The sequence below is a fragment of the Lolium rigidum genome, chromosome 2 (assembly GCF_022539505.1).
Source record: "Lolium rigidum isolate FL_2022 chromosome 2, APGP_CSIRO_Lrig_0.1, whole genome shotgun sequence".
NCBI lineage: Eukaryota > Viridiplantae > Streptophyta > Magnoliopsida > Poales > Poaceae > Lolium > Lolium rigidum.
Window position 1 is genome coordinate 134,982,848 of NC_061509.1, and position 72,089 is coordinate 135,054,936.

The 72,089-nt window shown below is 44.6% G+C and overlaps 1 protein-coding gene and 1 pseudogene across 1 annotated transcript; one reads left to right on the forward strand and one right to left on the reverse strand.

The window, feature by feature from the left end:
- The first annotated feature begins 24,069 nt into the window (after window positions 1-24,069).
- Window positions 24,070-26,995, forward strand: LOC124687288 (annotated as a pseudogene).
- A 1,588-nt stretch (window positions 26,996-28,583) lies between these two features.
- On the reverse strand, window positions 28,584-30,918 carry LOC124687289 (N-glycosylase/DNA lyase OGG1). Its single transcript, XM_047221080.1, has 4 exons — window positions 30,143-30,918; window positions 29,824-30,034; window positions 29,101-29,347; window positions 28,584-29,021 (listed from the first exon to the last, which is right to left on the reverse strand). The coding sequence occupies exons 1-3, from the start codon at window positions 30,916-30,918 to the stop codon at window positions 29,111-29,113; spliced, it is 1,224 nt and encodes a 407-aa protein (XP_047077036.1). The 3' UTR covers window positions 28,584-29,021; window positions 29,101-29,110.
- Window positions 30,919-72,089: the final 41,171 nt, after the last annotated feature.

The following is a 72,089-nucleotide window of genomic DNA, read 5'->3' on the forward strand; positions in this document are numbered from 1 at the left end:
CGACGGCGACCTCGGACAGAGGTGGAGCTCCTCCGAGCGGGAGACAGCAGGGGGCACGCCGCAGCGCTGCTGTGAGCTAGGATAGGGGAGTGTCGAGGTGTGGCGAGGTGTGGTGGAGGGAGGGGCGCTCGGCCTGGCTTTTATAGCCGAGGACGGGCTCATGGTGGACATCGTGCACGGTTCGGGGGCGAGTGAGGTAGGATGCGATCGAGCAGCTGGGTTGTAGTATCGTGCACGGCATCCAGCGGTTGTTTTAGTGCAGCTGAAAACCCGGAAAGAGGTGGTCTGGGTTCTCCGAAACGAGGTGATGATTGCGCGTGCACGAAGGTGTTCGATGGTGTTTGCTAAGTCGTGGGTGAAGGAGGGAGGCGTAGCATCATTGCGACCTGGTCCTGGTACGATGCCTTTGCGAGGCTACGACTAGGTATGGCTAGAGGGGTCCGCGGTGCGGGAACGCGCGAGCACGCCCAGAACGGGGTGACCACGTCCATGGCGAGCATGGGAGAGGCTTTTACGGGAAAGGGCTTGCCTCGGGACCATGCCCGTTGGTTAGAGGGGTAGTAGGACGTCTTCATGGCGCAGCCTTGATGGCTGAGGTGCCTGCTTCCTTCTTGAGCAAGAACGGGTGACCACCAAGGAAGAAAGAGGAGGGAGGGGGAAGCTAGGGCTTGGGGCTCGTGTGTTAGGCACCTCATGGGTCCAATGAGCCAGGGAAGTCTTGGAGACAACGTTAGAGGCATAGGGGTGCAGGTCTAGGGCCTTTGGACATGTGCCCATGTCATTGATAGAATAGGGAAGGAGGAGAGATGATGGAGGGGCTAGTGTAGGGTTTGACTATGGGAAGAAGGAGGGGATGCAGAGGTGCTAGAGGTAGTAGGGGTGCAGGTTTGTGAGTTCCCAAGGTGAGTAAGAGAGGAGGGAGGGAGAAAGGAGGAAGGCATGGCACAATACCATGATCAACATGGCCGGCCACATTCTTTCTCTCCGACACATGCATAAAATGGGCAAGGCAATGGTCCAAGGTGTAAGCTAAGTTGACCACAATGGATTCTAGGTGATGGAGGGATTAATATGGTAATTTGAGAGTATCAAGATTCGAGTTAAGAATTTGTGAAGGAATGGGAGATTTGAATTGAGGTAGAGGCATAGAGATGAATATTTGAATAAAATAGGCCTTAAAGGCATAGAATATTCTAAGTATAATAATCTCACAATTTATTTGGCAACACAAAGTGCAAGAAAAAGGCATGTATACCATTAACATGCATATTGGTGAAAAACAAAATAAAACAAGAGATTAATTATACATAATTTATTTTTGGATGGAAATAAGGTGATTTTAAATTCCACTCTCATTCCCTATTTTATTTGAGAAAAGATATTTGAAAAGGTTTGATAAAACTAGAAATAGTTTTGTGAGGAAACTAGAGAGGAAAGCATTAGGGTTTTAGAGATTTTGGGAGAAAGAAAAGTAGATAAATTTTTTAGGAGAGTAAGAACTCAAGGGTATGTGATGATCTCCTAGTGTGGATATCATTTTCACACCAGGGTGTTGAAGATTAGGACATCAATTAAAAGTAGACATGGTATGGAAGTTGAAAATGGGATCTAGTGGTGTAACACTAGATAGGGTAGAAGGTCAAGTGAATATAAGAATTTCAAGGGTTGCATGGGACATGCACGACGTGGAAGTTGTAGAGGATGTTGTATAGATGAGATCCATGCGTTGAGATCACCAATAACTGTAGTGGGTGCTTAAGAAACAACCGCCAAAGTTGGAACATTTTAAGCCCGCCATAACATCTTATTGACTTGGCTTCAAAATCATCAAGGATAAGTGGGTATAAGAAAGATTTTGTTCAAGGCAAGGACATGGTTGGGAAGTGCTCATGATAAGGTAGGTCTAGGACCAAGTGCATTGCCTTAGATGGCAAGGGGTAGCTTAATCCGGAGGTTCCAAAATGGAACCTTAAACAGATTTTGGGACTTAGCCAATTTTTATAATGCCTTAGGGTTTTTGACTAGGGTAAGAGAGAAGGATGTATTAAGGGGTAGATGATCCCATGTTTTGAATTCAAGGATGGTTTGAGATAGATTATACCACAAAGAGGAATTTTGAGAAGGCACGCCCATGTATTTTATTTGGTAAGTTGTTTTGTTTTAACACTAGGGGTGTTGTTCTATGAGGTAACTTCAAGTTAAAGCTCAACAAGCAGATCAAGACAAAACATCTACCCACAGATCAAGGCAATTCATTCTAACAGACAGATCAAGCCAATTCATCTAATTAGTTTATAGAAAAAGTTTTTGTTCCCCCTAATTTTTGCACTAAGGACAACAAAACATGGTTGCAAAAGTTGGGGTGTTACACCGAGCTCGAAGAAAATTCTCTCCTTCCTCGGATACAAACCAACTCCTTCCCCTAGTGCTTCAAAACCGGAGGTCAAGTAGACCAACTTGTCCCTGATTGTCTTTTTTCTTCTTCTTTTGTTAGTGTCGCCATAGCAGCTTTTGCGACAATTTATCATTGGTTCACTAGGAGCCCTCTATTTTGTAACGCGCGTGTAAATATCCAAAATGAATCAATGAAGTGCTATTTTGCCAAGTTATTGATGTCGATATCTTCTTTTCAGTTGGTTTTTGACAACTATACCACGGCTCCTTGTTCCTCGAATGCCTTGCCCGCTTCTTCCTTCTCAAAGAAAACTTCCGCTGATAATCTCAATGAAGATTCTTCGAGTGCTGATCCATGTCAGAATTTGAACGAACTACGACAGAAGCTTCAGGCGATGAAGAAATAAGCACTTATAATAATGGAGCAGTCTCGAAAATCATCCGAGAAAGAGAAACAAGCGCTCCATCAAGCCCAAGAAGCCTTATCTTTAAAAGAAATTGCTGTCACCGAAGCTGCACAAGCTACCTCCCGAGAAGATTATATGCTTCAATTGATGACTGACACCAGCTTGGATATGGCGGGTATGATTTTCCCACTTTGAAGTCCTTCTTTTACTTGCATGCTGATTGTCGCTCATTATGATACTTCTATCGAGTAGGTTCTTTTTTGGATGCTGATGCCGAAGACCAGCGGTTGATGCAAGATCAAACGCACTTATCAAGCTTGCCCTAGATCATGGCTCCAACTTTTGGGCTACACCTGAACGTACTCGTCAAATCGTCAGATTCCAAGATCGCGCAGGTCAAGTCCAACAATACCTTGATTTTTGCACTAAGACTTTGGCCATGGTCTATAATGCTATGTTCCCGCGAAATATTCAACCCAAGACACTTCCTGAGCTGATGAACAAGTTCAAAAACGCTCAACAGATCCATGGTTTTGTAAGAGCCCAGTTGGTAGCTGGCGCCAGATTCGCTCTAATTATGCTGCAGATCCGTCACTCAAAGTTGGAGATGACCAAGGTCGTTGAAGCTGTTCATGCCAAGTTGAAAGGACGGCGTAGGTCCGTCGACAAAATCAATGAGAGGGTGACACCCTGATACGTCTCAAACGTATCCATAATTTCTTATGTTCCATGCTAGTTTTATGACAATACTCACATGTTTTATACACACTTTACATCATTTATATGCATTTTCCGGCACTAACTTATTAACGAGATGCCGAAGCGCCAGTTCTGTTTTGTGCTGTTTTTGGTTTCGAAATCCTACACGGAAATATTCTCGGAATTGGACGAAACGAACGCCCAGGGTCTTATTTTTCCACGGAGCTTCCAGAAGACCGAAGAGGATACGAAGTGGGGCCACGAGGCACCCTAACCATAGGGCGACGCGGCCAGCATGGGGCCCGTGCCGGCCTATGGTGTGGGGCCCCCGTGCCTCCTCCGACTCTACCCTTCCGCCTACTTAAACTCTCCATCGCGAAAACCCTATTACCGAGAGCCACGATACAGAAAAAGTTCCAGAGACGCCGCCGCCGCCAATCCCATCTCGGGGGATTCAGGAGATCGCCTCCGGCACCCTGCCGGAGAGGGGAATCATCACCGGAGGGCTCTACATCACCATGCTCGCCTCCGGACTGATGCGTGAGTAGTTCATCCTTGGACTATGGGTCCATAGCAGTAGCTAGATGGTTGTCTTCTCCTCATTGTGCTATCATGTTAGATCTTGTGAGCTGCCTATCATGATCAAGATCATCTATTTGTAATGCTACATGTTGTGTTTGTTGGGATCCGATGAATATTGAATACTATGTCAAGTTGATTATCAATCTTTCATATATATGTTGTTTATGTTCTTGCATGCTCTCCGTTGCTAGTAGAGGCTCTGGCCAAGTTGATACTTGTGACTCCAAGAGGGAGTATTTATGCTCGATAGTGGGTTCATGCCTCCATTGAATCGCGGGACGAGTGACGGAAAGTTCTAAGGTTGTGGATGTGTCTGTTGCCACTAGGGATAAAACATCAATGCTTTGTCTAAGGATATTTGTGTTGATTACATTACGCACCATACTTAATGCAATTCTCTGTTGTTTGCAACTTAATACTGGAAGGGGTGCGGATGCTAACCCGAAGGTGGACTTTTTAGGCATAGATGCATGCTGGATAGCGGTCTATGTACTTTGTCGTAATGCCCTGATTAAATCTCATAGTAGTCATCATGATATATGTATGTGCATCTCTATTTGTCAATTGCCCAACTGTAATTTGTTCACCCAACATGCTATTTCTTATGGGAGAGACACCACCAGTGAACTGTGGACCCCGGTCCATTCTTTTACATCTGAATACAATCTACTGCAATCTTTGTTCTTTGTTGTTTTCTACAAGCAAACATCATTCTCCACACCATACGTTTAATCCTTTGTTTACAGCAAGCCGGTGAGATTGACAACCTCACTGTTAAGTTGGGGCAAAGTATTGTGATTGTGTTGTGCAGGTTCCACGTTGGCGCCGGAATCCCTGGTGTTGCGCCGCACTACACTCCTTCACCAACAACCTTCACGTGGCCTTCATCTCCTACTGTTTCGACATCCTTGGTTTCATACTGAGGGAAACTTGCTGCTATACGCATCACACCTTCCACTTGGGGTTCCCAACGGACGTGTGCTTCACGCGTTATCAAGCTAAATTTATGGCGTCGTTGCCGGGGACCTGAAGAAAAGTTACACCACAAAGATTTCTATCTCCCACGTCAACTGCACGCCAGCAGCTAAATTGCTGGCGCCGTTGCCGGGGAGATCAAGACACGCTGCAAGGGGAGTCTCTCACATCCAATCTCTTTACTTTGTTTATTGTCTTGCTTTACTTTATTTTATTTTTCTGTTTTGTTTGTTTTCTCATATCAAAAACACAGAAAAAAAAGTTGCTTTACTTATTTCATTTGTCTTGTTTGCTATCTCTATATCAAAAACACAAAAAAAAATTAGTTACTTGTTTTACTTTACTTAATTTAGTTTGCTTTACTTATTTTTATTACTGTTAAAATGAATACTCCTGAGAACACTAAGTTGTGTGACTTCACTAGCACCAATAATAATGATTTTATATGCACTCCTATTGCTCCACCTGCTATTACAGCAGAATTCTATGAAATTAAACCTGCTTTACTAAATCTTGTTATGAGAGAGCAATTTTCTGGTGTTAGTTCTGATGATGCTGCTTCCCATCTTAATAATTTTGTTGAACTTTGTGAAATGCAAAAGTATAAGGATGTAGATGGAGACATTATAAAAATGAAATTGTTTCCTTTCTCCTTAAGAGGAAGAGATAAAGATTGGTTGCTATCTTTGCCTAAGAATAGTATTGATTCATGGACTAAATGTAAAGATGCTTTCATTGGTAGATATTATCCTCCTGCTAAAATTATATCTTTGAGAAGTAGCATAATGAATTTTAAGCAATTGGATAATGAACATGTTGCCCAAGCATGGGAAAGAATGAAATCTTTGGTAAAGAATTGCCCTAGCCATGGACTAACTACTTGGATGATCATCCAAACCTTTTATGCAGGACTGAATTTTTCTTCGCGGAACCTATTGGATTCAGCTGCTGGAGGTACTTTTATGTCCATCACCTTAGGCACCACAACAAAGCTTCTTGATGATATGATGATCAATTACTCTGAATGGCACACGAAAAGGACTCCACAAGGTAAGAAGGTAAATTCTGTTGAAGAAACCTCCTCCTTGAGTGATAAGATTGATGTGATTATGTCTATGCTTGTGAATGGTAGATCTAATGTTGATCCTAATAATGTTCCTTTAGCTTCATTGGTTGCTCAAGAAGAGCATGTTGATGTGAACTTCATTAAAAGTAATAATTTCAACAACAATGCTTATAGGAATAATTCTGGTAACAACTATATGCCATATCCTTCTAATAATGGTAATGGTAATGGTAATTATTATGGTAATTCTTACAACAATAATAGGAGTGTACCCTCTGGTCTTGAAGTCATGCTTAAAGAATTTATTAGTACACAAACTGCTTTTAACAAATCTGTTGAAGAAAAGTTTGGTAAAATTGATATTCTTGCTTCTAAGGTTGATAGTCTTGCCGCTGATGTTGATATTTTAAAATTGAAATTTATGCCTAATGAAGATAAAGATATTAAGTCATTGCTACAGCAAACGCTATCCAAGTTCGAATTAATGAAAATATTAGATTGATGGCTGAATTGCATGCTAGGTGGGAAAGAGAAGAAAAAGAAGAAAAACTTGCTAGAGATAATGTAGCTAAAGTTTGGACTATTACCACCACTAGTAATGCTGATGCTTCACATGTTGCTAAAGCTCCTACTATCAATGATAAAATAATTGGTGTTGGCAATGTTTCTACTCCTAATGCAAAGCGTACAAAACTGCCTGAAACTGCTAAAACTGTTGAAACTGTTTGTGATAAAACTGCTGAAATTTTTCAAAATATTGGGGACAATGATCCCATTGATGTAGATCATAATGGTTTAGATTTTGATGATTGTCATATCTCTGAAGTTATTAAGTTCTTACAAAAACTTGCTAGAAGTCCTAATGCTAGTGCTATAAATTTAGCCTTTACAAAACATATTACAAATGCTCTCATTAAAGCTAGCGAAGATAAATTAAAACTTGAAGCTTCTATTCCTAGGAAGTTGGAAGATGGTTGGGAGCCCATCATTAAGATGAAAGTCAATGATTTTGATTGTAATGCTTTATGTGATCTTGGTGCAAGTATCTCTGTTATGCCTAAGAAACTCTATGATATGCTTGACTTGCCACCATTGAAAAATTGTTATTTGGATGTTAATCTTGCCGATCATTCTATAAAGAAACCTTTGGGGAGGATTGATAATGTTCGCATTACGGTTAACAATAACCTTGTCCCCGTTGATTTTGTTGTCTTGGATATTGAATGCAATGCATCTTGTCCCATTATTTTGGGAAGACCTTTTCTTCGAACTGTTGGTGCTATTATTGATATGAAGGAAGGGAATATTAAGTATCAATTTCCTCTCAAGAAAGGTATGGAACACTTCCCTAGAAAGAGAATGAAGTTACCTTTTGATTCTATTATTAGAACAAACTATGATGTTGATGCTTCATCTCTTGATAATACTTGATTCGCACTTTCTGCGCCTAGCTGAAAGGCGTTAAAGAAAAGCACTTCTTGGGAGATAACCCATGTATGTTTTTATTACTGTTTTGTTGAGTCTTGGAAGTTGTTACTACTGTAGCAACCTCTCCTTATCTTTACTTTATTGCATTGTTGTGCCAAGTAAAGTCTCTAATAGTAAAGTTGATACTAGAATTGGATTGCTGCGCAGAAACAGATTTCTACCTATCACGAATTTGCGTAGATCTCTCTGTAGAAGAATCAAACAATTCTGCCAATTTACGTGCGTGATCCTCAGATATGTACGCAACTTTCATTAGTTTTGAGCTTTTTCATCTGAGCCTGTTAAGTGCCTCTAAAAAAATCGTCTTTACGGACTGTTCTGTTTGACAGATTCTGCCTTTTATTTCGCATTGCCTCTTTTGCTATGTTGAATGGATTTCTTTGTTCCAGTAACTTTCAGTAGCTTTGTGCAATGTCCAGAAGTGTTAAGAATGATTATGTCACCTATGAATATGTGAAATTTTGATTATGCACTAACCCTCTAATAAGATTGTTTTGAGTTTGGTGTGGAGGAAGTTTTCAAGGATCAAGAGAGGAGGGTGATACAATATGATCAAGAAGAGTGAAAAGTCTAAGCTTGGGGATGCCCCCGTGGTTCATCCCTGCATATTTCAAAAAGACAAAAGCATGTAAGCTTGGGGATGCCCAAGGCATCCCCTTCTTCATCGACAACTTATCAGGTCACCTCTAGTGAAACTATATTTTTATTCAGTCACATCTTATGTGCTTTACTTGGAGCGTCTTTTTGTTTTTGTTTTTGTTTGAATAAACTCGGATCCTAGCATTCTTTGTGTGGGAGAGAGACACGATCCGATGTTTCATATGAACACTGGCGTTCTTAGCGTTACTTTTAATGTTCATGGCGAAGGTTGAAACTGCTTCGTTCATTGTTATTTGGTTGGAAACAGAAAATGCTTCATGTGGTAATTGGTATATTGTCTTGAATAATTTGATACTTGGCAATTGTTGTGCTCAAATAGATCATGTTTAAGCTCTTGCATCATGTACTTTGCACCTATTAATGAAGAACTAACGTAGAGCTTGTTGAAATTTGGTTTGCATGATTGGTCTCTCTAAAGTCTAGATATTTTCTGGTGAAGTGTTTGAACAACAAGGAAGACAGTGTAGAGTCTTATAATGCTTGCAATATGTTTTTATGTAAGTTTTGCTGTACCGGTTCATACTTGTGTTTGCTTCAAACAACCTTGCTAGCCAAATCCTTGTACTGAGAGGGAATACTTCTCGTGCATCCAAATCCTTCAGCCAAAACCTATGCCATTTGTGTCCACCATAACTACCTACTATGTGGTATTTCTCTACCATTCCAAAGTAAATTACTTGAGTGCTACCTTTAAAATTTCATTCCTTGTCTTTGCAATATATAGCTCATGGGAAAATAGCTTAAAAACTATTGTGGTATTGAATATGTTGCTATGTATCTTATTTCTTATAAGTTGCTTGTTGAGCGGTAACCATGCTTCTGGGGACGCCATCAACTGTTACACCTTTGTTGAATATCATGTGAGTTGTTGTGCATGTTCGTTTTGTCTGAAGTAAGGGCGATTTATCATGATCAAATGGTTTGAGTATGCATATTGTTAGAGAAGAACATTGGGCCGCTAACTAAAGCCATGAATCATGGTGGAAGTTTCAGTTTGGACACTAATCCTCAATCTCTTATGATAATATTATCTGTTGTTGAATGCTTATGCATTAAAGAGGAGTCCATTATCTGTTTTCTATGTTGTCCCGGTATGGATGTCCTTAGTTGAGATTTATCAAAAACGAGAAATCAAATGCGATCTATCTCCTTGGACTTTTGTACAGGCGGCATAGAGGTACCCCTTTGTGACACTTGGTTGAAACATATGTTGTGCAATGATAATCCATGTAAATCCAAGCTAATTAGGACAAGGTGCGAGCACTATTGGTAATCTATGCATGAGGCTTGCAACTTATAAGATGTCTTATGCATAATACATATGAATTATTACTACCGTTGACAAAATTGTTTCTATGTTTTCAAAATAAAAGCTCTAGCACAAAAATAGTAATCCATGCTTCCTCTCGCGAAGGGCCATTCTTCTACTTTATGTTGAGTCGGTTTACCTACTTCTTTCTATCTTAGAAGCAAACACTTGTGTCAACTGTGTGCATTGATTCCTACATACTTGCTTATTTGCATTCATCATATTACTTTGTGTTGACAATTATCCATGAGATATACATGTTGAAGTTGAAAGCAATCGCTGAAACTTATATCTTCCTTTGTGTTGCTTCAAAACTTTCTACTAAGAATTTATTGTTTTATGAGTTAACTCCTATGCAAGTCTTATTGATGCTTGTCTTGAAAGTACTATTCATGAAAAGTCTTTGCTATATGATTCAGTTGTTTAGTCATTGTCTTTACCATTGCTTCGAATCACTTCATTCACTTCATATGCTTTACAATAGTATTGATCGAGATTATGATAGCATGTCACTTAAGAAATTATCCTTGTTATCGTTTACCTAATCGAGGGCGAGTAGGAACTAAGCTTGGGGATGCTTGATACGTCTCAAACGTATCCATAATTTCTTATGTTCCATGCTAGTTTTATGACAATACTCACATGTTTTATACACACTTTACATCATTTATATGCATTTTCCGGCACTAACTTATTAACGAGATGCCGAAGCGCCAGTTCCTGTTTTGTGCTGTTTTTGGTTTCAGAAATCTTACACAGGAAATATTCTCGGAATTGGACGAAACGAACGCCCAGGGTCTTATTTTTCCACGGAGCTTCCAGAAGACCGAAGAGGATACGAAGTGGGGCCACGAGGCACCCTAACCATAGGGCGGCGCAGCCAGCATGGGGCCCGCGCCGGCCTATGGTGTGGGGCCCCCGTGCCTCCTCCGACTCTGCCCTTCCTCCTACTTAAACTCTCCGTCGCGAAAACCCTATTACCGAGAGCCACGATACGGAAAAAGTTCCAGAAACGCCGCCGCCGCCAATCCCGTCTCGGGGGATTCAGGAGATCGCCTCCGGCACCCTGCCGGAGAGGGGAATCATCACTGGAGGGCTCTACATCACCGGCCCGCCTCCGGACTGATGCGTGAGTAGTTCATCCTTGGACTATGGGTCCATAGCAGTAGCTAGATGGTTGTCTTCTCCTCATTGTGCTATCATGTTGGATCTTGTGAGCTGCCTATCATGATCAAGATCATCTATTTGTAATGCTACATGTTGTGTTTGTTGGGATCCGATGAATATTGAATACTATGTCAAGTTGATTATCAATCTATCATATATATGTTGTTTATGTTCTTGCATGCTCTCTCGTTGCTAGTAGAGGCTCTGGCCAAGTTGATACTTGTGACTCCAAGAGGGAGTATTTATGCTCGATAGTGGGTTCATGCCTCCATTGAATCTGGGACAGGGACAGAAAGTTCTAAGGTTGTGGATGTGTTGTTGCCACTAGGGATAAAACATCAATGCTTTGTCTAAGGATATTTGTGTTGATTACATTACGCACCATACTTAATGCAATTGTATGTTGTTTGCAACTTAATACTAGAAGGGGTGCGGATGCTAACCCGAAGGTGGACTTTTTAGGCATAGATGCATGCTGGATAGCAGTCTATGTACTTTGTCGTAATGCCCTGATTAAATCTCGTAGTAGTCATCATGATATATGTATGTGCATATCTATTTGTCAATTGCCCAACTGTAATTTGTTCACCCAACATGCTATTTCTTATGGGAGAGACACCACTAGTGAACTGTGGACCCCGGTCCATTCTTTTACATCTGAATACAATCTCATCGCAATCTTTGTTCTTTGTTGTTTTCTACAAGCAAACATCATTCTCCACACCATACGTTTAATCCTTTGTTTACAGCAAGCCGGTGAGATTGACAACCTCACTGCTAAGTTGGGGCAAAATATTGTGATTGTGTTGTGCAAGTTCCACGTTGGCGCCGGAATCCCTGGTGTTGCGCCGCACTACACTCCTTCACCAACAACCTTCATGTGGCCTTCATCTCCTACTGGTTCGACAACCTTGGGTTCATACTGAGGGAAACTTGCTGCTATACGCATCACACCTTCCACTTGGGGTTCCCAACGGACGTGTGCTTCACGCGTTATAACACCCGTAGCCGAAGAAATGATCGATGATCTCCTTCGGATGGATGCTGAATTTTTCATGGAGGGCCATTATGCTGATTTCATGGGTGCGTCTGCCGACGAAGACAGAGTCAACATAGATGACCTGGTGTATCGTGAATAAGGAGTTTTTTTCTCTGTCGAAATTTTTATTTGTAAAGAGATCGTGCATACAATAAACCCTGTGTATGTTGTAGAATAACTTGTCTATTTTTTCCCTTTCTTATAGCCCTTGAGCATTTCGGTGACTATTATTTTTACTGGTTTGCGAGGTGTTGTAAACCAAAGCAAATAATTGTATTGAGTGTATATTGTAAGGACTTGTATATGTATATTGTATTTGCGGGTGCGAGCCCCCGAGCCTGTCGAAGAAAAAGATGTATATCACCAATATCTTTACTATATTGCAGCACCGCGAGTCCGCCTCATTAAAAACCTTCCAGCCCCACTCGGTGCCCTGAAAGGAAAAGAGTGCGTCTAAAAACTCGCGGGCGTTTCAGTACATTGTATGTTTACATAGAAGACTATATTTCGACTTAAGCGTAGAATCGCCTAAGCTGCGCCACGTTCTAGGGATTTGGCTCCGCGATCCCTGTCTTCTTGTCCTTGATTCTGTACGCTCCTCCTTCGATTACTTCTGTGACGATGTATGGTCCCAACCATGGCGACTCGAGTTTCTCATGGCTATCTTGTGTAAGCCGAAGAACTAAATCGCCAACTTGGAAAGATCTTGGTCGCAATCGTCGACTGTGATAATTTTTCATATCTTGCTGATATTTGGCGACTCTGGACAGTACTTCGGCACGAGCTTCGTCAAGTGCATCCACATCATCTTCCAGCGCCTTTCTCGAGGTTTCTTCATCAAATCCTGCCACTCTCGGGGAATTGTGTTCTATTTCTATCGGCAACACTGCCTCAGCTCCATGAACCAGAAAAAACGGAGTTTCTTGTGTTGCTGTGTTGGGTGTTGTTCGTATGCTCCATAGCACGCTGGGTAACTCCTCCGGCCAAGTGTGTCGGGCTTTTTCCACTGGTGCTAACACGCGCTTCTTGATGCCATTGCAGATGACGCCGTTTGCTTTCTCGACTTGACCATTGGTTTGCGGGTGCGTAACTGACACAAAATTTAGCTTGATGCCTACTTCTTCACAATAAGCCTTGAATTCCTTTGAAGTGAAGTTACTACCATTGTCTGTGACGATGCTATGAGGAACTCCGAACCGAAAAACGATGCTCTTGACGAACTTGACCGCTGATGCTGCGTCTGGCGAGTTTATTGGTTTTGCCTCAACCCACTTGGTAAACTTGTCGACAGCTACGAGCATATACCCGTATCCTCCTGGGCACGCCTTGTGCAATTTGCCCACCATATCAAGACCCCATTGAGCAAAGGGCCACGACAATGGTATTGGCATCAGTGCTGCTGCCGGAGAATGAGGTTTTGCGGCAAACCTTTGACACGCATCACAGGTACGCACTATATCCTTTGCATCCTCGATGGCTGTTAGCCAATAAAACCCTGCTCTGAAAACCTTGGCCGCAATAGCTCGACTACTTGCGTGGTGTCCGCATACGCCCTCGTGTACATCCTTTAAAAGCAGTCGACCTTCTTCAGCTGTGACGCACCGCTGCAAGACTCCCAATATACTTCTCTTATAAAGTTCGCCTTTAACCACAGTGAAGGCTTTGGACCGTCGGATAATCCGCCTTGCTTCTACCGGATCTTCGGGTACCTCCTTCCTTGAAATATATGCGATATAAGCCTGCATCCAAGGGATTTGTACCACCATCACCTCATGCGAATCTTCTTCATCTCCCGATATACTCGCTTCTGTTGCTGCTGGAGCCCCTGGGCCTTTCTCTACCTTTTCCTTTCTCTTTGGCTGTTTCCTTGCCTTGGTCGATCTTTCACTTATCTCCTCCCAAAATACCCCGGGTGGTATTGCTAAACACTGTGACCCGATGTTTGCCAAAACATCGGCTTCATCATTGCTGAGTCTACTAACATGATTTACCTCACACCCGTCGAAGAGCCTTTCTAACTCATTGTATAACTCCTTGTATGCTATCATGCTGTCGTTGACTGCGTCACATTGATTCATTACTTGTTGAGCCACTAGTTGGGAGTCGCCGAATATTTTTAATCGGGTCGCACCACAAGCTTTCGCCATCTTCATCCCATGTATTAGCGCTTCGTACTCTGCCTCGTTGTTAGAGGCGTTAGGGAACGTCATCCGTAGTACATACTTCAACTTGTCTCCTTGGGGTGAAACTAATATCACGCCAGCTCCAGCTCCTTCTAACCTTTTGGACCCGTCAAAATTCATGGTCCAAGTTCTCGACAAATCTAGGGGTCCCGTATTTTGCAGCTCCATCCACTCTGCGACGAAGTCTGGCAATATCTGCGACTTTATTGCTTTTCTTTTCATATGTGATGTCCCGAGGGGAAAGCTCTATTCCCCAAAGGGAGACACGACCCATAGCTTCCGGGTTATTCAGTATATTGGACAAAGGCGCCTCATTGACCACTATTATCGGGTGTGCCGAGAAATAGTGTCGCAACTTTCTTGCTGTTGTGAATACTCCGTACGCCAGCTTCTGATAATGCGGGTATCCTTGTTTTGAAGGAGATAAAACTTCGCTGATGAAGTATACCGGCCTCTGTACTCCATGGAGTTTCCCTTCTTCTTCGCGCTCAACCACAAGTACTGTGCTGACCACCTGAGGTGTGGCCGCGATATACAACAGGAGAGGTTCTTTTTTCCTTTGGTGCCACCAGTATTGGTGGTGTCAAGATTGTGCGGTTGAGATCCTCGAAAGCTCTATCTGCTTCTTCCTTCCACTCGAACTTTTCTCCTTGCTTAATCAAGGCGTAAAACGGCAACGCCTTTTCTCCTAGCCTGGCAACGAATCTGCTTAAAGCTGCGACTCGTCCAGTTAACTGTTGTATCTCCTTTAACTTTGTTGGTTTCCACATCGTCACGATAGCCTGAATTTTCTCCGGGTTAGCCTCAATTCCTCTTGCTGACACCAGGAACCCGAGAAGTTCTCCCGCAGGGACGCCAAAAGAGCACTTCGTCGGATTTAGCTTGAGGCAAAATTTGTCGAGGTTGTCGAAGGTTTCCCTGAGAACATCAATCAAAGTTGACCCCTTCTTTGTTGTTATGACGACATCGTCAATGTAGACCTGAACGTTCTTGCCAATCTGCGTGGCAAGGCACTTTTGCTTCATCCGCTGATATGTTGCACCCGCGTTTTTCAACCCGAAGGGCATTGTTCTGTAGCAGAATATGCCATAGGGGGTAATGAAAGCTGTTTTGACTTCATCTTCTTCCTTTAGTCGAATCTGGTTGTAACCAGAATAAGCATCCAAGAAGGAAAGACGTTCACAACCTGCCGTGGAGTCGATAATTTGATCGATCCTTGGGAGGGGAAAGTGATCCTTTGGACAATGTTTATTGAGACACGTGAAGTCGACGCACATGCGAAGGACCTCTGTGTTTTTCTTCGGGACCAACACTGGGTTTGCTACCCATGTGGCTTTTGTGTGTATCTCTTTGATGAACCCAGCTTCTCTGAGTCGATTAATTTCTAACAGCATAGCTTTGCGGTTTGGTTCCGAAAAACGCCGCAAAGGTTGTCTAATTGGTCTGGCAAATGGATCCAAGTAAAGGGCTGCTCGGCAAGTTTCTTGGGTACTCCTGGCATGTCAGCTGGACACCATGCGAAGATTTCCCAGCGCTCACGGAGGAACTCGACGAGCGCGCTTTCCTGTGCGAGGTCCATGTTTGTGGTGACATCTGTCGTCTTCTTGGGATCTGTCGGGTGTATTTGCACTTCCTTCGAGTTCTTGGTGGTATCAAAGGTTGGTTCCTTGAGAGGCCTCCCGACATCTGGCAACACGTCGTAGTCTGTTGTCAGCTTTGACGCCATATATTCTGCCTGCATCCCGAAGGTTTCTGACAACCGATGAAAATCCTTGTCGCACTTGTCCGCTAGTGCGAAGCTGCCTTTCACTGTAATTGGTCCCTTGGGTCCAGGGAGCCTCCATAACAAATATGCGTATTGTGGTACTGCCATGAATCTGGCATATGCGGGTCGTCCCAATAAAGCATGGTACTGTGATGGGAAATCCACGACTTCGAATTCCAGTCTTTCTATCATGTAGTTCTCTCGGGTTCTAAACTGAACGTCGAGATTGATTTTCCCCAGTGGATAACTTGGCTTGTCTGGTGTGATACCATGGAAACGAGTATCCGTTGGTTTTAAGTTCGCCAGGGATATATTCATCTTCGTGAATGTATCTGCGTACATAAGGTTTAAATTGCTACCTCCATCTATAAACACTCGCGATACGTCGAATCCTGCGATCACCGCTGGTAAGATTAAAGCTGATTGCCCTGGTCGAGGAACTTGTTGCGGGTGGTCCGCTACGGTGAAGCCAATGTCATGTCCCGACCAATTCAGATATTCTATTGTTGGTGGAGGCATCTTTTCTGCCATGAAAACTTGTCGCGAAATTACTTTCTGAGCTCTATTTGATGGCCTAGCTTTCTGAATCATTGAGACCGCACCGTTGGTGTCGATGTAAGGAGGTGGCTGCGGAGCTGCCGCTATTCGTAGTTGATGCCGATTTTCGTCCGTAATTGCGGGAGGAGGCGGAAGATGAACCTCACTCCTTGGCCCCTGAGGGTATCTGTTTGCTGCCTGTGCGTTGGCATGCCCTGCAAACCTGTTCAACGCCTGAAAAGTTCGACAGTCTTTCTGCAAGTGTCCTGACTGCCTTTTTCCATTGTTGTCGAGATAAAAGTGCATTTGGCATGGTCCGTTCATCATATCTTCCGGAGATATGTACGGCCTTTGGAACCTTGGACCATTATTTTGCCTACTTGGACGGGAGCCGTCCTTGTAGTTGTTGCGCTGCTCGCCGCTGTTTTGATAATCATCGCGATTGTTTCCTCCATTATTTCCTCGAAATCTGGCCGATATTTGGCCGGGAGCATCGTAATCTGAGAACTGTCGAGGGAATCGTCGTCTATTTTGAAAGTTTCGACTACGGTCTTCCTCAGGCGACCTTTGCCGTTTGTTGTGAACATCATATTCTCCATCCGCCCACCTATTCGCTATTTCCATGAGTGCTGCTATTGTCTTCGGGTTGGTTCTTCCCAAATCCTCGACGAAGTCCCTCCTTCGAATACCAGCAACAAATGCATCTATCGCTCTTTCGTCAGATATATTTTCTGCCGAGTTTTTGATGATGTTCCACCTCTGGATATGCGTTCTCATTGACTCGTCGTATTTCTGCCTGCAAGCCCTCAATTGCTCCAATGATGCAGGCTTCTTGCACGTGGATCGAAAATTCTTTACGAATATATCCTTGAAACTTTCCCAGCTGTCGATAGACCCAGGAGATAACTTCTTTATCCACGATCGTGCGGCACCACTCAGGTGCACTTGAATGCTCTGCATGGCTGTTGCTCTAGTTCCGCCCAATAGCTTTACCGTCTCAAGATAATCAATTAGCCAATCCTCAGGATCTTGTGATCCATGGAATTTTTTGTAATTATCAGGTAGCTTAAACCCTGATGGAACCCGAGTTCTGCGGACTCGTCTCGTAAAGCACGGGAGTCCGCACATATCTTCTTCATCAACCTCTGGTGAGTGCCGACGTTCCCTTCTTTCCTGTCGCGCTCTGTCCACTCTTGCTTGCGTTGTTGTGTCTCTTGCCCCACTTGTTCTCGCAGGATATTGCCCCGCTGCAGCGGGTCGTGGACTATTTTGCCTTGAAGATCCTTCGGGAGACGTGTTTGCGAACGTTGTTCCCATGGCTCCAACTCCTGCCATGGCCGTGTTATACAACGCTTCTCTTGGATCTCCGGGAGGTGGCCTGGACGCGAGGATGAAAGCTTGTGTCGCCATGTATCCAGCTTCTGGTGTTTTGGGAATAATATTCCCCCTCGTGTCAATCGACATAAGAGACATGTCGAGGTTTTGAACTAAATTCTCCCTGTCAGCCTCAGGTATATTTTGCAGCCGAGATCTTGCTCTGTTTCGAGCTGCTCTGTGACTATCTCCCGAAGTACCTGATTGTTGGCTCAGCTCCGCCCTTCGCCTGCTTGACGCGGAAGCTGCGGCTTGCCTTTTATCCAGCTCAATTTTCTGTTTTTCGAGCTCCCGCCTGGTACGGGCGAGTCTATATTGATATGCTTGTAACTCTTCAGCTGTCGCCGTTACAGTCATTGGCTCTGTGCCATCAATAGCTCTTGCAACTCTATCCCACACTGCCTGCGGAAATTGCACCATCTCTCGTGTTCCAGGTCCATATTTTGGTTCCCAATCCTCGCGTAAGATTCGCGGGATCGACATACAGATTTCCCGCGTTATCGAAGTTCTCTGATGTTTCCTCCTGTGGGCGACTTGTATCTCCAATTGCGTAGATTTGATGGTATTTTGACCTTTGATCTTTGTCGGGATTGGTGACACCGTCATATAGATCGGTGAAGACCTCTCCAACAATAGTGGATCTGTCGATGAAGTTGAAGCTGTCGATGTTGTCCGAGTCGCTGCTTATATTTGAGTCCGCAGACGACCCGACGGATATGTTGCTGAAGATCTTGACGAGTTCTTCGCTTGAGGCGAGCTTGGTGGAGATTGTCGACGAAACCTCCTCGTCGTCGGTCTCGAACGATGATACCGATCTCGACGAATCGGAATCAACTTCAACCGATCTCGACGAATCCGATATTGCGAGACGATGAGATCCCTCCTTTCCGACGCGAAAGTGGAACCTTCCGAACGACATGTCCATGGGCTCCTCCAGATACGCATATGCATCCAAACGGGAGGGCGGGTGAGGAACAAAATCGACTAGGACGGTTTTGATCTGTTTACCTCGATCCATCGCGTTGCTTGCTACCGAAGATGTTGATGATGTCGAACGTGCCATCGAGATCAGATCCTTGTCGCCTCTAATCCCCACAGACGGCGCCAATTGACAAGGTATCGACTTGTCAATGCCTACGAGTTGCAGGCTAGGGTTTAGTTGGAAGTAGAGGGCAAGTAGATCTCGAAGGTTTCAGCCGGAAAAGTACTCGACTTCTATGAAAACTAGGGTTGCGTGAAACAATGACTTGATCCCCTCTTTGTCCCTCGACTCCCCCTTATATAGGAGGTGGAGCCGAGGGTTTCGTATTGCACAAGTTTACAGATTCCGGGAGACTCTCTGAGTTCAACCCGTAAAGTTACAAATCTCTTTATTCCTAATACAATTTTATCTTTCCTTAACAACTAGTTTGGGCTTCCGACCTTCATATTATTCGACTCCATGGGCCTTCAGTAAACCCCGGGTACCTTCTTCGGCAGGCCCATTGGGGATGCCTATGTCAACTATGAACCCCAATCCATTTTTAATCATAAGAAACACCTTTCCAATACTTTATACACACTTTTTATTTTCAGCCATTTAAAAATCCGAAAATACAAAAACACTTTTATTTCTTGTATTCAAAATATAAAACCCCAAAATATCATCCATTATTGTTTCCACCATCCTTGCATATTTATTTACCATCATTTGCATATCAAGTTGTTTTCTGGAGCTGTGCAAGTAGAGAGATCTATCCCACTAGTTCCACACACCACACTGTTTTCTAGCACCGTTGCATTACCATCCATATCATTGCATATTTATTTCTTGTTTGCATATATTATCTTTTCACGTCTTTGCTCACACATTGTGCTTGACAAACACTTGGTGAGGTTGAGGGCACAAAACATTTTGCTTTGTTTTGCAGGTCTCATAAGAGAAGGATACAAAGATAAACCCTTAACACACAATTCCCCGAGAGTTCGATATTACCCTCGAGTCACCCTCATGGGGAAAACACGTCTTCCACATCTACAAACTCTTCACTTGGAGCTCAACCTAAGCGTATACACTCTACGCCCATCAGGGAGCAAACCATAGAGGGATGAGAAATAGGAAGAGGTCGAGGTGATGCGCCTTCTCACTGTGAAGCGATTGGAGGGGTTTGTCGCGCCGGAGGACGATGGAGGTGGCCAAAATTGTGGGAAGAGTCCGCTGGTGCTGAGGTCGAAAACGACGATGGCGACACAGACGAGGCCTCCCGACCCGATTCCTGGCGCAAGACGGAAGAGGAGAGCGAGGCGAAGCTGGAGGTGCTCTGAGAACGACTAGAGGTGGCCGGAGGTGGTGGGGCACCGGCGAGGGGTCGCGGTGGTACTCGGTTGTTTCTCATAGAGAAGAGGGAGAAGAAAAGGGAGGGGAATGGTGGCGGCGGCAGGAGGGAGAGGGAGAGGAGTGTTGATGGGCTAGGGTTTGGAAAGAGAGGGGAGGGGGAGTGGTCGAGGTGCGGTGGTGGAAGGGGAGGATCACAGGAGGATCACGCTCCGTGCGTGCTCGATGATCTGGAAGAAGACGACAACATCGACGGTGGCGTACCGGTTCATCCTGGGCTAGGCTGGTCGAAAGAGGAGGAGGAGGAAGAAAGGTGGGCCACTGGTGGGCCGAGCTGCGGGGAAAAAGAGATGGCTAGAGGGGAAAGGAAGCATGCCATCGGGAAAGAAAAGAAGAGGGGGAGGAAATAGGCCAGGAAAAGGAAGAAGGGCCCAGGTTAGGGTTAGATAGGTTAGGGTTTTATTAAATGAAAAAGGCAAGAGGAGGTTTTATTAAAACATATGAGAGGGAAAACAAAATAATTTGGTTTATAAAATAATTTTATTTTGTAAAACATGGATGATATGATGCATGATGTCATGATGATGCATAAAATAAAAAGAACAACCAATATCTAATAGAGGTTTTTTCGGGGCCGTTACAATTGCCCAACTGTCCGCGTGATTTTACACAAAACACCCTAAAAACTAAAAGAAAGCAATCGAGTCCATGTCGTCTTCTTGTGGCGTTGACGAGAGGAGGCGGTTGCGGTCGTCGGAGATGGTGCAGAGGAGGAGGCGGTCGCCATCGACGGAGGTGGTGCGAAGGAGGAGGTGGTCGCCGTCGCAGGAGGTGGTGCGGAGGAGGAGGCGGCCACCGATGGAGGAGGCAGAGCAGGGTGCCGGATGTGGGCGGAGGAGGCGGTCGTCGTCGCCGGTTGTGGTGCTCATCTTTGGGGAGAAGGAGGATAAGTGGAAGACGAGGAGAGGAGAAGGTGGAAGAGGAGGAGAGGAGAAGGTGGAGAAGTGTAAGAGGAGGAGAGAAGAAGGTGGAGAAGTGGAAGAGTGGGAGGGGTAGAAGAGGAAGGAAAAGTTTGAAACTAGAGAGAGGTTTTTTTTTTAAGTTATCAGATTTGATTTTTTTGCGCCGAAATCTAAAATCTGAAAAAACTCTGTTTTCCTTTTCAATTTGTCGGAATCTAAAAAATCGGATGTAAAATTTTGCGTAGGTACATTTTCATATATTAAAGATTTTCATCGGAGGTCGTATGCAACCAGAAAATCCGTTTTACCGAGACATGACCCCATTTTGCATAATATATCAACATTCATGTTTGTTATTTTTCCTTAAAACTAGATAACACAGGGTCATCTGAAAGGATTTTGTGTTTTGTATTTTCTATCATTTTCTATGATTTTTTTGAAAACTGAAAAGGCGATATCGATGCACGGGGAAGTGTGTGTGTGTGGGGGGGGGGGGTGGAGTAGGCTGCCCAAATTAGGGCACTCTACCACTAAGATGATAGTAGCAGCGTGTCCAAAATAAGCCACGCGACTAGTATTTTGCTTGATTCGCGCCCGTCAGTCTAATATATTGGCAGCGAGCGGACAAAGGCACACACGACCGGTATGGAGATAGGAGTCGCGTGCCCCCGTGGCGCATAAGGGTGTTTTTGGGCTCGTGTGGATAAGAATGAATAGGGAGCGCTGTCAATGATGTCCGGGGCGGTCCACAACGGTGGCGGTGACGCTCCTCGTCACGGTGTCGACCGAACAAAGGAAGACGACGACCTCGTCCCTCCTCCGCGTCATATCCAGGTGGTATGGGCTCCTCCTAGGCTGGCTTGGGCTGGCACGATGGGTTGGTTTTGGGCCGCTGCGATGGACAGGTAAGCACTTTCTCTTTTATTATGTCTTCCTTTTTTCCTTTTTATGTTTTATAAACTTACATTTGAATTCTGTTTGAATTTGCTTTTGCTTTGTAGATTTTCTTGTTGGAATTTTTACTATAATATATACAAGTTATTGCAATATTATAGTATGTACATGTGTGTAAACACATTTATTTATTAAACCTTATTAGAATTTGGATTCAATAATTTTAATAGGTATGATTTTTAAATATCCATTTTGGAAGTTTAGAATACTTTTCAGAGGCTTGTTTATTTACTTAAGAATATGTATATGTCTATTTTGTATTACCTGATCAATAAATAATTACAAGGTAAGATTTTATTGTTTAAGTTATTCTTTTCTTTTTAAAGTGCTTCTATGGCGGAAATTCAATTCGGCTCCCGGGTGCATATGCTCCCTCTATCAGAAAATTATATTTCGAAATGTCGAAAAAATTTGAAAAAAAATTCTACATGTACATCTCCACAATATACGTACGTTCGTCAAGTTTCGCGAGGAACCAATATGTTTTGTGGTCTGTGTAAAAAAGAGAAAACTTATCTCCTGAAAAGCCTTATTTTCAGCATGGAATTTTGTGTTTTTTACACACGTCACACGACATGTCGGATTTTTATGAAACAACTTTGTGAGCGCGTAGCACGTGAAGATGTACGTTCGAATTTTTCGTTTAAATTTTTTTAAATTTCAAAATGTATGTAAGATGCATTTCAAAATAAAGGGAGCATATGCTCCCATGTGCCAAAACACCATTCCCCTTCTATGGTCATTATTTTATGTGCTGAAAGTTTCTAAGGATTTAGAAAAGTGGTTAGGTCCATTCTATAGTCACTACTCTTGTTTGATTAAACTTTAGCTTGAAATGCTTAGGGTAGATCATATGCTCATTATGGTTCTTGCATTTGCTAAGATGGCGGTCTGAATTATAAGACACTAGTTCATTTGGTCACTTTATTCCTTCATTTCTTATGTTGGTCAATTAATCAAGGCACTTGGATAGCAAGATAGAGTTTAATATTATGCTTCAAAAAAAGATAAAGTTTAATATTGGTTTAACACTAATCACTTAACTTGTACTCAAACTTAAGGTATATATATGGTCTTTAGGTTGTACTTGTGATCCATGATGCACACAAGTTAGGGTTGATATATGGAATAGTATTCTATGTGTGGTTGATCTCATGTTGAATTGTCTAGTCTTTTGCTTATGTTTCACTAATTGAAGCATAAGAGGAATTGAGAGGTGGTCTAGGGTTTCTAAGTTTTATTGTACATGGAGTAACTAGAGAAGTTGAGGATTCTAGGGTTTGCTTTTAAAAGCATGCAGTCGTGCCCATTTTGCCCCGCGCCATTGCCAGACTTCATCGCCATCCTCCAAAACCATAGATCAACGCGCATCATAGGAAAATCCTCGCCGTTTAGGAAGTCGTGGAATGATCATGAGGTTGTTCCTCTCGCAGAGGCAGCCTCCGCAGGGAGAGGGTCAGGCGTTATGTCCCGTCGACCACGCTCATTGGCTCTACGAGGCAACGCGCCCCATGTCGTGGGCAGACGTCAACCTGCACACAGGTTGGCTGCTGAACTCGAGCGGCGTGTCGGTGCCATCCGTGTCGCGGGAGGGGCGCGCAACATGCAGAGTCCGCGCTGGCGCAGGGCAGGCCGGTGGTACCGCCGGTCACCCCACCTTGCTGCCAGACGCGCACGCCATCTCCCGCGGCACCGGCTGGCCTCGTGTGGCACCATGGTCTTGTGGCCCGTTGGTCTTCATCAACCTCGGAAAGGAGGACTAGGCACCAATGGCGCAATCCTAGTAGCTAGGTTTTTTCTTATATATTTTATATTTTATGATTTAATTCATGTTACGTAAATTATTTTTATTTATATAGCAAATATTATTTATCAAATATTTGCATCGGGGCACAGGGCCTGTTCTTGACCCAAACGGATAAGAATGGCCGGACAGCCGTTTGTGTGTCCACAGACCAATCTAAATGAATCATTTTTAAGATTTTGTCTGAGAATTTGAGATATCCTAAATCAGAAGTTGGGTTTCGGCTCTCCCGCGTTTCTTTCCCGCTTTTACAACACTTCCCGCCATTCCCTTTTCGATGCCACCAGAAAGCCTGAAGAGAACCTCGCTCCCCAAATCCGCCACCATCGCTCACGCTTCCCTTCCCTCTCTCCCAGCCGCCACTCTCAAATCCAGAAGCTTCCCTCAAGAATGGCGTCGATCGCGGATCCGGAAGACGGTCTCACCGACTACGAGCGCCTTCGCCAGGAGAACATCCGCCGAAACGAGGCCATGCTGGCATCCGTCCGCCGCAAGGCCGACGAGCTCTCCGCCGCCATCCGGTCCGCCAAACCTAAACGAGGGCGTGGGCGTCCCCCCGGCCCCAGACAGCCCGGTAAGACGCTCGACATCCCGGCCAGCTCCATCGTACTCCGCTCCAGCGGCCTCTCTCCCGCCTACCTCCTCCCGGAACCCCACGGCAGCGGCACCCACCTCTCATCCTCCCTTGCGTCCTCCATCCTCGGTGCTGCCAAGCCTCCCCAGCGGGGGCCAAGTCTTGTGCGGACGATTTCGATGCTGGGAAGGAGCTCGTGCTGAAACCCGCAAACGTGAGGAGGGTGGTGACTACCAGTATACTTTCGATGCGGGTCCTTCCGCTCGTCGACCGGACCGTGGTGGCGGCGGGAGACAAATTGGGGAACATTGGGTTCTGGGACGTCGACGGTGTCTCGGAGGATCTGTATGGCGACGGTGCAGGTGTGCTGTTCCGATATTTGCCACACAAGAGCGCTGTGGCGGCAATCGTGGCGCACCAGGCGGCACCACAGAAGGTGACGTTCTTCCGCTCTTGCGCTGACTTTTCCATTTGTGATTGAACTAGAGTTTGATGTGACTGTGTGTTTCCTGATTGGGTGGATTGATATGCTTTAACTGAAGGCACAGCGAGGATTTGATGCATAATACACGTACTACTTTTGATGCATAATAATACATGTACTATTGCTGTTCGCCAATATAAGTTCACTAAGGACACACGACTTTCCAATTAATTCATTGTCCCTACACCTTCTCTTGTTAATCAAATATATGTTTGTAATAAAGCGAGTAGCCTTTTATGATTTGGGTTATCGGTAGTCTTCTGTCGTTATAATGATGCTGAGAATTGTAGTCATTATTATAAACTTGTCATGTATGTTGGTATTTGTAAATTCAAATGATCGATGTTTCTCGGTGTTGTATCTGTAAAACAAAGGACTGTAATTAGGTTAACTTGTACTTACTCCGTTTGGCTAATAGATACTAAGAGTTAATTGCCTGGGGTGTGGCGATGTCTACATGAAGTGCGGGGATTTGTTCTAGTGTTTTTCTTCTTCAGTTCTTGCTTGTAACTCTGTAACCTTCTTCTCACGATTAATTCAATGAAGAGCAGCTCCAACTGTTTTTCAGTCAAAAAAAGGCTGGCATCACGGTTATTTTGGGTGGCCCCAGCATATCTGTGAGTGGTGACAGGATAACATAGGGCAGTGGGGTGAAGATGGAAGATGGCCGGTCTAATTGCTGTGCTTATATCGATTTTGTCAGCCTTAAGCAGCCTATCATCTGTAGATTAGTTAATCTTTGTTGTTGCCGGTTTCTAGACTAGCCTTAAGAAATATTCATTCTCTTCTGGTTACCGTTTTTTTTTTTAATTCTCTTATGTGGCTTTTTGTAAATGTAGGGGGTGGGGTTTGAGTTCTTTCAGCTGTATCTCCTTTGATGTGGAGTATGTTCTTTATAAAAGCTTCCAACATCTAAGAAGGCGATTGATAATTCTGGGACTCATCTTCAGAGTAATCCCATTTTTTTTGAAAAAGGGCGTTTTATTACTCAAAAGTTTTGACGTAATACACCTGGCCTCTGCATAGGTGCATCTGGCTGCATCTGCTAATCATGTGTCGAAGTAGCTAATTTAGGTTAGATTTATCCTATTTCCGTTGCACAAATATTTATTTGATGTTGTATATTTTGCTGAACTCTCTGTATCAACTGTAATTCTAATTCATTACTTTACTTCCAGATTTACAGCTGTAGCTATCAGGGTGAAATTTGTCTTATGGACTTTGAGAAGGAGAGCTTTAATATGGTCCATTTGTGGGAATCTCCTGTTCATTCACTTTGTCAAGCACCAAATCATGTCAGATGCCTGTATTTTGGTGATGAAAATGGTGTCTTGACCCTTTTCGATGAGCGCGTGGGTAAGGTGTCAACCACATGGGATGCGCATGATGCGAGAATCAACTCAATAGAGTTTCATCCGGGGAATGCACATATGCTTGCTACCAGTTCAAGGGATCGAACAGCATGTATATGGGATGTGAGAAGTATGAAAACGAAGGAGCCAGATAGTTTGAAGGTTTTCAAACTTGACGGACCTACTCAGTCAGCTTATTTCTCACCTAGTGGCTGCATGTTAGCAATAACAAGGTACTCTTTTTCTAACCATTTTCCTACCCTTCTTCAGCATGCTTTTTGACAGTATGTCCCCCCTCTTCGATTTGAGAATTGTTAAAGTATTCTGCATTATTACTGACATCTGGATGATAAATATGTTTTTCTGGATTATTTCATTTCAAATGACGTTTTTCTTATTGTATCCAGCTACAACGTTCATGGCACTGTCCGAGTATTTAGCATGGATGACTTTGAAAAGTCGCACGAGCATAACCAGACAGGCACATTGCCTTCTGCATTCAGGTATGACAGCTCGTCTCATCTATTCTTGTGATCTTGAATGAATGTTTGCTCATGTAATTGATTGAACAAGATTCATTGGTTGCAGGGTAATCTGGGGCTGGAATGACACCGACCTATATGTTGGAAAGATGAGTAACTCAGTAGATATTATCTCAGTTGATGTCAGTGGCTTCTCGGCTCGGAACAACGCATGTCTTTGGAGTGAATATATGACATCCGTTCCATGCCAGTTATCTGCACACCCATATAAAGTTGGCCATCTTGCTTGTGCAAACTCCTGGGGCAAGGTGTTCCTTTGGACCAGTGCTTAAATAAAAAAAGATCTCAAATGGCTAACTTGTGACCTGGTCCTGCCTCATGTCATGCTTGAATGAATATTTTTATTCTGATGGCTGTAACACCTAATCTTGCTGGATATCCAGCTGAAGAAATGTATCGTATTTAGTAAGTATAGCTATATATATCACTCTGTCCTTTTGATGTTTTGGTTGGTGGACCTGCTGAATGTTGTGCTACGAGGAATAGATTCTCTTGACCCAAAAAGTTCTGATATAAAACCGTATTTGCAGTAATAATGCTATATATGTTGGTAGTACTTTACATACAAATATAAGTATTCCTGTATCAATAAGAGTTGCATCTTGGCTCAGAACGGGGCATGTCTTAGGAGTTAATACATGCCCATGACAGTTTTCTGCACACCCATATAAAGTTGGCCATCTTGCTTGTTCAATATCCAATGGAGGTGTTCCTTTGGACCAGAGCTTAAATCAAAAAGATCTCCAATGGCTGACTGCATTGCTCCTGGCTCTGTTATTCCTGCATGAAAGATTATTTCTTATTTTCGTAGCTGTAACACCTAGTCTTTTTTTTTACTGAAACCGTTGGGGAATCCCCTACGGTATAATTTTCATTTATAAATCCCAAAAGGGAAGGAGACCACGACTATACAAGAGAATTACATGATATATGCAAAGCTCTATCTAAAAAGAACCATCAGGGCAGACCTATGAAAAGAGACTGAACACTAAAAAGAGCTTAACCAATTTGAAAGAGGAAAGCTTTGTGCGTGGGTTTAACCATACAGATAACAAGAAAGTTGGGCGTTTTCCTTCAAAGATTTTGCCATTCCACCTTTTCCAAATCCCCCATAGTGCACACGTAGCAATTTCAAAAAACTTGGGTCCTTGGAAACTCTCTTTTGCTTCCTGAAAACATTTCAGTGACAATTGACTAGTAGTCCGTACAATACGAAAGCGATGCCACACATTAGAAGCAAAAGGGGAATTAAGGAACATGTGTTCTCTTGTCTCTCTGTGATTGGTGTTGCACATAGCACAATGCAGTCCAGAATTTAAATGCCAGTGTCGCCGATCCATCATATCTCTTGTATTCAAGTGGTCCATCAAGAAAAGCCAGACAAAAACTCTGTGTAAACCTTTGCTTTTCCACAGCCTTTTGAAGACTGGTGAAGCATTCAGCCCAGCAAACATATAAATTTGTAATAACTTGCCGAGGAATCCCTGCAGCTCGACTAGAACTTGATGAGAAATCGGAATGGCAAAGTTCTGAGCCAGCTGATGTAAGTTCACCTAGCCTTGCTGGATATCCAGCTGAAGAAATGTATAATACTCCCTCCGTTCCATATTAGTTGTCGCAACCAGCGCCAACTAATATGGAACGAAGGGAGTATTTAGTTAGCAGCAGCCTAGACTATCTTTTTGCAAAACGGAACGGCTTGCATCTTTCTGAGTATGATATTGTAAATGAAAACGAAACCACTATTCATTTTTTGGAGCAATCCCTGCAACAACACGAGCACCTCAATCTCAACAACAAAGAAACACGGCTGACTTGCAGAAAAGGACGTTGCTTGTACATTGAAGACATCTCTGCTAACACCGTAAACTGATAGTAGCACCGCCAAATAACCACATGAGCTTCACTGCTTCAGGCCTATGCATCAGCACGGCACACAGTACAGAAGGACAGGAACATAAAGTTTCACGTGCAAGCTCGATATGGTTTGTGCATTAGTCGTTACATGATTTACAACAAAGACATCCAGTTGAATTTCTTAATTCCTTTTGGCTAACAATACAATACCCTGTACACCTCCCATTATTTAGCTGGACTAGGGCAGCCATACAACAAATCTTCCCCTCTCACTATCAGACCAAACATAGGAGAGATGACTCGTGCTTTCCATTGTCAGAAGCTGATGAATGGAATGTGGAATATTAGTCTGGTCAAGAACATTCTAGTGATAAACCCGCTAATCAAAAGAGAACCTTATAATGAGTTCTTGCTGCTAGTTGAAAATAGCTGCCAGAGGATCCGTGTAGGGCTGGAAACATGTGCCGACACCGTTTCAATAGGATTTTGGATATAACATCTGTTGACCATGCCTCCGATATTGTTTAGCGTTCCTGCAAAAGATAACACATAATGCATAAATAAACGGACATCAAGCTCCGAAAGACGGCGACAAAACAAGGAAAACCTTACCATGATGATATTACGTCTGTATTTCAACAATCTTTGCCCCACGCTTCCTCTTGGTAGCTTTTGTCGCGTCACTGGTAACTTCAGTAGCCAGAAGTTTCTGAGCAGGTAGCTGGCCAATGAAAAGAACAGTCTGCGCCCAACCAGCATACTCCCCAAATTTAGCTACAAATGCATCGGCCACAACAATACTCAGCTTTGGGGTCAGGCTCTTGCCAGCTAGCTCGGGTAACAGATATTGTGTGGCAACCTGTATTAGATCCACATGGTTAGGGTTTAAGGCTCAAGAGAATAGGCTTTTAGATCATATAAAGATATATGCAGCCATGCAGGGAGTCCTCCTAAGTCTACTTTCCAAGGTTCCAATGTATGAATGATACCACACAGATTGTGCTCATTTTGAACAGAAACATTCATGTGTACAAATTTCAGTGGCGATTGGTCACTTTACTAATTTGAAAGGATGAAAGCTCCATTTCCCAACACAATAATTTGAAAGCCCATTGCCCCACACAATTTAAACATAATCAGCTTAGGAAATGTGTAACATGTCACCATGATCCAAAAGGTTATAATTCATCTAACAAACAGAAAAGAACTATCATAACTGAAATGGTAAAACCAGCCCATCGAAACTAAAATTTGTTATAACAGACAAGGAATAACATGATGGGAACGCACACACGATTAAGCTGTTATACAGCACGAATACAACAAAGATTATACCTTCCAGACATGTGTATCAACAGGTATAGCCTGATTCTTGTCAAGGGAGAAGAGAGCAATGCAGGCTGCAACTTTTGGGCCAACACCTGGCAGGGTGCAAAGACCCTCAATCACCTCAGGAAGTTCCCTGTCACGCAACAAGGCAAGCCATTTCGCACCTCCACCAGGCTTTGCTACCAATTCTTTAGCAGTGCCAACAATGTACTTTGCCCTGGTCATTTATTAGCACAAAACATTTACTACTTAAAGCAGCACTGTCAGCGTGCAGGGCGTAGCATAAACTGCAATGACAAGAAGATACACAGCAGGAACTACTGACCTGTACCCAAATCCGGCGTCCCGAAGCTCCTGCTCCGGTACCTGCGCGAGGCGCTCGATGGTGGGGAACCGGTGGAAGACGAAGCCGCCGACCTCGCCAAGCCGCTCCCCGTATCCGGCCAGCGTCCAGACCATCTTCTCGATCCTTGCGATGTTGTTGTTGGAGGAGCAGAGGAACTGGAACAGGCACTGGACCGGGTCCTGCCGGAGCACCCGGGCGCCGCCGCCGCCGAGGCGCGCGGCGACCTCGGCGAAGCGCGCGTCGGCGGCGGTGAACTGGCGCCAGAGGTCGGCGAGCGGGACGGCGGCGTTGAGGTAGTCGCACAGCGCGGCGCGGGCGGCGGGTACGGAGGAGGAGGAGGGCGTGGCGGCGGGGTCGGCGTTGTGGAGGAGGAAGGCGAGGCGGCCGTCGGGGAGGTGGGAGAGGGAGACGAGGTGCGGGCCCACGGCGCCGGTGAATCTGAGCGGGGAGAGGGAGGTGCGGCGCCAGAGGAAGGTCTGGCCGGTGGGGAGGGTGAGGGGGAGCGAGAGGTCGGCGGCGGAGAGAGCGAGGGGGTGCCACTCCTCGTCGTCGGCGAGGGGGAGGGGGAGGCGGCGGCGGGCGGGGGGAGGGTGCGGCTGGGGGGTTCCGGGTTTTGGGGTTTCTACGAGTTTTGCCGGAGGTGGGGTGGAGGAGAGGAGGGGAGGGGGAGGAGGCATCGGCGGTGTGACGAGGCGACGGTGGCGTGGGGGCATCGCGGCGGCGGCGGCGAGGCGAGGGGAGAGTGGAAGACGCATCGGGACCGTGAACTCAGTGCGAAGGCGGAATCAAGAGACCGCACATCCCCTCCTCGCCTGAAAGTGCCGTTTGAGGCATCCTGTGGCTGACCGTGGCCGTTGTGCTGTGTGCAGCGGCAGCTTGCCCAACGGTCACCACGCACGCGCGCTCACCCCCGGACCGTGTTTCTCTTCCTCGCATGGCGCGGTGGCGTCCGGCGGCCGGCGGGCCAAGCTACTAGGCTTCGTAAACAGGGCTGTACAGGTGTCTGTGGCCTTGGCTCCTCGAAGGCTTCGTGAAGCGCCGTGGCCACAGGCGTTTAGAGCATCTTCACCGCCGCGCCTTGTGGTTTCGATGAGGTGTCCGACACAAAAATAGGTTGTTACCGGCACTTCCAAAACTAACCGGAGTTTGAATCCCAATACAATATCCGGCAAACCTACACCAGTCTCTACGCAAGGATCGGGTTGGGATTTCGCCCGCAGAACCCCTTAGCGACGCGCACACACCCATTCAGCACCCTTCCAATCCACCTCCCACACCGCTTGATCACCATCACCATCGTCGCCGTTAGAGTCGCCTCCCCATTCTTGCCTCCCACCCACCCACCCAAAATCACTACCGCCGTTGATGCCACCGCCACCTCAGGCTAACTCCCGCCGTGGTTCGATCGGAACAGCCGAGGGTGCCACTCTTTTCGCCATCGTCCGAATGGAGCAGTCCAATGGTGCTGCCGAGCCCTCGCCTCTTCTGCCTTTGCGACCACACGTCATCAATCCGCCCCTTTCCCCTACTCACACGCATAACAGTGACGAACGGTAGCTGATACCTTCGATCTGGAATACCGGATGTAGTATAGTTGCTTTTTCCCTAGATGTAGGTTTACATCGATCCTTGGAATTGTTGTGATGATTTACTCAAGCAAGACCTTATTAACTTGTCGAATCTTCGTCTCACCTGACGAGGGATTAACTCGTCAATGCATACAGATTGTAGACTTAGGGTTTCGTAAGAAGTAGAGGGCAAGTAGATCTCGAAGGTTCAACCGACCAGGGTGCTCGACTCAAGGTTACGGTGGTTCTGGTGGCAAAGATTTGATCCCTCGTTTCTCCCTCGGCTCCCCTTTATATAGGAGGTGAAGCCGAGGCTTTTCGTGTCGTACAAGTTACAAATTATCCGAGGCGCATTGGGCCTTTCCTATATTGGTACAAGATTCCTACTACAACTCTACTTTCCTCATCGGAAGATCTCTGGGCTTCTGAGCCTCCAAAGCTTCGGGACTTGTGGGCTTCACGTCCTCTATATAACCAGGGTATCTTATTCGGCATGCATGCTAGGCATACCTGATAAGGGGTTGCCCGATCTTCTCAGTAAGCGACGGGTGGTGATGAACACACGATGGTAGCAGCGGATGGAATCGATGTTGATGAGGAGGATAACTTGTATGACGCCGACGAAGTCTCTCGATTGATTCCTGATGCCAATGCAACAGCTCTCAACCCTGCAAGATATTCGCAACTCCACACACTTGCGCACGTAGCCGCCGACCACGAAGCGGTAGATTGCAATCTTCTAATCCCCAATGGAACAGCCGATCACACAAACTTTCAGTAGCATAAAACTCCAGATCGCAACGAATTGGAGAGTTGGGAAACAATAGTTTTGCTTAGCAAACAACTATGAACTAGGGTTTATCTTAAACTTGGTCTAAAGCAGCTAGGGGGTCGTCCAAGGCACTTATATAGGCGTCCGGGACGAGTTCTGGTCGAAAAATACAAGTAAAACCGACCCAGAATAGTTCTGGTCGAGACAGACTCGGACAGATCCGGTCTGGAATCCGGTCAACCGAGCCAGTGACTGGGATGGCCGGCGTGGCATCCGGTCAACCGGGCGGCAACCGGGAAGTTCGCAAAACTTCGTCTGGTTTGGCCCCGGTACGATGCATCCGGTTGCCGACCGGTCAACCGGGCCAGGGACCGGGCAAGCCGGTCTGGAGGCCGGTCTAACCGGGCGCTGGGCCGGCCTGGACGTTGACTTCTCCTCTCGCGCATGCCTCCCGCTCCTCCCTCGCGCGTCCATGAGATATCTTCATGTCCAGCTCCATGTTCAGCTTCACGTCCATCTTGACGTCCGTCTTCATGTCCAGCTGCTCCTCTACTCCTCGTGCGATGCTCGTCTCCTCTTGATACCTGATGATACATAAGTAATAGGACTTAGGCAGTATAAAGTTCTCATCAATCAAAGTATCGTTTAGAAACAAGTTCACCTGTTGTTTAAGTAGCTTCGCACGAGCACTTGTAATTGGTCCAATCCGAACTTCATCGGACTTGAGCTTCACAGCAGGTTCATCTTCATTTGTCAATGACGGAGGTAGTGGTGTAGTAGGGATGTCCTCATCATCTCCCCCCCACTTCAAAAGGCGTCGACCTCGACGCTCCAAGGTCTTCTCCGTCATATGGTGCCAAATCAGCAACATTGAAAGAATTCATCGACACCAAACTCATCAACCGGAAGATCTATCGAGTATGCATTATCATTGATCTTGGCAAGCACTTTGTAAGGACCAGGCACCACGAGGCTTCAACTTAGACTTCCGCAGCTTCGGGAACCTATCCTTCGAAAATGTACCCAGACCATATCACCAGGCTTGAACAACATCTCTTTGCGCTTCTTGTTCATCCTTGCAGCATTGCTCTTGCCTTTCTTCTCTATCAACGCTTTAGTCTTCACGTGGATTTTTCGCACAAAATCTGCCCTCTTGGATGCCTCCATATTAACTCTCTCATGTATGGGCAAAGGCAACAAGTCAAGTGGAGTAATGGGTTTGAAACCATACACCACCTCAAAAGGACACAGCTCCGTGGTAGAGTGTACCGCCTCGTTGTAAGCAAACTCTACATGCGGCAAACACTCTTCCCACTCCTTCGAGTTCTTCTTGATCATGGATCTCAACAGTTGTGACAAGGTTCGATTCACCACCTCAGTTTGACCATCAGTTTGGGGATGACAAGTAGTACTGAACAATAGCTTTGTCCCGAGCTTTCCCCAAAGTGTCTTCCAGAAGTAGCTCATGAACTTCACATCACGATCAGAAACAATAGTCTTCGGGACTCCATGTAGTCGAACAATCTTAGCAATATGCGACGCATCGTCGCTTTTGTGGCAGGCAATAAAGTGTGACATTTTAGAAAATCGGTCCACTACCAAAAATATAGAATCATGGCCTCTTTTAGTACGCAGCAAACCCAACACAAAATCCATACTAATATCTTCCCAAGGTGTAGTAGGTGCCGGTAACGGAGTATACAAACCGTGAGGCTTCAGCTTGGACTTGGACTTGTTGCAAGTAATGCACCTCTTCACATACCTGTCCACGTCCCGCCTCATCTTTGGCCAATAAAAGTGATCGGCGAGCATGAGTAGCGTCTTCTCACGCCCAAAGTGACCCATCAAACCTCCGGCATGTGATTCCCGCAATAAGAGCAAACGCACAGACGATTCTGGAACACATAGTTTGTTAGCTCTAAACAAGAACCCATCGTGTATGTGATATTTTTCCCATGCTTTACCAATAACACATAAGCGGTATGGTTCAGCAAAATCATGATCAGTCGCATATAAATCACATAACACCTCTAATCCAGGAATTTTAACATCAAGATGAGTTAACAGCATAGTCTTCCTAGATAGAGCATCAGCAACAATATTATCTTTTCCCTTCTTATGCTTAATAATGTACGGAAAAGACTCAATGAACTCAACCCACTTAGCAAGACGCCTATGCAAAGTAGATTGGGCTTTCAGATATTTCAAAGCTTCATGATCAGAATGTATGATAAATTCTTTTGGCCACAAATAATGTTGCCAAACCTCAAGAACTCTAATTAAAGCATACAATTCTTTACAATATATAGGATAGTTCAACTTAGCACCAGAAAGTTTCTCAGAAAAATATGCAATTGGGCGACCCTCTTGCATCAACACACCACCAATTCCAATACCACTAGCATCACATTCAATCTCAAATTGCTTATTGAAATCAGGAAGTGCAAGCAACGGTGCAGAAGTTAACAATCATTTCAGTTCATCAAAAGCATGATCTTGGGCAACGCCCCACTCAAAGACAACACCCTTTTTAGTCAATTCATTCAAAGGTGCATCAATAGTACTAAAATTAGGCACAAAACGGCGATAAAACCCAGCTAGACCATGAAAACTTCTAACTTGACTCACATTCATGGGAGTAGGCCAATTTTGAATAGCTTCAAGTTTAGACACATCTACTTCTACTCCATGCTTAGAGACAACATAACCCGAAATATGACCTTATCTTTGCAAAATGTGCACTTCTCAAGATTACCATAGAGTTTACTATCACGCAACACTTGCAAAACATGTCGAATATGTATAATATGATCAGATTCATTGCGGCTGTAAATTAATATGTCATCAAAATACACAACCATAAACTTGCCAATAAAATCACGCAAAACATGGTTCATCGGTCTCATGAAAGTGCTAGGTGCATTAGTCAAACCAAAAGGCATTACTAACCACTCATATAAACCAAATTTTGTTTTAAAGGCGGTTTTCCACTCATCCCCTTCTTTCATCCTAATTTGATGATAACCACTACGCAAATCAATTTTAGTGAAAACAACGAGCACCACTCAATTCATCTAGCATATCCTCTAAACGGGGAATAGGATGACGATATCGAATAGTAATGTTGTTTATCGCTCTACAATCTACGCACATACGCCATGTACCATCTTTCTTAGGAACAAGAATAACAGGAACATCACAAGGACTAAGGCTTATGCGGATATAACCTTTGTCGAGTAGCGCTTGTACTTGCTTTTGTATATCCTTTGTCTCTTCGGGATTCGTCCTATATGGCGCCCTATTGGGCAGCGATGCTCCGGGGATCAAGTCAATTTGATGCTCAATACCTCGCAATGGTGGAAGTCCTGCGGGTACCTCATCCGGAAACACGTCGCTGAATTCCTGCAAAACATTAGAAACACCAAGAGGAAGAGGGGTCATGTCGTTAGAAACCAAAACCGTACCCTTGTACATGAGCACAATAGGCATGGCTGTAGGATCCTCACAAAATTCTCTCATGTCTTGTTTGGTGGCTAATGAGACTAAGGAATTCACTCTCTCACTTTTCGTTATATCACTCACGGCATTACAATTCTCTAGCCTATCTATGGATGCATCCTCCAAGTTTACTTCAATCTTCTGACGAGACTCATTGACAATTTGCTGCGGTGACATAGGCTGTAAGTTAATTTTCTTGCCCATGAACTCCAAGTGATATGTATTGGCGCGGCCATTGTGTTGCACTGAAACGGTCATAGAGCCATGGCCGGCCCAACGAGCGAGTGACAAACCGTCATAGGAACCACATCAAAATCAATGGAATCCTTATACGGTCCAATCTAGAAATCAACACGCACCATGTGGCTCACCTTCATCTCACCATTATTGCTCAACCACTTGAATATAATATGGATGCGGGTGCGGTAGATACTTCAGTTTCAGCTTGGCACATAACTCTTTGCTTGCTAGATTGCGACAACTCCCGCCATCAATAATGACTTTGCAAGCTTTATCAGGACCAACTAGTACCTTTGTTTGGAATAAATTACAGCGCTGTGTAGATGCACTTGACTGCACATTAAGAACACGCTGCGAGACAACAATAGTTTGAGCTTCAGAAGGGAAAGCATCAAACCCATCATCGTCATAATCATCCTCATCTGGAGCATTTGTATCAACATCATCTCCAGTTTCATACTCATTGTCCTCATTAATGATCATAACTTTGCGGTTAGGACAATCTCGCTTGAAGTGACCCTTGCCACCACATGTATGACAAAGCATATCACGGTTGCGCGCTGTCGACATGTTAGAACTAGTTCCACTTCCTGCAGGGACGGGCTTCTTTGTGTTAGACACATTGGAGACCGACTTGCTAGACGAAGTAGGGACATCCGCAGGGCGCGATGATGGCGCCATGGAGGGCGGCGCGCGGGGTGTGTAGCGCCCAGCGCCTGTAGCACGGCCCTTCATTTGCAGTTCCTCAGCCAACTGTGACTCAGCCTCTCTTGCATGATGTAGTAGCTCATTCATAGTAGCGTAGCTGTGATGACGCACAATTGCCTTGATATTAAACCGCATACCATTCAGAAAACGTTGTAGTGTCATCTCAAGAGACTCACGGACACGGGCACGCTGCATAAGCATCTCCATCTCCATGTAGTAAGCATCAACCGTCAACACACCTTGCTTCAATTGGGTCGACTTGTCAAAGACGGAACACAAGTAATTGGTAGGCACAAAACGAGCTCTCATTGCCGCCTTCATAGCACGCCATGTGATAATAGGAAGCTCACCATCTTCTTCTCGAGCACTCACAAGTCCATCCCACCAACGCAATGCATAGCCATCAAATTCAGAGGAAGCAAGCTTGATCTTCCTATCTTCAGTATAGTCAGGATGTAAACGCCATAATCTCTCAATCTTCAGCTCCCATGTAAGATATTCTTCAACATCAGTACCTCCTTCAAATCTGGGAATTGAGAACTTGGGCTTACCCAAACCATCTTCTTGTTGTTGTGGAACACGTTGGGCTCCGAGGGGAACAAAACCACGACCACGGAACGCATCTCCAATGCCACGTCCAAGACCACGACCAACACCACGCCCTTGAGCATTAGCAGCTTCGGCATTGTCACCTTGCACACTGCCATCTTCATCAAGTGGTGGTTGTTGTTGCACCATTGTACGTATCTCACCAACGACGGTTGTTAAAGCTTGTATAGATGCTTGAAGAGTCGTCACCGATGTTTGAACGGTATAAACCGCTGTAGTAGCCTTATCGACCTTCAAGTGTACACTCTGAATATCCTTGTCCAACACGTCACTAGCAACTCGTATTTCACGTTGCATGTGATCACGAAGTGCCTCATAATCACGCCAAGTAACTGGTGTAGCGGCGTCCTTTTTCTGCATCACATCAACATTCTCCGTAGAAGACATGATTAGTAGGTTAGTGCACTAAACAAAAATTAATCTTTGGTGGTACTCTCACAACTCACTCAAAACTGATAAGAAAGGTAAATCTTACCGCTCCAAAGTGAATTAGTATTGCTTACCAACTTGGATTGATGGACTAGTGCACGGATGTAGCGAAGCGAATATCAAGGGTATAAGAACAAATCACACGACAAAGCAGGATATATGTGGGGCTGTAGGTAGGCTACCTATTTGCACCAATAACAAGCTCTAGCGCTGACCGTAGACAACCAATGATACTCACACAAGGCGATATAATGGGGCAAATCAACTATATGTGGGAAAGGTTGCAATGCACAAGAGAGACGCTAGCAAAGCTCAACGAGACAGGCACAAGATTGCTCAACTACGGGTGCAGTAAAGTAAACTTAGGCCTTCACTTGATTCAACTAGCACTATACTTTGCTTTTTGGATTTTTCTTTTTGTATAACACACGCAGATATGTAGCTCTTTTTGCTTCTTTTCAATTTTCTCTCTCTTTTTTTTCTTTTTTTTGATATATGACACAACTCCTTGATAACACGGCCAACAGAAATATGCAAAGCACCGATAACCTAACGAGCAGCCTGTCGAGCGGTAAAACTAGTCTCTTCTGGGGAAGTTTCTAGTCACTTTATATCGAAAGGCTGTGTCTATGGTTGGGAACAAGCACATTGTACGCTATGTGGACTCGGAGTAACAAAAACTGACACTAGACGACAAAGTAACACAAGATAATAGAGTAAATTCAAACCCTAAAATACTAGATGGAAGAAAAAGATACGCAAAAAACAACTACGAAAAGCAACTAAAACTTGAAATTAGTGCAATCTAAGGCTATGGCAAACCCTAACCCTAACTTTTTATGGCTTTTTCTGGATAGGAAAACACTCACAACTCAACTATGGGGTGGATTGTGGATGGCTTACCGAGGAAAACTGGAAATCTAATACCAAGATGATAAGGGGTTGCCCGATCTTCTCAGTAAGCGACGGGTGGTGATGAACACACGATGGTAGCAGCGGATGGAATCGATGTTGATGAGGAGGATAACTTGTATGACGCCGACGAAGTCTCTCGATTGATTCCTGATGCCAATGCAATAGCTCTCAACCCTGCAAGATATTCGCAACTCCACACACTTGCGCACGTAGCCACCGACCACGAAGCGGTAGATTGCAATCTTCTAATCCCCAATGGAACAACAGATCACACAAACTTTCAGTAGCATAAAACTCCAGATCGCAACGAATTGGAGAGTTGGGGAACAATAGTTTTGCTTAGCAAACAACTATGAACTAGGGTTTATCTTAAACTTGGTCTAAAGCAGCTAGGGGGTCGTCCAAGGCACTTATATAGGCGTCCGGGACGAGTTCTGGTCGAAAAATACAAGTAAAACCGACCCAGAATAGTTCTGGTCGAGACAGACTCGGACAGATCCGGTCTGGAATCCGGTCAACCGGGCCAGTGACCGGGCTGGCCGGCGTGGCATCCGGTCAACCGGGCGGCAACCCGGAAGTTCGCAAAACTTCGTCCGGTTTGGCCCCGGTACGATGCATCCGGTTGCCGGCCGGTCAACCGGGCCAGGGACCGGGCAAGCCGGTCTGGGGGCCGGTCTAACCGGGCGCTGGGCCGGCCTGGACGTTGACTTCTCCTCTCGCGCATGCCTCCCGCTCCTCCCTCGCGTGTCCATGAGATATCTTCATGTCCAGCTCCATGTCCAGCTTCACGTCCATCTTGACGTCCGTCTTCATGTCCAGCTGCTCCTCTACTCCTCGTGCGATGCTCGTCTCCTCTTGATACCTGATGATACATAAGTAATAGGACTTAGGCAGTATAAAATTCTCATCAATCAAAGTATCGTTTAGAAACAAGTTCACCTGTTGTTTAAGTAGCTTCGCACGAGCCCTTGTAATTGGTCCAATCCGAACTTCATCGGACTTGAGCTACACAGCAGGTTCATCTTCATTTGTCAATGACGGAGGTAGTGGTGTAGTAGGGATGTCCTCATCAATACCTATGTCAGTAGCTCCCGAGATTTTGCTTGAATCGTAGAGTCGAGTAAAATCTCCATCGTAAGCTGAATCACATGTTCACTCAGTAAAACTTTCAAATCATAACGAATACTTTATTCAATGTCTATTTTATACAGGGATACTGGTAAATGAGGCTGGTTCTTCTGACGGATCAGGTACCAGTTAATTGCTATTGTGGCAAACCCGCATAAACATACTTCAAGCTTGAGTCCCTGGACTCGAACTCGGGATACTGGCGTAATTTGACACGCGCCGTTTAAGGACTTATCGTGAATCAAATCCCAACTTTATTTTATTAAGTACCTAACGCGTTCGTCAGGATTTTTCTTCGCATCTGTTGATACAAATAAAGTGGGAGAGCGCATTCGGGTGTGATGCCACGCCAGGACAGATCCCGGGGTCTTACCATCGCACTCTTTTTCGAGTCATGGCATTCAGAGTTTTTACCGCGGTGGACACGCTTTGAGAATATATTGTCGAGCGCCTTTGTGCGGCTGCTGGAATTCTTTATTTTCTCGAGTTGACTCATAAAACGATATCTTGACCTCTCGATGGGAGTACATGACGAGTTATATGTAACTCGAAGATGTACGAAAGAAGTTCTTCGACTACGACTCTATATTGACTTATTATTTTGCCTTCTTTTTATTCTCTATATTTCATCGGGTGCGCGACCAGCGCTCCCGATGGGAGTAGCCCCCGAGGCGGAGTGTTTGCAGTTCGCTGTAGGCTCAACTTCTGTTATTTAATCGACTCTGTATTTTTCCGTCATCACGGTATCTTATCATAAGTATATGCAAACTTCTGATAATAGTAGCCCCCGAGCATATGAACAGGTTCTTGCATCTGGACATAGGCTCCCGAATTTTTCTCCCAGCTATGTATTGTTCCAACTCTCGAAGTTTTCTTCCAACTATATTTTGCTTCACCTTTCGGAGTTTTTCAATACTATGACATCGTTGCTGATGAGAGCCATGTGTGACCACCTTGGGAAGACACGACTGCTGGTAGACCACTGTTTTGTGGGTCCAAACGACTGCACGTCCTCCACATCGCGCAAGTGGGGCGAGCACGTCCTCCGGTGGGGAGGGTGAAAGGGAGCGAGAGGTCGGCGGCGGAAAGAGGGAGGGGGTGCCACTCCCCGTCGGCGAGGGGGAGGGGGAGGCGGCGGTGGGCGGGGGGGGGGAGGGGGAGGCTGAGGGTTTCCGGGTTTTGGGGTTTCTACGAGTTTTGCCGGAGGTGGGGTGGAGGAGAGGAGGGGAGGGGGAGGAGGCATCGGCGGTCTGACGAGGCGACGGTGGCGAGGGGGCATCACGGCGGCGGCGGCCAGGCGAGGGGCGAGTGGAAGACGCATCGGGACCATAAACTCAACGCGAAGGCGGAATCTAAGAGACCGCACATCCCCTCCTCGCCTGAAAGTGCCGTTTGAGGCATCCTGTGGCTAATCGTGGCCATTGTGCTGTGTGCAGCGGCAGCTTGCCCAACGGTCACCACGCACGCGCGCTCACACACACGCCTCCCCCCGAACCGTGTTTCTCTTCCTCGCATGGCGTGGTGGTGGGCGGCGGCCGGCGGGCCAAGCTACTAGGCTTCGTAAACATGGTTGGAAATTTTACCCATGGGTTCGGGTACCCGCGGGTACCCTGCCCGTATGGGGAGGGTATAGGCACGTTTTTGTACCCATGGGTGGAACTCATACCCTGCCCGTAAAGTTGTGGGTAGGGCATGGGTATGACTCTGTACCCGCGGGTATACGCATACCCTGCCCGTAATACCTGACATGTGGACCCAAGACCAGTAACCAAACAGTTAAGAAGGGCACAGTAGCCAAACAGCCAAATGCAGACCCCGACATCCAAATTAATTTCTAGTTGCCTCGTCTCCCGAATCGGCCCAATCTCATCGTTCTCCTCAATCGCCGCTGATCCCCGACGCTCGTCTTAATCTCCATCGATACCCTCGTGGCCTCACTCCCTCCCCGTCCCTCACCAGCTCCCCAATCCCCATCGCTCCGCCACGGGACACCATGGAGCTGGCGAGAACCTAGCCGGAATCAATTTGATCTCCGCTCGGTGCTCCCCAAATTTCCTTCACGCTGGCAATCGCGGCAGGCTGTGGCCTAGCCGGAATCAATTAATCTGATCTGCGCCCGGCCGTCCCCAAATTTCCTTCAAGCTAGCAATCACGGCAGGCTATGGTGCGGCAATAACAGCAGCAGTTTGCAGTGACATCTACACTGGATTAGCACGACAAATCGGCAACAGCGACCAAGCCCAATGGCTCCAATTCTCCGCTCCAGTACTACCTGTTGGATAATTAGGCACAATTTCCATGATTAATTCCAGAATATAAAACATGATGACAACAACTACTAACATGTGAAACTCGAACATACTAGATGCATTAATCAACATGAGTAGCAGCAGCACAAACAGTAAAGCATCCATCGCTAAACAGATCGAGATATGTCGCACGTACCGATCCGGGTGGAGGTGGCGGTGGAGGTGTAGCAGATGATGTCGCAACAGTAACGTTGTTGATGACAATGTTGTTGACGACGGGGACGACGGGTCGAAGTAGACGGCGTTGAAGACGACGGTAGGCAGCACCGCCCGACTTGGACGGAAGGCGACCCGTGATGAAGAGCTTGAGCAGTCGCGCAGAGCGCTTCCCAAAAACCTAATTCGCCCTCTCCCGTACGGGATCGCAAGGACGAGTGGTTCCGGAGACCTGCTCTCCCGTTCGCCGATGCATGTCGGCGCGCGGGATGGAGTAGGCTACGATGGCGGCGCAAGCAGAGAGAGGTGGAAACCCTAACTCGTGTATTAGATGTGATTCTGCGGTAGCCGGGCAGGAGATTAAGTCTCGGCTCGAGGCTCAATCCACTCACCACGAGCGCGGCGCGCGCGTCATGACGTGTCGAGTCGAGTCGAGCGAGCGAGGAGGAGGAGGAGCGCGCGCGTGTAGCACTCCTTTTCTCACTCACTTACTAGTGGTGGAACAATCCACCTTATAAGGTGGTCTAACTTCCTCCCAACTTTCCATGTGGGACTAAACTTCCCACCTCTTGCCACTCCCTAGTGAGCTGCCACCAACTTGGGCTCAAACTCACAAGGCTTCCACTATGTGGGCTTTGAGATTTATAGGAAAATCTGAAATCTAGTATGGGCCATTAAGTGTAGGCCCAATATTTCAACAATCCCCCACCAGATCTCAAATCCCCATTTAGAGATTTACCAATACTCGATGCTTGTTTTATATACCAGTGTTTCAGCAGAGACTGTTAAGTTGAACTTCCGCCTAGAACCTTAAGCTACATCCATTCACACTTGAACAATGGACTAAGCCTTGAATTGCAAGTTTTGCGTCAACAGGGTTTCACTCAAAGTCATAACCAGTACATGGCTGCCGTAGCCTACCCCGCGGGTGAAGCATATGCGTCATACTTTGTGGTCTCTTCATGAGTTTACTAGAGATCACCCAAATCTCATAGATTGCGACGTTTAACAATCGGACTCATATAGGTGTGTTATTTCAAGAATGCTCTGTAGGATAGCATCTTTGCTAAAATAGCCAACATAAACATATTAAGGCTTTTGCCAACCTGCCTTACAGCAATTGAGAGTTGTGCATCTTCACATAGAGAGGGTTACATAATACTCTCCTCAATTAAACCACTAGTTTGTTCTTCCCAGGTCCTAATTCACGGGATCTCCGATCACAAAGGTTGGGTTACCACTATGGTGTAACATAAACGGGTCTCAAACCCATCTCTCTCGATGCACTTTCTATCACATTACGTGATAGTCCCTTTGTAAAGGGATCTGCCAGGTTTTTGTCTATTTGAATATATGTAACAGTTATTACTCCGGAGTTTCGCAATTTCCTGACAGACTTCAAACGTCTCTTGACGTGTCTTGATGACTTCGCGTTATCCTTAGAATTGTTCACTTTGACAATTACAGTTTGATTGTCACAATTCAAAAGGATTGCCGGAACAGGTTTTTCAACCACAGGCAAGTCCATCAAGAGCTCACGCAACCATTCTGATTCAACAGTGGTTGTATCCAAAGCAGTAAGTTCTGCTTCCATAGTCGACCTCGTCAATATGGTTTGTTTGCAAGATATCCATGACACTGCGCCACCTCCAAAGGTAAATACATACCCGCTGGTGGCGTAGAGATCAGCTACATCAGAGATCCAATTTGAATCACTATATCCTTCAAGCACAGCTGGGTGCCCTGAATAGTGAATCCCATAACTCATTGTACCACATAGGTAGCGCATGACCCTATCAAGTGCATGCCAATGATCGGTACCCGGGTTTGACATGAACCTACTCAACTTGCTAACAGCAAATGAGATGTCCGGTCTAGTCGCGCTCGCTAAGTACATGAGTGAGCCAACAATCCGAGAGTATCTCGGCTGATCTACGGCAATCCTCCGGTTCTTGCGTAATGTCACACTCGGGATCATAAGGTGTTGGAGAAGACTTGCTATCAATATAGCCGAACCGGCTCAAGATCTTCTCAACATAATGGGATTGTGTTAGAGTAATCCCACTCTCGTTCTTAATAAGCTTGATGTTCGGAATCACATCAGCTTCTCCCGGATCTTTCATATCAAAGCACTTTGACAAGAAAGACTTGACCTCGTGTATTACTTTCATGTTTGTACCAAATATCGAATATCATCCACATACAAACATAGTATAACACCTTCGCCCCCACCATGGCGATAGTAAACGCACTTGTCGGCCTCATTGACAACAAAGCCTACGAAGTCAAAGTTACGTCAAACTTCTCATGCCATTGCTTAGGTGCTTGTTTCGGGCCATATAAAGATTTCAGCAACTTGCACACCTTTCTTTCTTCACCTTTTACTACAAACCCATCAGGCTGATCCATATAGATTTCCTCTTCCAACTCTCCATTAAGAAAAGCTGTCTTTACGCCCATTTGATGGACGATAAGACCATAGGAGGCAGCCATGGACAGTAGTACTCGAATGGTGGTAAGTCTAGCGACAGCTGAATAGGTGTCGAAGTAATCTTCGCCTTCTCTCTGTGTGTAGCCTTTAGCTACAAGCCGCGCCTTGTACTTCTCAATAGTACCATCAGGTCTTAGCTTCTTCTTAAAACCCATTTGAAGCCCACAAGCTTGCATCCATGGGGTCATTCTGATAGCTCCCAAGTTCCATTAGAAAGAATCGAGTCCATCTCATTATGGACAGCTTCTTTCCAGTCATCTGCATCTGGAGATGCATATGCCTCTGCAATGGACGTGGGAGTATCATCCACAAGGTACACAATGAAATCATCACCAAAGGATTTTTCAATCCTTCGTCTCTTGCTCCGTTTAGGAGCTTCATTGTCATCCTTCTCAGTAACAATCTCATGTGATTGTTCAAAATACTCATTAGATGTACTAGACTCAGGAATTATCTCAGTAGAAATTCTAGCAATGCTATGCATATCTTTCATAGGAAACATATTCTCAAAAAATGTTGCATCACGAGATTCCATAATAGTATCAACATGCATATCGGGTACCTCGGATTGAACTACTAAAAATCTATATCCTACACTCCGCGGAGCATAACCTAGAAAGATACAATCCACTGTCTTTGGTCCGAGTTTGCGCTTCTTAGTGATTGGAATATTGACTTTCGCCAAACATCCCCATGTGCGCAAATACGAAAGTGATGGATTTCTTCCAGCCCACTCCTCGTAAGGGGTTTTATCTTTATTCTTGTTAGGAACTCTATTCAGGACATGACATGAAGTCAATAAAGCCTCCCCCACCATGCCTTTGATAAACCAGCGAGTGGCTAACATGGAATTCACCAAGTCGGTCAGCGTGCGGTTTTTCCTCTCGGCAACCCCGTTTGATTGGGGCGAATAGGGAGGCGTCCTCTCATGAATAATGCCATGTTCCTCACGAGAATTCATCAAAGATTTTAGGAAAATATTCACCACCACGATCCGACCTAAGACGCTTGATCTTTCTCTCTAGTTGATTTTCAACTTCGGCCTTATAAATTTTAAAGTAGTCTAAAGCTTCATCTTTAGTTCGCAACAAATAAACATAGCAAAATCTAGTCGCATCATCAATCAATGTCATGAAATATCTCTTTCCACCTTTTGTCAACGCACCATTCATCTCGCATAGATCAGAATGTATGAGTTCTAGAGGTGCCAAGTTTCTCTCCTCGGCCACCTTGTGAAGCTTCCGAGGTTGCTTTGACTGCACACAACTATGGCACTTAGAACCTTTGGCAATGGTGAAATTCGGAATTAAATTTAAACTGGATAGCCGAGACATTAAACCAAAATTAATGTGACATAAACGAGAATGCCAAACACTGGTATCATCACTAAAATTGCCACAAATATGGTTCACAAACTTATTACTGAAATCAGAAAGCGAAAAGCGGAACAAGCCTCCGCACTCATAGCCTTTACCAATAAATTGTCCAAACTTGGAAACAACTACTTTATTCGACTCTAAAACAACCTTAAACCCATCTCTCGCATAGAAGGGAGCCGCTAACGAGATTCTTGTTCATAGTAGGGACATGCTGCATGTTCCTCGCTGCACGATCTTTCCCGAAGTGAACTTCGAGATCTACCGTGCCAACACCACGAACGAAGCATGTGACCCATTCCCCATCAAGACGGAAGAATGCCGGGCGACACGGTAAGAAGTGAACATGGATATGTCAAGCACACACATGAACATTAGCACATGTATCAATCCACCAACATGAAGATTGAAAAACCGAAAGAACAGTAAAGAGATTACCGTACCCATCAGCATTGCTAGCGGTCACCGTGTTGACTTGCCTCGCCTTTTTCTTGCGGTCTGCCCTCTCTGGGCAGTCCTTAGAAAAGTGGCCAGTCTCTCCACAGGTAAAGCAGCTCGGATCTGCTTTGTTTATCATCTTATTCTTCTTGAAGGTTGTAGTCTTCATAGGCTTATTGAAGGAGGGCTTGTTATTCCCTTTGTTCTTGCTGTAGGGTTTCTTCGCACCATGTTGGCGCTAGACTGACCCTCTCCTTTCTCGGTATTATCCTTAGCCCGAGATTTCTCCTCAACATCAAGAGACGCTATCAGATTTTCAACCGATATCTCCCTGTCTCTTGTGTTTGAGAGTTGTGGCAAAGTTCCTCCATGAAGGGGGCAACTTAGCGATGATGCATCCAGCCACAAACTTGTCGAGTAAGGCACACTTAAGGAGTTCAAGCTCTTTCGCAATGCACCGTATCTCTTGAGCTTGTTCGACTACGGAACGGTTGTTCACCATCCCGATGTCATGGAAGCTCTCCATGATGTACGGTTCATTGCTCGCATCGGTTGCACCGAATTTAGCATTCAGTGCATCCCGGAGCTCTTTACCATCTGTTATGTGCATGTACACATCACACAGACGATCAACAAGAATACTCAGAACGCATCCGACGAAGAGAGTATTGTTTTCCTTGAACTTGTTCTGATCTTGGTCAGATATAGTTCCTTCAGGTAAACCATCAGTAACTTCGAATACTTTCAGATGAGTAAGCCAGAGCATGGCCTTAACCTGCCACCTCTTAAAGTGCACACCGGTAAACTTATCCGGCCTCAGTGCATCAGCAAAACCAGCCATTGTTAACTCAGGAAATTGCCTACACTTAGGTTTTTGGATTGTTGGATAATTAGGCACAATTTCCATGATTAATTCCAGAATATAAAACATGATGACAACAACTACTAACATGTGAAACTCGAACATACTAGATGCATTAATCAACATGAGTAGCAACAAGCACAAACGAGTAAAGAATCCATCGCTAAACAGATCGAGATATGTCGCACGTGCCGATCTGGTGGAGGTGGCGGTGGAGGTGTAGCAGATGATGTCGCAGCAGTAACGTTGTTGATGACAACGTTGTTGACGGCAGGGACGACGGGTCGAAGTAGACGGCGTTGAAGACGACGGTAGGCAGCACCGCCCGACTTGGACGGAAGGCGGCCCGTGATGAAGAGCTTGAGCAGTCGCGTAGAGCGCTTTCCAAAAACCTAATTCGCCCTCTCCCGTACAGGATCGCAAGGACGACCGGTTCCGGAGACCTGCTCTCCCGTTCGCCGATGCATGTCGGCGCGCGGGATGGAGTAGGCTACGATGGCGGCGCAAGCAGAGAGAGGTGGAAACCCTAACTCGTGTATTAGATGTGATTCTGCGGTAGTAAGGAAAGTCTCGGCTCGAGGCTCAATCCACTCACCACGAGCGCGGCGCGCGCGTCGTGACATGTCAAGTCGAGACGAGCGAGCGAGGAGGAGGAGGAGCGCGCACGTGTAGCACTCCTTTTCTCACTCACTTACTAGTGGTGGAACAATCCACCTTATAAGGTGGTCTAACTTCCTCCCAACTTTCCATGTGGGACTAAACTTCCCACCTCTTGCCACTCCCTAGTGAGCTGCCACCAACTTGGGCTCAAACTCACAAGGCTTCCACTATGTGGGCTTTGAGATTTATAGGAAAATCTGAAATCTAGTATGAGCCATTAAGTGTAGGCCCAATATTTCAACAATACCAACCCTGGCCGGTAAGACGGTAAGACATGTGACTCCCTGTAAATTAGCGATTTCTTTTTTAGTCAGGCCATCTACAGAATCTTTGAATCATGTAGTCAACTACAGCTTCTCCTCCAACGCTGTAAATGAGCGAATTACTTTTTCAGTCGGGCCATATGTAGAAGCTTTGAATCATCTAAAATGTCCTTGTGTAGAGGAAAACGTAAAATATTCTGATGTGTACTAGTCGTAATATATCGTAGATTCTCCAACGCTGTAGGTTGAATCCTTTACCAGATGAATAAGTATTAGCTATCCTTGCACCATATAATATTAACTTTGCCCAAAATTGTGTTATGCTATTTTCGGATAGGATTGTCATATTTTTTTGCAATTCAGGAACTTATTTGTTAATTGCTCTGTATGATGCATAGATCATTGGCTTCTCAAGATGGAGCAGAAGGTTTAGCTGTGGCTGGTTCAGGGAATGGAAACTCCGTCGATCCTTCAGCGTCTCAACATGCTACTCCAACATCTCAAGTAGCTACTCCGATATCTCAAGCTGTTACTCCGACATCTGAAGCTGCTACTCCGACATCTCAGGTTACATCTGGTAGAGCTGGTTCTAAGAGGAAGCTAACATCTACATTATGGAATGAGATGGAATCAAAATTAGAAAACGGAGAATGGAAAGCTGAGTGCAATTACTGTCACAAAAAATTTGCTTCGGGACCTAGAGCTGGCACCACTCACTTGCGTTCACATTTGGATTCTTGTCCTGCTAGGCATGCACCTATGGGTCCAAAGCAACAAAAATTAAGGTTGACAAAAGGTGAAGGTGACAAAGTGAATGTAGAAAATATCATTTTTGACCAAGAGAAGGCTAGGAAAGATCTTGCATTGATGATATGTGAACATGAGTACCCTTTATCTATTGTAGATCATAGTGGGTTTCGCAGATTTTGTTCTTCTTTGCAGCCATTGTTTAAGATGGTGTGCAGAAATACTAGTAGGAATGATATTGTGGCTATGCATTCTGCTCAAAGGGAGAAGATGGTGAATTTCTTTGCAACTTTCAAACATCGAGTGGCTATCACTACAGATTTTTGGACATCAGGCTATCAAAAGAGAGGTTACATGGTTGTTACTGAACACTATATAGATGATTCTTGGAACCTCAAGAGCTTTCTTATGAGGTAAAATCTTAACATAGCACAATAATAACTATTACCAAGTACCAATCCATGTTTATGTTGTACTAATGGTTTGTTTATGTTTTATTGTGTTAAATAGGTTTGCTTATGTGCCATGTCCACATTCAGCTGAAGTTATATGTGAAGCCTTGTATGAATGTCTCGTTGAGTGGCACCTTGAGAGGAAGATCTCCACCATCACTTTGGACAACTGCACATCAAATGACAAGGCTATGGATATATTACCAGATAAGTTGGACACAAGCTCTCTCATGATGAATGGTCAACTAATGCATATGCGCTGTGCCGCTCACATATTAAAGTTAATTGTGAAAGATGGAATGGGTGTCTTAGAGCATGGTATTGAAAGGGTTCGTGATAGTGTTGCATTTTGGTCAGCTAGACCTAAAAGGCATGAGAAGTTCGAAAAGATGGCAAAAACTTTGAACATAGAGTATAACAAAAGGACAACTCTTGATTGTAAGACTAGATGGAATTCAACTTATACCATGATTAGCATTGCAGTACAGTACATAGAGATATTTGAAAAATTAAAGGCACGTGAAAAGAAATTTAAGTGTTGCCCAACCAAAGAAGATTGGAAGTTTGCAAAAGAAATATGTGATAGGTTGAAGCTCTTTTTTGATATAACTGAGTTATTCTCGGGCACCAAGTATGTCACAGCAAATCTTTTTTTTCTAAAGTGATTACCATTCGCTTAGCCATAAGGAAATGGGGTAACAGTGACAATGAGCTTATACAAAAAATGTCTGAGGAAATGAAGGATAAGTTCGAGAAGTACTGGAAAAATATATCCATGGTCTTATGTCCGTTGCAACAGTTCTTGATCCAAGGTATAAACTTCTGGAAGGCTTCGTCAAGCGCCGTGGCGACAGGCGTTTAGAGCATCTTCACCGCCGCGCCTTTTAGTTTCGATGAGGTGTCCGACACAAAAACAGGTTGTTACTGGCACTTCCAAAACTAGCCGGAGTTTGAATCTCAATACAATATCCGGCAAACCTACACCAGTCTCTACGCAAGGATCGGGTTGGGAGCGTCGGGATTTCGCCCGCAGGACCCCTTAGCGGACGCGCACACACCCATTCAGCACCCTTGCAATCCGCCTCCCACACTGCTTGATCACCATCACCATCGTCGTTGTTAGAGTCGCCTCCCCATCCTTGCCTCCCACCCACCCACCCAAAATCACTACCACCGTCGACGCCACCGCCACCTCCGGCTAACTCCCGCCGTGATTCGATCGGAACAGCCGACGGTGCCACTCTTTCCGTCATTGTCCGAATGGAGCAGTCCGACGGTACCGCCGAGCCCCCGCCTCTTCTGCCTTTGCAACCACACTTCATCAATCTGCCCCTCTCCCCTACTCTCAGGCATAACAGTGACGAATGACAGCTGATACCTTCGATCTGGAATACCGGATGTGTATAGTTGCTTTTTCCCTAGAAGATGTAGGTTTACATCGATCCTTGGAATTGTTGTGATGATTTACTCAAGAAAGACCTTATTAACTTGTCGAATCTTCGTCTCACCTGATGAGGGATTAACTCGTCAATGCCTACAGATTGCAGACTTAGGGTTTTGTAAGAAGTAGAGGGCAAGTAGATCTCGAAGGTTCAGTCGACCAGGGTGCTCGACTCTAGGTTACGGTGGTTCTAGTGGCAAATATTTGATCCCTCATTTCTCCCTCGGCTCCCCTTTATATAGGAGCTGAAGCCGAGGATTTTCGTGTCGTAGAAGTTACAAATTATCCGAGGCACATTGGGCCTTTCCTATATTGGTACAAGATTCCTACTAGAACTCTACTTTCCTCATCGGAAGATCTCTGGGCTTCTGGGCCTCCAAAGTTTCGGGACTTGTGGGCTTCACCTCCTCTATATAACCAGGGTACTTTATTCGGCATGCCTGCTAGGCATACCTATGTCAGTAGCCCCCGAGATTTTGCTTGAATCGTAGAGTCGAGTAAAATCTCCATCGTAAGCTGAATCACATGTTCACTCAGTAAAACTTTCGAATCATAACAAATACTTTATTCAATGTCTATTTTGTATAGGGATAACGGTAAATGAGGCTGGTTCTTCTGACGGATCAGGTACGAGTTAATTGTTCTTCTGGAAAACTCGCAGAAACCTACTTCAAGCTTGATTCCGTGGACTCAAACTCGGGATACTGATGTAATTCGACATGTGCCGCTTAAGGATTTATCGTGAATCGAATCTCAGCTTTATTTTATTAAGTACCTAACGCGTCCGTCAGGATTTTTCTTCGCATCTGTTGATATAGATAAAGTGGGAGAGCGCATTCGGGTGCGATGTCACGCCAGGATAGATCCTAGGGTCTTACCTTCGCACTCTTTTTCAAGTTATGGCATTCAGAGTTTTTACCGCAACGGACACGCTCTGAGAATATATCGTCGAGCGCCTTTGTGCGGCTGCTGGAATTCTTTATTTTTTCGAGTTGACTCATAAAACGATATCTTGACCTCCCGATGGGAGTACATGACGAGCTATATGTAACTCGAAGATGTACGAAAGAAGTTCTTCGACTGCGACTCTATATTGACTTATTATTTTGCCTTCTTTTTCTTCTCTATATTTCATCGGGTCGCGACCAGCGCTCCCGATGGGAGCAGCCCCCGAGGCTGAGTGTTTGCACTTGGTTGTAGGCTCAACTTATGTTATTTAATCGACTCTGTGTTTTTTCCGTCATCACGGTATCTTATCAGAAGAATATGCAATACTTCTGATAAGAGTAGCCCACGAGCATATGAACATGTTCATGCATCTGGACATAGGCTCCCGAATTTTTCTCCCAGCTATGTATTGTTCCAACTCTCAAAGTTTTCTTCCAACTATATTTTGCTTCACCTTTCGGAGTTTTTCAATACTATGATCGTTGCTGACGAGAGCCATGTGTGACCATCTTGGGAAGACACGACTGCTGGTAGACCACTATTTTGTGGATCCAAACTATTGCACGTCCTCCACGTCGCGCAAGTGGGGCGAGCACGTTCTCCGATATTCCCGGCACGTGCGCAGTAACTTCCTCCTAGTAAAAATAAAGTGTAAAAACCATTTACCACACAACCACGCGTAAGGCTCAGGATTCTCTACTTTTCATCCAACGGCTGAGCTTCATCGTCTTCCACCTATAAATTTTACCCTACTCCTCACTTTTCCCCCTTCGCTGCGCCGCACATTTTCTCTTGCCTCTCTTCTTCTTCCTCCCCGAGCACCTCGCGCACTCATGCTCTACTTCCTCTCTCTGCTCCACTGCAAAATCCACCATGCCTCCTCGGACCAAGCTCTGCAAGAATCGCGCCCCTGGCACCGGCGAGCGCGTGGAGAAGAACAAGATCTCCGAGTTGGAGAGGTCCAAGATCTCTGCGCAGGACAATCGCCTGCTCAAGAAGATGGGCCTGCTCAACAACGAGGCGATGAGGATGCCAAGGGATGAGAGTTCCCCTCACCCTCCTTCAGGTTTTCGGGTAACATTCGTTGACTTCCTTGTCCGCGGATTTTCCGTTCCTGTGCACGAATTCCTCCGCGGTCTTCTCTTCATCTATGGGATCCATCTTCATCAGCTGACCCCTAACTCTCTCTCCACATTTCTATATTTTTCACTCTCTGTGAATGTTTCCTGGGCATCCACCCTCACTAGGGCCTATGGAAACGTATCTTTTACCTCCGCTGCAACAACTCGAAGAACACCATCTACAACGTAGGTGGTGTTTGCATTTGCGTCCGGCCAGAAGTCGGATACTTTGACTTGAAATTTGCTGACTCTGTCCAAGGCTGGCGCAAGAAGTGGCTCTACGTCAAGGAAGAATCTTCGGCTACCCAAGAATATGGCATTGCTCCCTTTGATGCTTCCGAAGATATCCAGAGGCGCAGATCTTAGGACGCAAAAGCTACAGCCGAAGAAAAGGCAGCCAGTGACGCGCTGATTGCTCGCATCCAAGAGCTCCAAAACACCGAGGGGGAGGAACTATCGGGTGTGCAAATCATTGCGCACTTTCTGCAGATTCGAGTGCAGCCTCTCCAGGCTCGCAAAAATCCCCTTTGGATGTATTCGGGTGCTGAAGACGCTGACAGAGTTTCCGATGATCTTCCCCTGAAAGATTTGGAGAAGTTTGTCTGCCGCTTCACCTCCCTAAGCAAGAATAATGAAGTCCCTTCTTCTTGCCGCGTGGAACCTTTCAGTGGTGACCACGCACTTCCCGATGTAAGTGCTTTCCTTCGAGTTTTACTCCTATTTTTGGCTGCAGTTGTTTTCCTTCGGGTTTTGATAATTTTGTCTTGCCCTCTTGTTATTTTTTGCTACAGGATCACCAGACTCTTTCCTCCCTTCTTCCACTATGATGGCGTGTATTTCACACGTTCGTTGGGCAACCCCAAGAGGAAGGTATGATGCGCACAGCAGCAAGTTTTCCCTCAGAAAGAAACCAAGGTTTATCGAACCAGGAGGAGCCAAGAAGCACGTTGAAGGTTGATGGCGGCGGGATGTAGTGCGGCGCAACACCAGAGATTCCGGCGCCAACGTGGAACCTGCACAACACAACCAAAGTACTTTGCCCCAACGAAACAGTGAGGTTGTCAATCTCACCGGCTTGCTGTAACAAAGGATTAACCGTATTGTGTGGAAGATGATTGTTTGCAGAAAAAATAGTAAAAACAAGTATTGCAGCAGATTTGTATTTCAGTATTAAAGAATGGACCGGGGTCCACAGTTCACTAGAGGTGTCTCTCCCATAAGATAAAAGCATGTTGGGTGAACAAATTACAGTCGGGCAATTGACAAATAGAGAGGGCATAACAATGCACATACATGACATGATAAGTATAGTGAGATTTAATTGGGCATTACGACAAAGTACATAGACCGCCATCCAACTGCATCTATGCCTAAAAAGTCCACCTTCAGGTTATCATCCAAACCCCCTCCAGTATTAAGTTGCTAACAACAGACAATTGCATTAAGTATGGTGCGTAATGTAATCAACAACTACATCCTCGGACATAGCGCCAATGTTTTATCCCTAGTGGCAACAACGACAACACAACCTTAGAACTTTCTGTCACTCGTCCCAGGTGTCAATGCAGGCATGAACCCACTATCGAGCATAAATACTCCCTCTTGGAGTTAAGAGTAAAAACTTGGCCGTAGCCTCTACTAGTAACGGAGAGCATGCAAGATCATAAACAACACATATGTAATAACTTGATAATTAACATGACATGGTATTCTCTATCCATCGGATCCCGACAAACACAACATATAGAATTACGGATAGATGATCTTGATCATGTTAGGCAGCTCACAAGATCCAACAATGAAGCACAATGAGGAGAAGACAACCATCTAGCTACCGCTATGGACCCATAGTCCAGGGGTGAACTACTCACTCATCACTCCGGAGGCGACCATGGCGGTGTAGAGTCCTCCGGGAGATGAATCCCCTCTCCGGCAGGGTGCCGGAGGAGATCTCCGTAATCCCCCGAGATGGGATCGGCGGCGGCGGCGTCTCAGCAAGGTTTTCCGTATCGTGGTTTTTCGCATCGGGGGTTTCGCGACGGAGGCTTTAAGTAGGCGGAAGGGCAGAGTCGGGGCCGGACGAGGGGCCACACCATAGGGCGGCGCGGGCCCCCCGGGCCGCGCCGCCACGTGGTGTCGCCACCTCGTGGCCCCACTTCGAATGTTCTCCGGTCTTCTCGGAAGCTCCGTGGAAAAATAGGCCCCCGGGTCTTCGTTTCGTCCAATTCCGAGAATATTTCGTTACTAGGATTTCGAAACCAAAAACAGCGTAAAACGAGAACTGGCACTTCGGCATCTTGTTAATAGGTTAGTTCCGTAAAATGCACGAATATGACATAAAGTGTGCATAAAACATGTAGGTATCATCAATAATATGGCATAGAACATAAGAAATTATCGATACGTCGGAGACGTATCAAGCATCCCCAAGCTTAGTTCTCGCTCGTCCCGAGCAGGTAAAACGATAACAAAGATAATTTCTGAAGTGATATGCCATCATAACCTTGATCATACTATTTGTAAACATATGTAGTGGATGCAGCGATCAAAACAATGGTAATGACATGAGTAAACAGGTGAATCATATAGCAAAGACTTTTCATGAATAGTACTTCAAGATAAGTATTAATAAGTCTTGCATAAGAGTTAACTCATAAAGCAATAAATCAAAGTAAAGGTATTGAAGCAACACAAAGGAAGATTAAGTTTCAGCGGTTGCTTTCAACTTGTAACATGTATATCTCATGGATAATTGTCAACATAGAGTAATATAACAAGTACAATATGCAAGTATGTAGGAATCAATGCACAGCTTCACACAAGTGTTTGCTTCTTGAGGTGGAGAGAAATAGGTGAACTGACTCAACATAAAAGTAAAGAGAATGGTCCTTCAAAGAGGAAAGCATCGATTGCTATATTTGTGCTAGAGCTTTTCTTTTGAAAACATGAAACAATTTTGTCAACGGTAGTAATAAAGCATATGAGTTATGTACATTATATCTTACAAGTTGCAAGTCTCATGCATAGTATACTAATAGTGCCCGCACCTTGTCCTAATTAACTTGGACTACCGGATCTTTGCAACGCACATGTTTTGACCAAGTGTCACAATGGGGTACCTCCATGTCGCCTGTACAAAGGTCTAAGGAGAAAGCTCGCATTTTGGATTTCTCGCTTTTGATTATTCTCAACTTAGACATCCATACCGGGACAACATGGACAACAGATAATGGACTCCTCTTTAATGCATAAGCATGTGGCAACAATTATTATTCTCATATGAGATTGAGGATATATGTCCAAACTGAAACTTCCACCATGAATCATGGCTTTAGTTAGCGGCCCAAAGTTCTTCTCTAACAATATGCATGCTCCAACCATGAAGGTGGTAGATCTCTCTTACTTCGGACAAGACGGACATGCATAGCAACTCACATGATATCCAACAAAGAATAGTTGATGGCGTCCCCGTAAACATGGTTATCGCTCAACAAGCAACTTAATAAGAGATAAAGTGCATAAGTACATATTCAATACCACAATAGTTTTTAAGCTATTTGTCCCATGAGCTATATATTGCAAAGGTGAATGATGGAATTTTAAAGGTAGCACTCAAGCAATTTACTTTGGAATGGCGGATAAATACCATGTAGTAGGTAGGTATGGTGGACACAAATGGCATAGTGGTTGGCTCAAGGATTTTGGATGCATGAGAAGTATTCCCTCTCGATACAAGGTTTAGGCTAGCAAGGTTATTTGAAACAAACACAAGGATGAACGGTACAGCAAAACTCACATAAAAGACATATGGTAAACATTATAAGACTCCATACCGTCTTCCTTGTTGTTCAAAACTCAATACTAGATGTTATCTAGACTCTAGAGAAACCAAATATGCAAACCAAATTAGCAAGCTCTAAGTATTTCTTCATTAATGGGTGCAAAGTATATGATGCAAGGGCTTAAACATGAGCACAACAATTGCCAAGTATCAAATTATCCAAGACATTATAACAATTTACTACATGTATCATTTTCTAATTCCAACCATATAACAATTTAACGAAGAAGAACTTCGCCATGAATACTATGAGTAGAGCCTAAGGACATATTTGTCCATATGCAACAGCGGAGCGTGTCTCTCTCCCATAAAGTGAATGCTAGGATCCATTTTATTCAAACAAAACAAATAAACAAAAACAAACCGACGCTCCAAGCAAAGTACATAAGATGTGATGGAATAAAAATATAGTTTCGTGGGGAGGAACCTCGATAATGTTGTCGATGAAGAAGGGGATGCCTTGGGCATCCCCAAGCTTAGACGCTTGAGTCTTCTTATAATATGCATGGGTGAACCACCGGGGCATCCCCAAGCTTAGATCTTTCACTCTCCTTGATCATATTGCATCATACTCCTCTCTTGATCCTTGAAAACTTCCTCCACACCAAACTCGAAACAACTCATTAGAGGGTTAGTGCATAATAAAAATTCACATGTTCGAGAGGTGACACAATCATTCTTAACACTTCTGGTCATTGCATAAAGCTACTGGACATTAATGGATCAAAGAAATTCATCCAACATAGCAAAAGAGGCAATGCGAAATAAAAGACAGAATCTGTCAAAACAGAACAGATCCGTAAAGATGGATTTTATTAGGCCACCAGACTTGCTCAAACGAAAATGCTCAAATTGAATGAAAGTTGCGTACATATCTGAGGATCATGCTCGTAAATTGGCGTAATTTTCTGAGCTACCTACAGGGAGATAGACCCAGATTCGTGACAGCAAAGAAATCTCAAATCTAGTACTTACTTTTCTATCAAAGACTTTACTTGGCACAACAAAACATAAAACTAAGATAAGGAGAGGTTGCTACAGTAGTAAACAACTTCCAAGACACAAATATAAAACAAAAATACTGGAGTAAAAACATGGGTTGTCTCCCATAAGCGCTTTCTTTAACGCCTTTCAGCCTAGGCGCAGAAAGTGTAACTCAAGTGTTATCAAAGGGTGGTGCGTCAACCTTACCTTGGGCTTTACCCTTACCTTTCTTATTGTTTTTCCTTCCCTTTGGTTTAGGGAATATATGATTTCCCCCTGGTATAGAGGTGAATTTCAGAGTGCCTTTTCCCACATCAATGACTGCTCCCAATAGTTTCAACAGGGATCTCCCGAGTATGATTTTTCCTCGTTTCAATAACAAGATAATCAATGGATATTGTTCTTCCAAGAATGGTTGTATGCACACCTGCGGCTATTCCCTTAGGAATTATAATAGAGTTATCAATGAGAGTTATTTCTTCTCCTCCTTCATCGACTCCCCAAAGTTTCAAAGATTTATAAATGCTTTCGTGCATAAGGCAAAATTCATACATAATATCACAAGAGGCATGAAGAGTTCGATCACCGATAACAATTTTAACAAGCAGGATCTCACAATGAAAGTTCAGAGTTCACTAAAACTTGATCAAGACGGTTACGAATGTATCCATAATTTTCATTTAAGCGAGATGCACTTGTCTCAAGAGTATTTAATCTATTATGAATGCTCGATAAGGGCTGAATCAAAATTATTAGCTGAATCATGTGATGCAACCAACTTCTTTATGGCATTAAAAGCTTGATCCCCATTGAAATGGAGGAAATCTCCTCCCACTAAAGTATCCAAAGCATGTCTATAGCGAACCATAAGACCAAAATAAAAATTACTAAGGAGCAAACTTAGAGTCATTTGAGGTTCAGTTTCACGATAAGAAGTAAAAATTCTAGACCAAGCATCCTTAAAACTCTCCTCATCCCCTTGTTTAAAAGTGAAAACTAATTCTTCGAGCGAAGAAGTAACGAGTTCGGAGCTAGACATGGTAACAAAAGTAACTAAATATTTTTTGTATTTTTAATATAGAGTGCAAGACAAGTAAATAAAGCAAACTAGATAAAGTAAATGCAAGTAAACTAATTTTTTTGTGTTTTTGATATAGCAAACAAGATAGTAAATAAAGTAAAGCTAGCAACTAATTTTTTTGTGTTTTGATATAATGCAGCAAACAAAGTAGTAAATAAAATAAAGCAAGACAAAAACAAAGTAAAGAGATTGAGAAGTGGAGACTCCCCTTGCAGCGTGTCTTGATCTCCCCGGCAACGGCGCCGTAAAAGAGCTTGATGGCGTGTATTTCACACGTTCGTTGGGGAACCCCAAGAGGAAGGTATGATGCGCACAGCAGCAAGTTTTCCCTCGTAAAGAAACCAAGGTTTATCGAACCAGGAGGAGCCAAGAAGCACGTTGAAGGTTGATGGCGGCGGGATGTAGTGCGGCGCAACACCGTAGATTCCGGCGCCAACGTGGAACCCGCACAACACAACCAAAGTACTTTGCCCCAACGAAACGAGTGAGGTTGTCAATCTCACCGGCTTGCCGTAACAAAGGATTAACCGTATTGTGTGGAAGATGATTGTTTGCGAAAAAATAGTAAAAACAAGTATTGCAGCAGATTTGTATTTCGAGTATTAAAGAATGGACCGGGGTCCACAGTTCACTAGAGGTGTCTCTCCCATAAGATAAAAGCATGTTGGGTGAACAAATTACAGTCGGGCAATTGACAAATAGAGAGGGCATAACAATGCACATACATGACATGATAAGTATAGTGAGATTTAATTGGGCATTACGACAAAGTACATAGACCGCCATCCAACCGCATCTATGCCTAAAAAGTCCACCTTCAGAGTTATCATCCAAACCCCCTCCAGTATTAAGTTGCTAACAACGGACAATTGCATTAAGTATGGTGCGTAATGTAATCAACAACTACATCCTCGGACATAGCGCCAATGTTTTATCCCTAGTGGCAACGAGCACAACACAACCTTAGAACTTTCTCGTCACCGTCCCAGTGTCAATGCAGGCATGAACCCACTATCGAGCATAAATACTCCCTCTTGGAGTTAAGAGTAAAAACTTGGCCGAGCCTCTACTAGTAACGGAGAGCATGCAAGATCATAAACAACACATATGTAATAACTTGATAATTAACATGACATGGTATTCTCTATCCATCGGATCCCGACAAACACAACATATAGAATTACGGATAGATGATCTTGATCATGTTAGGCAGCTCACAAGATCCAACAATGAAGCACAATGAGGAGAAGACAACCATCTAGCTACCGCTATGGACCCATAGTCCGAGGGTGAACTACTCACTCATCACTCCGGAGGCGACCATGGCGGTGTAGAGTCCTCCGGGAGATGAATCCCCTCTCCGGCAGGGTGCCGGAGGAGATCTCCGTAATCCCCGAGATGGGATCGGCGGCGCGGCGTCTCGGTAAGGTTTTCCGTATCGTGGTTTTTCGCATCGGGGGTTTCGCGACGGAGGCTTTAAGTAGGCGGAAGGGCGAGTCGGGGGCCGGACGAGGGGGCCACACCATAGGGCGGCGCGGGCCCCCCGGGCCGCGCCGCCACGTGGTGTCGCCACCTCGTGGCCCCACTTCGAATGTTCTCCGGTCTTCCGGAAGCTCCGTGGAAAAATAGGCCCCCGGGTCTTCGTTTCGTCCAATTCCGAGAATATTTCGTTACTAGGATTTCGAAACCAAAAACAGCAGAAAACAGAACCGGCACTTCGGCATCTTGTTAATAGGTTAGTTCCAGAAAATGCACGAATATAACATAAAGTGTGCATAAAACATGTAGGTATCATCAATAATATGGCATAGAACATAAGAAATTATCGATACGTCGGAGACGTATCACACTACCTGAAGGTGGAGATGTAGATGAGCGAGCCATCGTTAATGATGACTCGCAAGAAACTTCTGTTCCTAAGCGAACCCGCAGAATCATGCTAGGCATACTTACGGGTACTTTTTTCGGAATGCCTGCTAGGCATACCTACGGGTACTTTTTTCCCTAGAAGATGTAGGTTTACATCGATCCTTGGAACTGTTGTGATGATTTACTCAAGCAAGACCTTATTAACTTGTTGAATCTTCGTCTCACCGGACCTTCGAGTTTACTTTGGGTTTGTGAATCAATGGATGGAGATAGGCCTGATGGGATTCGTAGCATAGAAAACAAATTTTTTCCTACCGCAAGAACGAAAACCAAGCCAAGATGCAATCTAGAAGATGGGAGCAACGAGAAGATCATGAGACTAACCCTCGAAGATTTCCAAAGCCTACAAGATTAGATCTAGTTGTTGTAGAAGATGATCACTTGCCGCTTTCGAAAGCGCGTAGAAGATCTTGACGGTGCCACAGTCGGGAAGCACCTCCGTACTCGGTCACACTTTCGGTGTTGATGACGATGTCCTTCTCCCCGTTCCAGCAGGCAGCGGAAGTAGTAGATCCTCCTCGGAATCCCGATAGCACGACGCCATGGTGGCGGTGGTGGTGGAGAACTCCGGCAGGGCTTCACCTCAGCGCTACTAGAGGTGTATGAGGAGGAGGGGCGGCTAGGGTTTGGGGAGAGGGGGGCGCCGGCCTTGGTGCCTCTTAGGGGTGCGGCCAAGGTGTGGTTGGTGTGGCCGGCCCCCTCCCCTTGTCCCTCATTATATAGGTGGAACCCCCAAGGGTTTGCCCAAAGTCTTCGAATAAGACCCCAATTCAAAAACTGCCATATGGACGAATCCTACTTGGGGTGGGACTCTCCCCTTTCCCTTTGGTGGGGTGGCCGGCCCCCTTAGGTGGAGTCCACTTGGGACTCCTCCTCCCTTTGGCTGGCCGGCCAAGCTTGGTGGAGTCCCTCTGGGACTCCACCTTCCATGGTGATTTCTTCCGGACTTTTCTAGAACCTTCCATAAATACACCGGATCATTTTCAAACTTAGAAAATGACTTCCTATATATGAATCTTATTCTCCGGACCATTCTGGACCTCCTCATGATGTCCTCGATCCCATACGAGACTCCGAACAAAAACTTCGAACTCCATTCCATATTCATATCTACTTAAAACGACATCAAACCTTAAGTGTGTCACCCTACGGTTCGTGAACTATGTAGACATGGTTGAGACCCTTCTCCGACCAATAACCAATAGCGGGATCTGGAGATCCATAATGGCTCCCACATATTCAACGATAACTTAGTGATCGACTGAACCATTTACATACGATACCGATTCCCTTTGTCACGCGATATTTTACTTGTCCGAGGTTTGATTATCGGTATCTCTATAACTTGTTCAACCTCGTCTCCGACAAGTACTCTTTACTCGTACCGTGGCATATCATCTCTTGTGAACCATTAACATGCTTGCAAGCTAATCAGATGACATTCCACCGAGAGGGCCCATAGTATATCTATCTGTCATCGAGATGGACAAATCCCACTCTTGATCCATATGCCTCAACTCATACTTTCCGAATACTTAATCCCACCTTTATAACCACCCATTTACGCAGTGGCGTTTGATGTAATCAAAGTACCCTTTCGGTATAAGTGATTTACATGATCTCATGGTCGAAGGACTAGGTAACTATGTATCGAAAGCTTATAGCAAATTGAACTTAATGCCGTGATCTTATGCTACGCTTAATGGGGTGTGTCCATTATATCATTCATCTAATGATATAACCTTGTTATTAATAACATCCAATGTTCATGATCATGAAACTATGATCATCTATTAATCAACAAGCTAGTTATACAAGAGGCTTACTAGGGACTCCTTGTTGTTCACATAACACACATGTATCAATGTTTCGGTTAATACAATTATAGCATGGTATGTAAACATTTATCATAAACTCAAAGATATATTATAATAACCACTTTATTATTGCCTCCTGGGCATATCTCCAACAGTCTTCCACTTGCACTAGAGTCAATAATCTAGTTTACATTTGTAAAGATATAACACCTTGGCCTTCTTGTGCTTATCAGGTTTTGCTCACGGGAGAGGTTTTAGTCAACGGACCTGACACGCTCAGAAACGTATGTATTTTGCAATTCATTTGCGTCTCAACGCATCACTCATTTTCCAAATGAGTCGGCATTAATCATATACGTTCAGTCTTCTGGTGGAACCTTAATTCCGCGGTCTGAAATATGTCACTAATACTGTCATACATAATATAGCTCCAAAGTTCTGACACTATCGGAACTACACCAAATTCTCAAAGAACTTCTCGACTTAAACATCCTCAGTCATTGTCAAAACTATGACATACTCTGTCTTCGTTTGTAGAATCCGTCACAATATTTAGAACATATCTAAATCTAGCATAGACAACTTCTAGCTCATTGTGCTACATTTTAAACAACACTTAGCCTAATTGAGATTGAAATTTATTTTTATATGTGACCATACTAATATATATCGGTGCAACGCCTTACATCGATTTGTTTGTCATTACCTCATACAAAACTATATATCCTTGAATCTTCTAAAGTACTCAAGGATATTCTTACTGTTGTCCAATAATCATCACATGAATTATTCTTGTATATGCTCCTAACTCTTTAGAGCACAGGACATCTGATTGTATACATATTATTCGTGATCTAAAATCACTCATGTGATTTTACTCATTGAGTGTCGGATACACTCAAGTCTTGTTAAACCTTCACATGAAAAAGAACACCTTCTTTATATTTTTATATTGAACTACTTCAATATTCATTCTATGTACTTTTAACTTAAACTTATTATGTGTCTCAATCTATCTTCATAGATCTTGACACTAAATATATTTCAGTTCATATCCTTTCATTGAAGTTAATTCTCAATGAAACCTTTTTAATCAATTATATAATTACATAATTTATAATCAACGATATGTCATCTACATAAAGTATTACAAATATGTCTTAGCGCTCCCACTTAATTTCTTGCAAATGCAAGCCTCTTCATCGTCTCTGATGAAATCATAACTCTCTGATCATTTCATCCGGTGAAGATTCCAACTCCGCAATACTCACTTCATCCAATTGAAGTTTGTATACCTATCTAGTATTCCATGGACCAGCAAAACTCTTGGTTGTATCTTGTATACACCTTTAATACACACTTCTGTTAAGTTATGTATTTTGCCATCCTACTAGCATATCTCATAAAAGAAATATGTGGCGATTACTAGAATAATCCACATAGACTATAAGCATCGCTACGGAAGATCTAATCTTATCGTAGTCAACTCTTTGAACTTTGTCGTAAACAACTTTTCGACAAGTCGAGCTTCTTCAAGGATATTGCATCCAAGTCCATTAATTTTATAGATCCATTTACTTTCAAAAAGTATTCACCTATCTTGGATTTCATGGCGCTTAGCCATTTTAACGGAGTCAGGGCCCATCATAACTTCTTTGTATGTAGTTGGTTTATCATTGTTCAAAAACAATCCTTTGTCCACAAATCATTTATTTGATCACAAAGTAAACCATATCTACAAGGTTCAATAGGTACTTTGATCTCCATGAATATAACACTTTGTAGAAATGGGAGCTATGATCTTCGTGGCCGCTTCCGGAACCATTTCCGATGCTGCGCTACTCTGATCATGCTCAGGTTCATAAACCTTATCAAGTTCCATTGTCCTCCCACTCAAGTACTTCGCTAGAAACAATTTCTTGGAAATAAGTAAGAAACATCGACAAACACTTTTGTCTTTATCTCCATACTGGAAAGAATTCCCAATCAATTCTTTGGGATAACCAACAAAGACATTCATCCGATTTTGGTTGTAAACTTATTTACTTATGCTATGCATACCAAAATGTAAGAAAGGACTATTAGGGTTCATACCCATGCCATAACTCGTATGGTGTCATTTCAACGGATTATGATGATGCTCTATTTAGTGTAAAAGCGGTAGTCTCTAAAGCATAATCCACAAAAATATAATGGCATCAATTAATTTTAGGGATTTATATTTTCGTGCCTCTGGCTCCTTAGTTGTGCTCAGTTTTCCCCAGCCCCTTAGTTTTTCCTCAGTTTTCCCCAAGACCTTGTCTGAAACCCGCAGAAGGAGCTCGGACGGAAGGAATCCCGTTTAGTTGACGTTGGTTGGTGCTGGAAAGTGGGGCGGCTGTTGGTGCCCCGCAGTGGACACGTCTTCACTTATCCAGATCATCATGGGACCCACAACTTGTCCACGTTAGTGCGCCGGACCCACAGCTTACCCAGTGACCGTTGCAAAATGGGAGCCCGAGCCAGCCCGTGCCCGTGCCATTGCTTCCCCTTTCTTTCCCCGCGCCCCATTGTTCTTCTTCTCCGCCGCCGGCAGCCCTTCTCCGGCAGGCGGGTGATGTCTAGTTTCTCTTCGACCTCCCGTTCTTCATGGCCGCAGTATGGACCCGTGCCTTTGACAAGATGCCCTGACTGCCCACGCCAGGAGCCTCTGAAGCGGTCGATCTGTAAGACGGACGAGAATGGCAACCGTGGACGTGAGTTCCTTGCATGTGAGAGCTTGCCATATAGAGAGGGGGATAAGGTTAGATCTCGCTCCAATTTCTCTGTTTTCTCTCGATTTTCTTGCTATTCCCTCGAATTTGGATTTAGGGTTCCCGTTGTTGTTTTCAGATCCTGAAGAAATGCAGGGATTTCGAGTGGATCGATGTGTACATTCGGAGGCTTCAATTGCAGGAATCAATTGGCGCTATTGGGGAGCGCAATTTGGGAGGGGGGGAACTTGCTGTAGAGAAGGCGGTGGAGAGAGGAGCCGTTCCAATTATGCCTAATAATCCCAATGTAGGACTGGAGGAAGTGAAGGGAGAACTGAAGAAAATGAACAAGCAGTTAAGGCAGCTGATCGAGTTGAAGAAGCAAGCTAATCTGATGGCTGGTTGTTTTTTCTGTTGTATAATTGCGATCGGATTCTTATCATTGCTCACCAGGCGCTGATACGTCTCCGGCGTATCGATAATTTCTTATGTTCCATGCCACATTATTGATGATATCTACATGTTTTATGCATACTTTATGTCATTATTATGCGTTTTCCGGAAATAACCTATTGACGAGATGCCGAAGGGCCAGCTTCCGTTTTCGCTCGTTTTTGGTTCCGTAAATCCTAGTAAGGAAATATTCTCGGAATCGGACGAAATCAATGCCCAAGCATCCTATTTTTGGACGAAGCTTCCAGTAACACCCGAGAGCCGCCGTAGGAGGGCCCCGTGGACCCCGGACGACAGGGTGGCGCGGCCCAGGCCTTGGCCGCGCCCCCCTAGTGTGTCGTGGCCTCGTCGACCCTCCGACTCCGCCTCTTCGCCTATATAAAGGTCCCTGACCTAAAAACCTCGACACGTTCGACGAAACCAGAGAAAACCTTCCAGAGCCGCCGCCATCGCGAAGCCAAGATCTGGGGGACATGAGTCTCTGTTCCGGCACGCCGCCGGGACGGGGACGTGCCCCCGTAAGGCTCCTCCATCGACACCACCGCCATCTCCATCAACGCCGCTCGTCTCCCATGAGGAGGGAGTAGTTCTCCATCGAGGCTCGGGGCTGTACCGGTAGCTATGTGGTTAATCTCTCTCCTATGTACTTCAATACAATAATCTCATGAGCTGCCTTACATGATTGAGATTCATATGATGATGCTTGTAATCTAGATGTCATTGTGCTAGTCAAGTGGATTTTACTTATGTGATCTCCGGAGACTCCTTGTCCCACGTGTGTAAAGGTGACAAGTGTGTGCACCGTGTGGGTCTCTTAGGCTATATTTCACGGAATACTTATTCACCGTTATGAATGGCATAGTGAAGTGCTTATTTATATCTCTTTATGATTGCAATGTGTTTTGTATCACAATTTATCCGTGTGCTACTCTAGTGATGTTATTAAAGTAGTTTATTCCTCCCGCACGGTGTAATGGTGACAGTGTGTGCATCGTGTAGTACTTGGCGTAGGCTATGATTGTGATCTCTTGTAGATTATGAAGTTAACTATTGCTATGATAGTATTGATGTGATCTATTCCTCCTTTCGTAGTGTGAAGGTGACAGTGTGCATGCTATGTTAGTACTTGGTTTGGTTATGTTGATCTCGTTATGCACTCTAAGGTTATTTAAATATGAACATTGAATATTGTGGAGCTTGTTAACTCCGGCATTGAGGGTTCGTGTAATCCTACACGCTTAGTGGTGTTCATCATCCAACAAGAGGGTGTAGAGTCTAGCATCTATCTATTTATTCTCGTTATGTGATCAATGTTGAGAGTGTCCACTAGTGAAAGTATGATCCCTAGGCCTTGTTCCTAAATATCGCTATCGCTGCTTGTTTATCTGTTTTATCGCATCTTTACTTCCTGCAATATTACTACCATCAATCGCACGCCAGCAAGCACTTTTCTCGGTGCCGTTACTACTGCTCATATTCATTCATACCACTTGTATTTCACTATCTCTTCGCCGAACTAGTGCACCTATTAGGTGTGTTGGGGACACAAGAGACTTCTTGCTTTGTGGTTGCGGTGGTTGCATGAGAGGGATATCTTTGACCTCTTCCTCCCTGAGTTCGATAAACCTTGGGTGATCCACTTAAGGGAAACTTGCTGCTGTTCTACAAACCTCTGCTCTTGGAGGCCCAACACTGTCCACAAGAATAGAAGCACCCGTAGACATCAGGCGCTAGAAGTTGTTACAAGGGATACCTTGTTACAAATTCATTATTCAGTTACATGTACTTGTAGTTGTTTTCATAGTTAGTGTGTGCATTCACCGAAATTACCAACTATATTGGAATGCTAAAAAAAGTTGATAATTATACCACTTTTGGGCCGTTTCAAATTACTAAAACGCCAAAACTATATGGGATCCCCTAAAAGAAAAAGGAAAGCGAAAGATAGTTGATAATTGTTAGAGGGGTGACAATAATGCATTCATCGAAATCCGCAAATATGTATGCCTCAAGTTTATACCGAAATTATACCACTTTTGGGCCGTTTCAAATTACCGAAACTATATGCCAAAACTATATCCCCTAAAAGAAAAAGGAAAGCGAAAGATGGTTGATAATTGTTAGAGGGGTGACAATAATGCATTCACCGAAATCCGCAAATATGTATGCCTCATGTTTATACCGAAATTAAACCACTTTTGGGCCGTTTCAAATTACCGAAACTATATGCCAAAACTATATCCCCTAAAAGAAAAAGGAAAGCGAAAGATGGTTGATAATTGTTAGAGCGGTGACAATAATGCATTCACCGAAATCCGCAAATATGTATGCCTCATGTTTATACCGAAATTATACCACTTTTGGGCCGTTTCAAATTACCGAAACTATATGCCAAAACTATATCCCCTAAAAGAAAAAGGAAAGCGAAAGATAGTTGATAATTGTTAGAGGGGTGACAATAATGCATCCACCGACAGAGAGAGAGAGGGGTGGCCACGAAGAGAGAGAGAGGGGTGGCCACGAAGAGACGGGGAGGGCTATACCGCCCGTTAGATCGCTTGATCAACGGCTCGTGGAGTCGATCCGTGTGACAACGGCTCAACCAATCGAGATAAGTTTGGGCTTCGAGAGCATTTGTGACAGTAACTTGAGGGCAAAACTGAGTAGTACTAACAATCCAAGGGCACATAAATAGTAAATAGACTAAGGGATTCAAACAAAAAGAATTACAAAATGAAAAATGCGTGTTTTCTAAAATATAATTCATATTGGGCTACATCAAATTATTTGCAATTCAAATATACATGAGTGTGACAATTATGGCATCATTTAGACAAACTATGTTTTTGGGGAAGATGTTTTGCAAAGGGGTTTGAGTGGAAAACCATGCATCTTCATAGCTACACTAGTGATTCTGAGAAGTGGCAATTTGTGGTAAAACTTGATTTATATATGTTTGTTAAGGTTTTCTTGGTGGCAGATTGCGTACGAAGACTCCATGAGTAGGTGCCACTATGTTTTTATTTTTTTGATTTTTTTTGCGCATGAAATGACTTAATTAGATATGTTAATCTCATTTGTTGACTCTCTGTTGACTAGCTACTTGAGGGTAAAACTGAGTATATTGCACTTGCCGCCTAAGTACTCGAGGGGAAAACCGAGTACGAGATAAAATTTCGTATAAGGCCCGAGGTTATAACTGAGTACACCAAACGTCCCAGGGTTAGACTCATGTCGCGGTGCACGCTGCAGCCGTGCATAGCGGACGCGTGTTGCGGTACACGCCACCTTCGTCTTTATAGAGCCCTTTTTCTCTCCCTCGACGCACTTTCTCATTGCAACCGCCTCTCCTGTCCCATCATCTTCTCCACAACCGAAGAAAAAACCCCGAAGAAAACCGCCGGCGATGGAGAAGAACGAGATGCCCATTGTCGGCGCATCAGCCGCCGGCGCATCGGCCGCCGCCCCCGTCCGTGCCCCCGTCGCCGCTTCCAACGTAGCAGCCGGCGCATCGCCCGCCGGCGCATCGGCCGCCGCCACCGTCCAGCGCCCCGTCGCTTGGGACCCGTACGAACCCAGCGCCGTACGTCGCGCCAGAGAACCCCTACGACACCAGCATCGTCGACGACGAGCCGGAGGTAACCCTTTGCTCCCTTGTTCTTATCCCATTTCAGTCCTTTTGTGTTAGATCTAGCGTTATTAGGGTTCGTCTGTTCCTAGTTCAATCCATTTGTGTTAGATCTAGCGTTATTAGGGTGCGTCTGTTCCCTAGTTCAATCCATTTGTGATTTGCTTTTGTTTAAGATTTGTGCCGATGATGATGAATATTTGGGCACAAATTGATTCAGTGGTTTGGTCGGTAAACAATTGGTGTGTACAAATTTGTTGTGCATGATCTCGTGGTTTGCTCGACTCAAATCCCGGATATAAGTGTGTCCAATGTAACCGAGGCTACCTCTTTTTTCGAGCCCATATTATCATGCGTGATCTTTGTTCACTCTCTGTTCCATCATCGTTGCAATTGACTCCGTGTTTTTGCGCGATCTTTGGTGCTACGTGACAAGTGCAGAGCAGCGACGTCGACAGCCGACGAAGAGTCCTTCCACACCAAGACTCGTCACGTCCTCGGAGGCTGCGGTCCGGCCATTACGATGGCCCCTTTGCTCGAGGCATTTACAAGTGCCCCTTCGCAACAGAAGCTCCACGCCACCGACTTCAACCGCCCGGTGAACCATGCTCGAATCCATTGGCGTATGCGGCGCTAGAGTTGGAACGACGGTGAACGTGCATGCGTTCATGGCCAAACACAAAGCACTTGGGATTCACTCGCGCAACCTCCAGGCGAGTCACAGGCGCAACTCCGGAGGCGTTGAACATGCCTACCGCACTCTCCGTATGTGACTCGCTCTATCCGTATAGCAGCTTAAATTCATGTAAAATGTAGCTTATGTTGTAGGGTTCTATCGGTACTACCGTTGATCTCGTCGTGAACATATCTATGCTATGTTGGTCGCCGTATGCAGCCTTATCCTATATTTTTTCCGGATTTGTGCCCTAGATTTCCTACCCGATTGGGTAAAAACGAAGGCATAAAGAAATGAATGTCGTTAAAAAACGTAAGGAGAAGCTGCTCTAGATTTGCTACCAATTTGGGCTATCAAATATGAATGAGATCGAGCAAGAGAGAGGAAAAAGGTACATTGAAAACTGCTAATCCGGGCGAAAGAGACAAAACCACTCGTGCCCACGTCCCGGACCCACACGGCTCCACACGCTACGGCCCCACACGCTACGGCCCCACACGCTACGGCCCCACAAACATGGTTTCGTCCTGTCCCACGCGGTTCCTTCCTACCAGCCCCACACGACGCGGCCCCACAAACGACACGACCCCACTCGTCAGCACGGAACGGTCAACTTAACGGAATCCCGCCGTCCGAGCTGCTTCTGCTCCTTCTGCGGGTTTCAGACAAAGGCTAGGGTAAAACTGAGGAAAAACTAAGGAGCTGGGGAAAACTGAGCACAACTAAGGACCCGAGGGCACAGAAATAGAAATCCCTTAATTTTACATCATCATTAATCCAACAAGATTTGGATACGTCTCTCGGATACTCCATCATTACTATGATACTCCAAGAAACGTGAGTTGTAGAACAATTTCATAACTCTCTTATATGTTCGCTAAAAATCGTAATTCAAATATTTCCACCATGATCCAATCATAGATATTTGACTTTTCTATTACGATGATTTCCACTTCATGCTGAAATTTATTTGAATCTATTCAAATGTTTCAAACTTCTTTCTTATCGAATAAATATATCCACATATATATACTCAATTCATTGTTGGAAGTTTTCATGAAGTAGAAGAATCTCCCGCACACAACTATGCCCAGTGAACCACATACATCATCATGTATGTTTCCACTAAGTTAGTTGCCCGTTCAACTCTTGGCCTATGAACGGTATTTCAGTCATTCCTTTTAGAAGAGATTTGCAAGCGCCAAATGATTCAAAAATAAAATGACTCCAAAAATCCATTTGCATGGTGTTTCTTCATGCGTTCCTTTCTAACATGACCTAAATGGCGGTTCCACAAATAAGTGGAATTCAAATCATTTGCCTTGTGGCATTTTAGCATCAGTGTTATGCATGTGTGTTTCACCATTAAGATTTATAATAACTTATTCATCGTACATGGAGTAAGGTCATAATTTGAAAAACTCAATGTTATCATTTGACCAGAGCAAAATAACAATTATTAAGTTCTTTATTATAAATCCTAAGGGCTAGGTAGAATGCCAACGACAAACATAATAACACTTTATTATGTTCCAGACGTGCATTATTACCATATTCCTTATCAGTCACTTAGGCCAACTGTATTCTTGTATTGCGTTGTGTTGTATGACATCTCATACCAACCAATATGGTACTTATACCCAAGAATTTCATT

Coding starts and splice junctions, on each gene's coding strand:
- LOC124687289 (XM_047221080.1), bottom strand. CDS start 30,918: ATGCGTCTTCCACTCTCCCCTCGCCTCGCCGCCGCCGCCGCGATGCCC. Junction 30,035..30,142: donor GACGCCGGATTTGGGTACAG/GTCAGTAGTTCC, acceptor ATAAATGACCAG/GGCAAAGTACATTGTTGGCA. Junction 29,348..29,823: donor TTGATACACATGTCTGGAAG/GTATAATCTTTG, acceptor GATCTAATACAG/GTTGCCACACAATATCTGTT.